At 31.9% G+C, this 72,089-nt stretch overlaps 1 protein-coding gene across 1 annotated transcript; it reads left to right on the top strand.

The window, feature by feature from the left end:
- Nucleotides 1-29,587: 29,587 nt before the first annotated feature.
- Nucleotides 29,588-68,543, top strand: LOC149482679 (uncharacterized). The gene is made up of 9 exons (XM_089703346.1): nt 29,588-29,689; nt 43,346-43,628; nt 48,974-49,074; nt 55,280-55,485; nt 59,669-59,809; nt 61,045-61,247; nt 62,473-62,657; nt 66,840-66,963; nt 67,901-68,543. Exons 2-9 carry the CDS (start codon nt 43,431-43,433, stop codon nt 68,003-68,005), a joined length of 1,263 nt encoding a protein of 420 aa, XP_089559472.1. The 5' UTR covers nt 29,588-29,689; nt 43,346-43,430; the 3' UTR covers nt 68,006-68,543.
- Nucleotides 68,544-72,089: the final 3,546 nt, after the last annotated feature.

Here is a 72,089-nt window from a genome sequence, read left to right as displayed (position 1 = left end):
CTTTAGATTCCTTGTTGTTTTATTCTTAAGAAATGATAATGATTAACGTTTGTATACAATTTGTTCGTGGTAAAGTTCTTGATTATAATGACACCGTTTGTATGATAGAATGACAGATTTATTGGTTTTTCATGTTGTGTATATTACGGTCTCTATCCGATGAAGCAGAGTAAAAATAATTTTAACAATATATTTTTGTTCTCTCTGAAAGGTGAACGACTCTAGATTGTTTCTAAAGCAGTATATGTATTGAAAAACAACTTAAATGTTGAAACTGTTTTCTGATAAACTTGTTATATTATTATTTAGGGATTCATAAATAATAAACCGCATACAAGCTTATTTTGTCTTTAAAATATTTTTATTGAAAAACTTATATTAAAACTATTCGTGGTATTGTGCCTAATAAAAAAACGTCTATGACTAAGAGCGTATACGCACTATGCGGGTAGCCGCATTGCGGGTAGCCGTCCGGCTGACCGCAAGCACAATTATGTATGTAATATTCATTTCTATGCGCACTGCGATGCGGCTACCGCAGACCGCACAGTGCGCATAGAAATGAATATTACGTACATAATTGTGCTTGCGGTCAGCCGGACGGCTACCCGCAATGCGGCTACCCGCATAATGCGTATACGCTCTAATTGTCAAGGTTATCCGAATAAATACAGATAATAAAAAAAGAATAATAAGAATTAAAAGTATGTGAGTTGTTTTATTTATGAAAAGTATACACAAAACAAAACTGAAAATCAGCGATGCAGAAACTTCCCATGCGACACATGCTGATGTGGACATAATTTTGTTTTTGTTAACTTTCCTTATTAATATTTTGTCTGTATCTTTTTTTAATAAAAGTATGCCTTATTTAAATGTTTTATTAAATATCTAACACTGCTAAAAGCGTCCCTATAGGAATATGAAAGAATGAACAGAATTAATTTAATATAAAACGACGAAATTGCTTCCAAGCTTCATGCCATTTATTTTTAGATTGAGGTCATTAATACATATGTTAATTGAATTTATCCTGCTAATATCTGTTCAATCTAGCTTAAAATTGGCACGAAAATTTAATTAAATTTCCAGCTACATTATGTGTATTGAACCAAGAATAAAAAGACAAGCTTGAAATATGTGTACTTTTAAAAAAAAACTTTTAAATGTCCACATATTTCGTGCTCAATTATTTTAAATGTATTGTTATTTTTGTATTATATCTTCTATCTTCTATTATTACTATATTTATTTTTAAAAGTCATGTCTCACAACTTTTTCGCATTTAGTAAGAACGTCTTAATAAAAACAATCGCTTCTAATTTTGTAAGTTTACGTGATTAAGAAAGTAAATGTTGGCACAATTAGGCACGTTCGGATATTTGTCGGAGACAGTTTTAGGGCTTAGTGCTTCATATAGCGGAAAAATGCATGTATTTTTTTCATCCATAGCCTATCATGACTTAACATACTTTAACTTATACAAAAACGGAGGAATTAAAGGAGTTATTAATCCGATAGAAGTCTAATGTAATAAATTAAAGTGGTTTTGGTTATGACTCGTTTGTTTATGTTGTTAATTTTTTTACATCTTTCATTTGAAAATTCCTAATTTATTGTCTTTATCAACTAGTTTTTACAAGAATAAGTGAGAATACACATTACACAGAGCGAGCAGCCTCGCGAGGCAATTGCTGCGCGAAGCAGCTTGGTCAGTGTGGACGTAGCTTGGCCGCGCATGCTGCCATTTAACAAAAAAAATATAAAGATTTCACATTTATATTTTTGAAGTATAAGTCATTGAATGTTTATCTCCGCTTGCATTACCACCACCGCCGCCTTAATGGCTGTTTACATAGCACTGTACTATTCGATAAAGTGGATTATGTGTCTTACGTCCATAGTCTGTACGTTATCCTTGTTCCTTTTATTCTGTCTCTTTTCACACCGTTTTCCGAAAGGGAAGTAAATTCACTAGATTAATTTGTACTTAGAATATACTGTAGAAGTGGACTATAAATTACAATATATTTGAGTGGCTTTTTGACCGCGATATTGCATGAAAAATGAAAATTAACAAATGCAGTTGCATTGGGACACAAATGGCTAATACAATACAATACAAATGCAGTTTCAAAACTGTAGAATTTCATGCGTAGATAAATAATGTAGATTTAAGAGTCATTATTGTCGCATATTGATCACTATTATAAATCGAAATCTATCTTTCATGCTTGCTCATGCGTATGCTTTCTCATTTAATCATAATATTATGATGACTTCAGATACCTGCAGAGGTTTGATAATAAATTATTATCTGATTGTCCTACTATCTACAAACTATAATTTTAATACCAAACAATGTTACCATATAGCTTTTAATTAATTAAAGATTGTACACTGACTTCATTAAATAATCTTTATAAATTTTAACTACATATTATACTATATCTTTCTAATAAACTAGCGGTCCGCCCCGGCTTCGCCCGTGGTACCTACATGTTTAAACTATCCTATCTCTCAAGTTGGATCGAACTGCACATGGTGTGCGAATTTTATTATAATCGGTTAAGTGGTTTAGGAGTCCATTGAGGACAAACATTGTGACACGAGATTTATGTATATTAAGATATTAATATCATAGTACATAATTAATAATATATCCACACCTTCTAACTAATCTAGGTAAGACAAGCAGCTGTTAAGCTAAGACCCAATTACCTTAAACATAATATACACAGGTAAGTACATACCATTTATTATAATACCTTTTTGAGTTTAATGTATGAACCACTCACTAGAGAGCTTAGCTAAGACTACTAGAATATCTTAGCATAGTAATATCCGGTACGAAATGAGTTAGTATTCCCTAGGTTTACTGATTCCAGGTTACGAATATTTATTTGCGTAATATCTACATGGAATATTTTAACGGACTTTGAAGGTTTTCGCAGAATGTGTGTAATGTTTGTAAAGATCGTTCATCTTTTATATCTTGAAATGATACGTTCTAAGAATTCGATTTTCCTAAGATTATTAATGAAAGGTGGATTGAATTATATTCTGTTTAAAAAGCTAAGTTACTTTTGATAGAAGAAACTAACACGATCTTTATCCAACCAACTTTTCATTACATCTTTGTCATAAAAGATCACAAATTGCTAATCCAAAGCTCGTCTTCATGTTCTCTTTATTAGCATATCTGTTAGCGTAATTAAAATATCGCATTAATTCTATACAGGTTTGTGTTTAGCTCCACATGGACTTTAAAACTAACTCCGCAGCATAAATCCATTCGAAGTTTGCGAACTAAACCTGCTAAGAAGTCGTGTCGTTCTTTTGTTCGAATTAAATTTCGAGCCAAACCCGTGCTCCAGCTTTTGATTAAAAAGGAGTCTTTGTTTGGCCCTAGGTTGTGACGAGAGATTTTTAATCTAGGACCTGAAGTACACAGCACAAAGGGTCTAAGAGCCCTGGGGTTTATTTACCATGAACATACAGAGCTATAGCTTTTGACTCGTCTGCTTTGACACTTTTCGTTTGTCACCGTGATTCTATTTTTGGGGTGTTAACTGCAATGCTATGTAACACGAATGAAATATGAATAAAATTCTAACTAAATTGTATACTTAAACATTAAATTACAATAGATCAAAGAATGTGTGTCTGTTTATACTAACGAAAAACGTTCAATAAAATTTTCTTGTCTGAAAATTAATTTTACCTACTCGAAACAATAATTTTATAGTAGTGATGTCGTAATACTGCGAAATCGTGTCTTTCCTCATTTGGCTCTCCTTTTTCTTGTCTGGCAATGTATTTTGTAGTAATTAGTTGTCCTTAATTACTCTCTAACTAAGCGAAAACATGAGAAGTAGATCAGGTCAAATAAGATTATTATAGAATGGTAAAAAGTTGGGTTAATTATAAAAATTACAATTAGAAATGTTATTTCTGATATAAATCTACGTTAGAAATAACATTATTTATATTATTATGTATATTATATTTACATACTTAATATCTATTATTTTCTATAGGAATTACTTTTAGTATTTATCAATAAAAATGTATTAACAAAAACAGAATGTAAAATTCAACCAAATGAAAATCTCGCCTTCATTATAGACCGGTCGAAATTATTTCCAAGACGAGCAATTAAAATTCATCGTTAGATGTTTTAACATTCCATTAAAAATATCGTACTGCGATCTGTAACCGCCGTAAAAGAAATATAAAAATAAAGGAATCTAAGAGCCGTGACGAAATTCAACCCATAAAGTGAATAGACTTTTGACTTTACTGTCTCGTAAAGTGTCGGAGTTTGAAAGAGCCAAAGAGGCCAGTATTTTGTATGTTCACGTTTTGCATAATACGCTCCAAATAAAATTATTTGCAGAGTATTTTTAAGGAGTTGGAGTGAACGTGTAAATGAATGTATTTTCAGATGAATTACGGATAGAAGTCTGGCCTGACAGAGGGTAGGAATTTGAAGAGGGAAAACGTATCGTTGGTCTGTTTACTGTTTAATATAACAGAAGCGTTTTATTATAATGGAATTAAATATATTATCTAAATGTATTTTATTAGTACTGTATTTTTATCGTACATTTCGTATTCGTTGGAATTACGATAAATGTATAAGAACGTAATTCATTCATTGATATTTCTAACGAAATCAGTCTGATAAAGCACGTTCCAATATTAACATTTGGTTTCCAATCTCTCAGTTTTGTCTGAAAATTTGCTCTACTAAGAATAGCTCAACAAGGTTAATGAAGGTTGAGTTTACAAATATACAAGTAATTTATGTTTTTGATTAAAATTAATATAAAACATAGTAATTTATGAACCAAAAGCAGTTTCTTAATTTTAATTCAGTTAGAGTATTACCCAAAACACTAAAATTAATAAAATTATAATGAATTTATGAAGTGAAAATGTGAAAAATATGAAGGTTTTTTCATCTGAATTATAAACATTTATAGGTTTTAGCTTTCTGCCCGCGGCTTCGCCCGCTTTATCTAAAATCTAATATTTTATATACTGAAACCTCCTCATGAATCACTCTATCTATTACAAAAAACCGCATCAAAATCCGTTGCGTAGTTTTAAAGATTTAAGCATACATAGGGATATAGGGACAAAAAAAGCGACTTTGTTTTATACTATGTAGTGATTTTCATTTTAAAATCATATTCCTACTATTACCAAACAAATCATTTCGTTTACAAACATACTGTCACAGATTCTACAGAATATAATCCGTAACATCACAAGTCAATTCAGCACGCGTCTTACCGCACCAAGCTTGCTTTAAAGCCATCGACTAAAAAGTAGACAGCGACCAAATCCTCTAAAGTTATTCAAATGAGCGGAGCCACAATACCGAATAAATGCATATTGAATTTGTTTACGTTTGCTGAAGTCGGAATAGAGATAGGCCAGTATATTCTCTATTTAAATCCGAATCTCCATATTATTGCCTTCGATTCTTGTTTGTTTAAGCGTCTGTATGAACGGCTTGTTTTATATTAAATCTTATTTGGAAAGAGTCCAGAGCATTCAATCTTGTAACTGTACAAGATTGAAGGTTGCTAATATTATGTGAATTGTCTTTGTCGATTAGTTTAGGATTGGTATGGGTTTTGGCGACGACTGACAATATTTAAGTTTTTCTATGAAATTGGATTTTCTCTAGGAAGTTATGTTATTACTATAAAATAGTCGATTGAAATAAAGTTTTGACTGGAGTATTGTTTTAATCAGAATTATTTTTGGTATATTCTTAAGACATAAAAATAATATATAACAAAGCTTATGTATAATTTTTATAATCTATTTAGGTACCTATATCTATAATATTATTTAAAGCTTTGTAATATTATGTAGAATTATTATTAAATATAAATGCTTGAATAAACAGTGGCAACTATCTGTATCAATACAATATATTTGGTGCTCGAGGATACAATAAAATTATGATGTCTTGTTTTATGAGCTCCACAAAACTATCTGATAGTAGTAACTAGTCTGTTATCTCTATGGAAACTTTATTGCTGTTTTATGATATAGCCATTTTAAGACGGAATATAAACCTACCTATTTTTCATAATTTTCTTGAAAATGATAGTCATAAGAAAGGAGATGTTTCTCACTTCTGTGAGCTGTTTGTGTCAATATTAAAAACCGGCCAAGTGCGAGTCGGGCTCGCGCACAAAGGGTTCCGTAGCAGCAAATATAATAAATTACAGTTAAATCAACCTATCTCAAAAACTATAAGAGATACTTTGATCAAACCAAAAATCGTTGAAAGAGTTAATTAGCATGCATCACCTCTATTTTTTTTAGAATTTTATACCCCGTAGTTATAAAAATAGAGGGGGGGGACATACTTTTTACGACTTTGAGAGCTGATATCTCAAAAACCGTTCACTTTAAGAAAAATGTTTTTTAGAAAACTTTATATCATTTTAAAAGACCTTTCCATTGATACCCCACACGGGTATGTACATCGAAAAAAAAAATTTCATCCCTCAGTTACATGTATGGGGGGCCCCACCCCCAATTCTTTTTTTTACTATTTAGTGTCATATTTTTGTAGCGGTTCATACAACACATATTCCCATCAAATTTCATCACTGTAGTACTTATAGTTTCCGAGTAAATCGGCTGTGACAGACGGACAGACGGACAGACGGACAGACGGACATGACGAAACTATAAGGGTTCCGTTTTTGCCATTTTGGCTACGGAACCCTAAAAATGAACTTTAACTTGACTAACACATAAAAAAATATATTTTTAACAGAAATATAAAACTTGCTAAATATCGCTCTGGATTATAAGTATGAAATACTAAGTAAGGCAGTAAATTATAGTAATTCTATTACACCCATTGAAAAGTAAACCATTTATCATCACTACATAGTATAAAACAAAGTCGCATTCTCTGTCCCTATTTCCCTATGTCCCTATGTCCCTTTGTACGCTTAAATCTTTGAAACTACGCAACGGATTTTGATACGGTTTTTTTTAATAGATAGAGTGATTCAAGAGGAAGGTTTATATGTATAATAACATCCATTAAATAGTGGAGAAGTACTGTTATTTTTGAGGTTTCTAATGTGATGTCGAAAATAATTACATTTTATCCGCTTACATTGCAAACGCAGGCTGAACCCTACGAGTTTTATCAAAATAATGTACTAAGTATTGTACACATTGAAAAGGTCTACAGAAAAGTCCGCGATGGCATATGTCTATCTCTTAAGGATAACCCACAATAACTTTTTTTTGTCATTTACTTTTTACGACAAATAATGGCTAATTTTCGAAGCGATTTTAACCAATACAGCATTAATCCTTAACCAATTAAATACCTTGAATACATTGTTCATTTAATATAGATCTATATGGCCCTTTACACCGTATGATTTAAGTGAATATTTTCGAAGATATTACAGATTTAAAAATTGCGGGGCGTACCGTTTGCAGCGGTACCGGCCGACCGGGCCGCTATATTTTTATATACAACGTTAAAAGTTTTTCTGTAGTGTATTTAGTATCAGCATTGCACCCGTGCGAAGCCGGGGCGGGTCGCTAGTAAAATATAAAACGTCATCTTAGATGAATGAGATCTCGGGACCAGCATCTTGATAGGAGCGTAATGGCGTCTGAATCGATTCCATAAGTCTGCAGACATCAACTGCGATCCAATCATTTAATAGTTCCCTTTCATTAGCGGGGAAGAGTTTAAATTCAGTGGAACTGTGGAAATGCAGTGTTTAGTGAGTAATCAATCGTTTAAACTTAACTGTTTTTAAAGTTTAAATTATGAAGTTTACAATTTTTTTTTCAAACAATAATATGCTTAGTGCTACAGTGTGGGTTAAAATAAATTTGACAACTTTCTATTTTAATTTTGCAGAATGCTTAAATAGAAAATCATCTTAGTTTGTTTGTCTGTATGCATTTGTGAATAACCTTTGGTTTTCTAATACTCATCTCCGAAATTATTGGTTTACAGATATTATATAATCACGAATTTAATGGACTTCTGAAAACAGGTCACTTTTATCATATTATTTTTAGCAGTCTTCTTGTGATGTTTCATTTATCGCGTAAATTGGTATCTACTTATTGCGAAGTACATCTTAATAACATAAGGAGTATTTCAAAGAATAATAAGGATAACGAGAAATGTCCTATTTCTCGTACGGCATGCTTTTAAAATATTTACTCAAAGGTCAAACACCTCAACGACCCGTGTAACAATGTCTTATGTAAGTACCAATTATTTTGCTTATTCTGACTAATTAAGTAGACAAACAAATTGATTAGTGGAAATTCCTAACGATTCATTAAGTTCTAGGAATAAGAAGTTCATATTTTATTAATTAAGAAAATCGTTTTCTCTGTCTGCTATATTTCTGTGCCTCCAGTGAATAAGGGAGTAAGACGAGTTATTCCCTTTGGTTTTTATTGCACCATTGGATTCAGCTCGTCAAAATACACAACATATCAAAAGGTCATATCTCTAGCTGCGTCCTAACCCATTTTTTCGAATGACCCAAACGGTATAAGTAGGGTGTGATTAACGGTATAAGTTACCTTATCCATCATTTTAGGCAATCGCAAAGGAACTATTCGTCTCGAAACAAAAGTACCCACGAACACAAAGATGTATGTGTAGTTATACTTTTTGAATAAAGACTTAATTCATTTTGTTCCATCAGTCCTAACACTATTTTAGTATAAACGCATTTGTGTCATTTTTCTAACATGAGCATAAAGGAACAACTCTCTTAGTGTCATTGGTTCAAGCGACGAAATGAGACAGTTTGGCATTAATGCCGTGTTGCTATTGGTCTATTTGAATACTCCACGGAAACAACACACACTATTCCTTATTATTTTTAAATCGTTTTTTCAATAAATCTGCAACAACAAATCTTTATATTTTTTAAAAAAGGTATTGATCAGTTAACTATTTTTTGCAATAGATATTAAAAATACAGTTAACACATTAAGTGCATTTAATGATATTATACTCTTTGTTTATATAAATACAGAACGATAATTGAATCATCTAAAAAAGCCAACAAAAATGTTAAACTTATATTTTCTTCTTATAATTGGGTAAGTTTTTAAAAAATAACTCGTTTTTAATCTTTTTTTAAAAAAAATTATTTGAATCATCTAAAAAAGCCAACAAAAATGTTAAACTTATATTTTCTTCTTATAATTGGGTAAGTTTTTAAAAAATAACTCGTTTTTAATCTTTTTTTAAAAAAAATTATCTAACTAACTACAATAATCAAGACAATAATACTATAGTCTATAATAGTCGCATAAAAAAAAGTATTTATACTTATAGCGTTTTAGCCACTGTGCTTTGGTAATTTGCCTTTTTTATAGGAAAAAAATCCGCAATATCGATACTTCTTTGGTCCTGCATTTTCGTAAACATTTTATGGATACTCTGGTACCACATATTTTGAAAAAATTGGGCTATTGTCACGTAGAGTCTCTTCAAAGTGTGTGCCACAAGTCGTATTTGCATCCAAGGCACGTTCAAATCTGTGCTTAATTTTTTCATAAAATCTTTGCGGCTCATTGTATTTTCTTTATTTATCTACATTATTTTGATATTATATGATATAGAAATTGTTAAAATTCTATATCATGCCGTAAAATATCGCCACTGACCAACTATAACTTTTCCTGTATTAACTGAACATACAGGAATAAGGTTTTCGGGCTTCTCTTATCTCTTTATAGTGCTTGTATCCTCAATGTATACCACCATGACATTGTGGCGTTGCCACTTTTATTATCTATATTTTATTATCTGTGGCGTTCCGAAACGGAACGCACTTGATCGAATTTTAAATTGATTCGACGATTAATTTTCACTAGGACAATAGTTTATACGCAAAACGCAATACGCAGTTGATACGTATTTAATACCAATACTCAATGATTGTCTCCTGCTAACCTGTACAGACTAGACTCATTGTGGTGACTGGTGAAACATTGTATAGCATTAACAACATAGTACTGTATTATTGAAAGGTCGATTAAAGGTTTATTTTACAATCTACGACTTTCATTATACATGGGTTATAACAAATCCCCATAACATATTCGGTTTTACTCCGGACAACATATTCAGCCACCCAATCCCCTTGCTTGAAGTCCAAATCCAGCGGAGGACAATAATCGTCATTTACTAAAATTGAAGGCTTTCGTCCTAGTATAAAAGTTGTCTGGATCCCATTTTATACTCAATCTATAGTATAATATCTAAAGATATCATGTAAGATTGTTTCAAATTTTTATTTTGTAATTTATTTGAATAATTTTTTTCAAAGTCACGTTTCACATTTGAAACAATCTTAAAAGTTACGAAAAGCCCAATTATACGTCAAAATGACGCACAACATCCTCTTTACAACCAAATGGCGGAATTTGCCGGGATGAGCCAACTATGTGCTGCTAGGTCTCGACGGCTAATAAGTTGGTTCTGGATTTTGCAGCGATTCGATGGTAAATATAGAAGAGTTCATACGTCAAATTTACGTAGATTGGACTTCTAGGGTTAAATGCATAAATACCTAAATGTTGTTTTGTTTTTATTATCTAATAACGATAAAAAAACCCGTTGATTTCATTCGTTTTTCAAGCTACGTGCATAGTTTTTCCACTAAAATGCCTCAATTGAGTCATAAAGTACACAAATTTCAAGCATAATAAGTCACATCATTTCTATAAAACCAAAACTGGCAATAATATAAGTCGTGTTGTGCGATTATGAACATAGTGCATAAGGGCATAAGTCGTTATATTGCAAAGAGTAAAAAAAAAATTATGTGAATACATTGAGTTATTCCATGAAGTACTCGTTCATAAGGCAACAACTACAAAAAAACACGAAAAAAGTATATTTATGGGGTTGTTACAATATGTGTTCATATGTAAAACTATAGTCTAACATCATATCTTACCCATACAAGCTTAAAATTTTGAATTAATAAAGATTTAGTATTGATATATAGTTTTTTGTCTCTCCTGAAAAGTGCTGTTTTTGAGTTATTCCCTTATTCACTGGAGGCACAGATTTTTACATTAGAATTAGAATTTTTTATATTGATACAGTGATAATCGGTAGCTTGTGTATGTTAATCTAAAGATTATCATAGATAATGAAAAATTGCAGAAGGTAAAATGTCATTTCGCGGCTTCCCATTTCTTATTTGTTTTTATTATGCCCATATCTCACAGCAATGCAAGTAACTGTTATTGTATTATATTTTTATACTAGACGCCTGAAGATACATTTATTTCGAATACGGATTATAATCTTCTCAACATCTACGCTTACCGGCTTATCACTTTGATTTTCGCTTCGCTTACTATAATTAGCCTAATCTGTCTTAAGCTTAACAGTTATCCTCGAGATCAGCTATCACCCATTCCTAAAGAAGTAAGAGACCAGTCCAATATAAAATGAACTTTATTAGCGATTCTTTAAAATTCTATCTCACAGTTAATTCTAAAGTTGCTAACCATAGTATCAACGGACATCATGCCCCAAGCTGCTCTATATGCATTGTTCCGTCAGCAGGGATAACATACGGCCCGTACCCACTACCTGTAGTAATGGCTTTTTCGATGGAAACGAGTTTTGCGATTTCGTTACAAATTTTAATAGTGTGTCGCGGCGGATAGAAACGCCTGGCGGAGCACTGTGGATGCCCTCTGCCCCAGCTAGGGGACACAGGAACATAAGTCAAGTAAGTCAAGTCGCGGCTTTACTTTGTTCTTCCTTTGTTTTATTTGGGGTTATAAATTTAGGTATTTTACTCGATTGTATCTTCTATTCTAATTTTATTAAGTAGAAAAGTTTGTTTGTTTGTTTCAATCTCAGGTCCGATTAGAAAAAAAAATATTTTGGTGTTAAATAGCCCATTTATCGAGGAAGGCTAATGGGTAAAATAGGGTTTATATCATCACGCTAAGACTAACAGGAGCGGAGCAATACCGGTAAAACCGCGAGACACAGCTAGTCACAAGATATTTTTGTTGTTTTCTTCTTTTATAATTTATTTTTCAGTTTAAAGCACTGATAAATTTTAATACCTGTTTAATTAATACAAATAAATAGTTCAATAAATGAAAACTTCTTTTCATTTTCATTAATTTTAAGGATTAAGTTCAAGAGATATTAACTCAAATCAAAATTTGATACACCCGGGAAATCAAGAGCAACAATTTATTGACCCGGAATTTCTAGATTTCCCCTGCGAAGTACTATTTACAAGAGTAAACAGTCGTGAAAGGTTACAATATGGATCAAACTTATTGAAAAATTCTATTTGCGGAACATTTTTTTTTGCATTTGCTGCACGTTTATAGAATGCATACAACGTTGCATTAAATATTAAGGTATTGTTAGACGTAACTTTTGATTTAATATTTTTGTGGATGAGTAGTTGTCAATTATATAGTTGTCACTGTTTCCTGTCCGAACATGCTTAGCTGTCGCATACTATAAATTGCCGCGTTCCTTTGACTCGTGGCGCATTCGTACGAATCGTGCCTAGGGGCTCGGACGCTGTTTATACGACGTTCGACCCAACTACCCTCACTTTACTAATAGTCGTTGACTAGCTGCGTTTTGTTATCAACTACCTACATCAATTAGGTAGTTGTGTAGAATCGCAGTACATTCTTATTACGTTCAAACTAATAGTTAACCCTCTCTCGCTGGTTATTTCTTATATCAGAAGCGGGATAGAATTCAAGCCTACACTTGTTAATTGTTTTGAGTTTACGTAGTTTTGTAACGGCATACTGGCGTTTGTGTTTTTTCGTTCGTTGTGTGAAGTAAAAGTTTGTTACGTGGATTATTGTAAAGGGAATGTAGTTCATCGAAGGAATTGTGTGTAGTGATCCAAATCGCTAGTCGAACCCTGGCGTTGAGGTATTATCTAGTCGCTGGCGTATCGTAGTGATGTATTTCACTAGTCGAACGAGCGTAGATATACCAAGATACGCGAACGGAGTGATTATGTCATGTGGACGTGGTTATTGTTCTGTCAGGTCAGTCTGGCCGAGGCAGGATGGTTGTGTAATCCCGAGATGAACTACCGTAGTGTTTTAATACGAGAAAAGGCGTACGAGGACGTACGATTGTCAGTATGGCCGTGTTAGACGTAACTTTTGATTTAATATTTTTGTGGATGAGTAGTTGTCAATTATATAGTTGTCACTGTTTCCTGTCCGAACATGCTTAGCTGTCGCATACTATAAATTGCCGCGTTCCTTTGACTCGTGGCGCAATCGTACGGATCGTGCCTAGGGGCTCGGACGTTGTTTATACGACGTTTGACCCAACTACCTTCACTTTGCTAATAGTCGTTGACTTGCTGGTTGCTGCGATTTGTTAATCAATTAGGTAGCTGTGTAGAATCGCAGTACATTCTAATTAGTAATTACATTTCAAACTAATATTAAACCTTGCTTCGCATCTTAATTTCTATTAGTATATTAATATACTGTGACCTGTTTTTATTTGTATCAGTCTAAAACGTAATCAGTAAATGAAGTGGGAATAAACACACATGTGTGATATTTGACGTACGTAACAAAAGGCGATGAGGATTACCACGCCATGACTGTGCCATTTCCTTGCATGTCAAAGCAGAAAAGGTACTTATACAAAACAATGAGGTGACTATCTCATTGTTACATTTATATATTTTTATAAGCCCATACGGCTCATTTAACTAAATATAACATTTCCATACGAAATATCAAGGTCGCTTACAGATTCCATAATGTGTGCCAAGCTACTCTAAGCTTTTGTTTACGTCGTAGCCCGTAGACCATCAGAAATTGAACCGACATACACTAGGGTAAAAGTGGGATAGATGCCGCACTAGGATAGATGCCCCATTTTCAAAAAACCTCACTTCCCAGAGTCCTGACTACGAATTAATGATTTAAATAGGAGCTCATATCACCCCGAACCTCGTGTACGCATGAGCTGTTGTTTGGTGAAGACGTGTTTCGCTAGTGCGTGTTATAATATCGGCGGCGAACTTCACGAACACGTTAAAATTTAAAAAGGTTGATATTTGCCTTTGCATAACTTTATAAATATTAATAAATTTCACTATATTTCTTATTATGTCTATACACTGGTTCATTAAGTACAAATCTAAGTAAAAATAGTGGCTCTTTTGTTTTTATTTAATAAAAAAAAATACTGGGGCAGCTATCCTTATCAAAGAGTATAGTTGCCCCTTTTTTTTCGAGGGATAGATGCCCTTAGGGGCCTCTAAGGGCATCTATCCCTCAATACATATGTACATGTTATTATCGATAATCACAGGTACTGTTTATATTTTTACCTGATTGCGTCAGAGGGTTTTCTCTATGTTAACCGATTTTACTCGTTTAATTTGCTTTTTTTGTTATGTTTACTTACTTATTAATGATCTGCCCTTATACTGATTGTAGGAGAACCACACCACGAAAATACAAACGAAATGAAGGAGGGCGAGCGCAAGTATATTCTTGGACAACAGAACAACTATGTGAACATGACATTTGCTGGTTTATCATATAAATTTTATTAGATTTCGCGTTTATAGAGTATGTAAGGCATCTATCCCACTCTGCAGGCATCTATCCTCCTTAGTATTTTCATGGTGGGGCAACTATCCAACTAGGTAGGCATCTATCCTCAAAAAAGGTATTCTACAAAAATATTTATTACACATTATCTATAAATGATAGGATAAAAAATATATATAGTAATTCAAAACAGATAATTAACCTAGCTATATTCATACAAAGTGTTCGTATAAGATTCATGTTTTTAAAATTATGAGGCTATTTCAAAAAGTGGGGCATCTATCCCACTTTTACCCTACTACATAGAACCTTAACCACAGTACATAGAATGCAGTAGCAAAACCTACCACAAGGAAAACTATTGTTAAACACATCTGAGTTATTTTAAAGTACAATATTTCGGGAACCATATCACATAATTATTTCCTTGAAACGTTCCCGAAATAATTCTCGTATAACTCAACTCCAAACAGAACGAAATAAGCAGTACGTAAAGCTTTTTCAAACGAAATTGTACACAATAAAACGACCCTTTCATGTAACACATTTAATAAATTGTCGGCAAAAATGTCATCTACATCTTCGAACAGAGCCGCTATTAAAAAGGTCTAATCTCGTGGAGGCTGCAAAAACCGGTCCCTTTTGTTTTTATAAGTGATTGATTGGTCTCACTCAGCCGACACAATTAAGATGACCCATTGGATTGGGCGATCTATCTCACATGTGACATGGATTTTATGAACACTAGGATTGGGATCAACTGCTCTTCATTTTAGGGCTTTGTGTTTATTAGCGCTGAAAGCCCTTTTTAGTGTTGTTGGTGTTGAGTGTACTATTATTTTCTCTTCGTTTAAAGGCTATTAAATTGAATCAATGCCTTATATTGTTCAAATTCAAATTCAAATCGTTTATTTGCAATTAAACATGGTATACATAGGTGTTAAGATATGTTGTCGACTCGTGAACGTAACACACACCGCAAAGTATGAGATACCTTATTTGTAATCAATATCTACTAATATTATAAAGAGGAAAGGTTTGTAATTATGTAATTATGTATGTATGTATGGTTTTCACGCATAAACTACTGGACCGATTTCAAAAATTCTTTCACCTTTCTTTCATTTTTCACTGTCACGATATCGCTATCTATGCGGGTGAAACCGCAGGGCATTGCCAGTACGTACATTAATATATTTGATTTATCGTACCGACATAAAGTAAGTAAGTGGAAGAGATCACTCTTTAGTCATAAGGCCGCCCTCTGTGCTAGTTTAGCTGTAAGTTTTAGTTTTAAGTAATTTGTATAACTAGCATAGTAAAGTGTTATAAATAAAGTAGTACTATATCGTACATACGCTTAATAACAGTTAATTAGTTCATCTTTTTGTATCATTACTTAAGTCGAATTTCCTCAATAAAGATAAACTGGACCCTATACGAAAAATGGACACGTTTATGTGAACATAACACAGATTTATCTGTTTCACCTTCACCTATATAATATATCATTACTCGCACTCTTGTTTCATAAATAATCGAAATAAAAATGTTCGTATTTCCAGTTAGGGAACGTCATGATAACTGATTTCATGTCAAGTTTTATTATCATAGCTACATCCTAGTGTGGAGCGTGGAAAGAAGAGAACATTCTTAACTTAATAACGTGTTTTATTAAAAGAATTTTATATTAATGCTCCAACTATCCTTCTTTAAAAGACATACGAGCTTTTATCGTTTTTATGTTTTTGAAGTGAAACTTTTTTATCGGGTTGGAAAAAATTTTGTGTAACATTTTTTCGTTTTGCATGACATTTTTCCGTTACGCGCCATCTTTTTCTTATCCCTACCACCCGTGATTGGACGTATTTCTGTAAAGTTGCATATTATAGTAAATTATTTTTTGAAGAATAAGGTAATAAAGAAGTTTTACTTCTTACGTGTGTACACTAGTTACACGCACACATTTTTTTTATACCTAAGATAAACTTGGATGCAATGAGAGGGATCGAGACAGGAAAACATTATAGATAACTAGGTAGTATTTTAAAGAAAATTCTTGTTCAAGCTTTACATTATTTTCCTATAGCAGTCTGTATTTGTTAACCTTATATTTATGTTAAACTTACGATAAATACTTTACTTTTATTTATTGCCAATGAATCCAATACTGCTGAAGCGGTCTTGATGATATAGTATTGTGTGCAATTATAGTGATTGTAGAAAATGTTCTATCTTATGTCAAGACGTAGCGTTTATCTTGATTCTCATGAAATGAAAAATATAAATATTTTCGAAATTTGGCGTAAGCTATGAAACTTGACGCTATCAAGAGAGATGAATGAATTCGTTAATTTCTCATTTATTCGCATGCTTTTTTGTTGTTTATTTCGACCGCTTGTTTCGTGGCCTTTAGATTACGGAGAGGATATCATTCAGAGCCACTTTGGATTTATACTTTTGATCATTTTCGTACTCGGTTATGACTAGGCACTAAAAATCCAATAAGAAAATTGCCTGAACATCAGGGGTTAAATAATGGAAATCCCGCAAGAGCTTTCGCTTAGAATAGAAACGCATTTTGTAATATTAGTCTATATTTTATAACTATTTCTTGATAGGAAATAAAAGTATTTAAATAAATATTTTATTAGTTAGAATATTGCATTACTTTCTGTGTCTAATTGTTATGATTATTTATGCACTTATAAAAATAACACAAAAAAATTTGTTCACCAATTAAGAATTTTTACCAAAAATTACAATATGCAAAAATAACCTACTTTGAAGTTAAACAACTTTTTAACTAAACCGCTAGGTAAAAACAAATAAAAAATACATTTTTTGAAGCACCCGACCGTGCAACATAAGCAAAGGCTAGGTGTTTGCTTTAAAATTCCATCAAAACGAAAATTGTTCTAGATGAGCTTTTTAATTATAACCTAAAAATACAACGCGAAAAAGCGCCAACTTTGCTTGCTAAGTCACGCACACATAGACATGAGCGCACACATGCAATGCATGCAGAAAAGTAATTTGTGAGAATTTTGTTTGAAGAGGTTGTAGTGTATGTGAGTGAAAGAGAGGGAAGTATTATGTCATCTCTTGCGCACGTGCAACGGTGACACCGCTCACACAGCTCAGTTGGCTGCAGGCGGTCGGAGTGAGAGGTCGTGTGCGTCTAAGAGCCGATAATAGGGAAGGACATACACTACATTTTTGGCGACGAGGTAAATCGGGAATAAATGTAAGTAATTTTTTTTGATAATAAAAAAAAAAATTACAAAACAAAAAAAAAAAGGAGGAAATAGGTGTGCTGTGATCACTATTGAACTAATTATATCCACAGTCGAGTTACATCGAAGGGAATATTAAAGTTAATAATAATATACACACATACCTATTTTCATTATGATATTTTGTGCCGCTTACATAAAAAAAAAATATCCGCACACAGTAGATAAATAACATGTGCGTGCCTTTCGAGAGGCCTCCGGCCTCCGCGCCGTAGAAAACGAAGGTTTCGTTTACAATAAAGATTTAGCAAAACCTCTTAAATAATTGTAGCCAGAAGGATAAAGTAGGTGTTGTCAATTGTTTCTCGTATACATAACTACACTGATATCAATGCATACGCGGGCTGTCTTTATTGCTCGAGCGTATGGTGCCTGTTTGATAAAGACACTGTACAGTGTACGAGTATACAGCTAGCGTCGTCCAGTATATGTACTCACGTAGTCATGCATAGGACTGTAACTGCGTTATGCGAGACTAAATGTGATATTTTGTTTAGTCGAGGCTGTAGATTATTATTTTGGGACATTTGTTTACATATAGAATTATTGATACTGATATGTAAAAACCTGCTTAAAGGATTGGTTAAACATGATTAAATGAGCTAAGAAGGTTCGATTCCCTATCAGCTCAGAATAGATTTGTCTGGTTACAAAAATATAATTATACCAAATACCCACTTATATTTTATTTAATTACTCGATGTGAAGTTGCATGAGTATTATTTATGATTATTCATTATTACATAAAGAATTAATTAATGGTTATCATGCAAGGAACGTAAGTTTCCCGGATAGGCTAATATAGTAACAATATGGAAGTTCATGTAAGTTGATGTATGTGTTTCGATGGTGATGTGGACCACGACAAGGGATTTCTAAAGTTGTTGTTGTTAAGCTATAATGTTACAAGATGAAGCCTGACAAAAAAAAAATGTTGTGTGGTTTTATGAAACCACGGTAAATAAAAAGTGAAACTGTTCGAACGGTTCCGAACACTGCTTTATACCTACTCGGCAGCCGACCGTCACGCGACATGCGCTACATAGACCAAAAAGTTTGAGACGATGTAATAAAAGTTTCACTTTAAAAAGGGTAACGCCCGTGTACGTACTTTGTACTGTGTTACCAGATAATGCCTGGTGGTCAAGAAAAATCGGGTGACGCCTGTGTGTATTTTATAATGTTATACCAGATGATGATGCCTGGTGGTACAAAAACAAAAATCGGGTGGTGCCCGTGTGTATTTTGTAATGTTATACCAGATGATGATGCCTGGTAGTGCAAAAACAAAAATCGGATGACGCCCGTGTGTACTTTGTAATTTTATACCAAATGATGCCTGGTAGTCGTAATATAATTACAATACAGGTGATGCCTGTAGTGATGTGATACGGGTGATGCTCGTATAAAATGTTTATATTTTGGGTGATGCCCATATTGCGAATTCATGCACTTAAATACGCGATCTTAAAAAAAAAGTGATAGTTCGTCACCATTTCACAGTGAAGTATTGTTCGTAAGGTAGATTGTATCTTCGAAATTACTTACGGTTAGTATTGATATCCAAATAAAAAATGGAATAATACAATTTTTGAGAGCATACAGTAAATACTAAAATATTTACAGTAGATTTTATTATTCTTATCTAAAAGTGACTTAATATTTTCATAATTTCATAGCAGATTTTGTTAAACAACGGAAGAATAATCATAATGATAACAATACCTAAAATATCTGCGATAGGTATTGCACATTTAACCGACAACTATAAAGTTAGACAGGTTAAGTGATAATATAATAATCATAAACAGGGTAAGGTAATAAAACAATGAATATTCGAAAACAAAAATAAATTGAATGAGAGACATACAGAGTAGTCTCAATATTCATTATTTCAAACTACCCACCTGGCAGACGTTGTAATGCTCTTTCGCCTTTTATCGGTTCGTTAAACGAATTGGAACATGAATATTATCCGAATTGGTCGAGCCGATACGCCGCGCGCCGAGGTTTGAGTTTTACACTTAGCAACATATTTGGCTATTCATTTTTATTGTATATTCTATGTGGCGTTGTAGGTGAGGTGGAAACAAAAAAATAATAATAAGAACTAGATACTCACCATACAGTCGGCAATTAATTTAGTTAATTAATAAAATAAAATACAAATATCAGTAACAATAAGGGTCGTGGTGTGCCTAGGTCCAAACCCTCCGGTAGGGCTCTTACTGATATAGGTGGACGTAAGATGGAGTGCGCGTCTCGTTGCGAAGGCTAGGCGGTAGGGTGTCTTTAGGGTTGGTCGCTGAATTCCTTCAACAGGAATTAAGGAGCCGAAGCAAGCAAGACGTAGAAGGATTTCCTCAGCGGCAATCATAGCAATATCGTAGTACTACTGAAGATGGGTCTTAAGCGGTATGTAGCAGCGTATGAGGTTCCTTATCGGAACGTGGCAAGGACGCGACAATTCCCTGCGCGGGAACGTTGCGGGTATGTAGAAGCTTTCTAAACGGAACGTAGCAGTAGCATAACACCACTCTCTCAGCGGAAATGTAGCACCCCGGTTTGGGGTTAGGTATAACACGCTGTTAATCATTACATGTTGGAACGTTGAAAACGACTTTTACGTAATTTATACAATAATATACCGTGAAAGACAATAGTTGGACAATAGACAGTTGGCATAAAATATGAATCGTTAATTGTTAATAACTAGCAAACCTGGCGAAGTCCGTTTCGCACTAGAGACACCCTTTCCTTGTTATAAACCTCACGGATCCCGAGACCTTTCCAACGAGTGCAAAGCCGTGGAAATCGGTTCGTGCGTTCTGGAGTTGTAGCGTCAGGAAGGAAAACCCGACTTATTTTTATATAGTAGATTACTTTGATAGATAGTGTATAGTGACAAACAACCTGTCAAATATACACTTGAAATTTTGAGATAATAAAGGTCAATTTCAAGACGAACATTTAATGTAAAATAAAAAAATGGACCATAACCACATCATACCGCAAATATGGGTATATGCAAGGTATATGTAAGAACCATGGTAAAATTATACACCATGTGCATCTAGTTATTACTATATTAATAACGACTGTTTTTAATTAAAAAACACCAATTTTATAATAGACGAGAAAATCAGCAACACAAACATCAACGTGAATAGTATTATAAAAGTCAATACACTAATAATTTTATTTACAAGTTTAAAAAGTTATTAAGAATTTAATAAGATTTACAACGTAGTAATTCATATAAAATCCAAGTTTTAATGGTGGTTTGTAAGACTGGTCTGATTTCATATTCATAAAGTAGGTACTTACGTAATACATCTTTTAAGAGCTCATCTTTTGAACATTAAATATCGCACCTAATGCATTAACACCGCTGCGAAAAAATAATGGATATCGTACTAGATTGAATAAAAGATTATCAATTAAGAAATACGGTAAAGATTTCTTGTCAAAGCAAAAAAAAAAATATGTAATATCGCAAAAAGGTCACCATTCGTGCCTTAGTCAGAATATAAATTCCAAGTATTAATCTCTACAATATTGAGGTGGTATAGTTGTATTGATTTCGAAATACAAAATTGAATATAGTAAATTCAAGTTAATTACATAATTTATGCAAATACTTATATAGTTATAGGAAAACAAAGTTTTTATTGATTGTTACAGTTAAATTGGTATTACTGATTGTTACAGTTAAATTTGTATTACTGATTGTTACAGTTAACATTGTACAGTTAAAAAAAATATGTATCCAACTACTTATTTTCAGACCATTAATGTGTGATTAATGTCTAGCCATTATTATTGTCATTAAATTATCTTTTTCTTTTTCAAGTGGCTATTAAGTTGTCAGTAATACAAATACAAATGTTATCATAAGTAACAAATAAAAAAAGTCATCAACAAAATGATACATTTTGATTCGTTTTAGGTTCGTTACATTAATTGAATTTAAAATACCTATGTGTTATTAATGTAATAATCATACAATGAACAACACCGCGTGTGTGTTGAGGTTACAATAAGAAGTATAAAAAAAAGTAATACATTATTAATCACGCTTTACTAAATATTCATTATTGTATTGTCAATAAATTGTTGTAATATTGTCACTGAAGTTAAATCTGTACGGTTTGGGTAGGTCATAAGCGAATCGAAAAGAATCGGTTGCATACAGTCATACGAACATACAGGTGAAGCTAAAAGCGGTTCAATAGAAGTCAATGGCACAGTATAGTATGATATTGTATTGTTGCAGAGAAGGCCCCACTAAGACTATAATTCTGTCAGAGTGGTTTATACCCGAAAGTTGGTATTTAAATAATTGATAATTATGAACCTTAACGTTGTAATACTATGTATCTGTATGAATTAAATATTTTTAATGCGCTATAAAAAAGGCTGCCACTTTCTAGCCTCTAAACTATCACCCAAAAATATATCATAAATCGCTTTATTGCGATATGAAAGAGAGACGGACAAACGAATAAATAAACAAATCTTCCTTGTGCCTAAGGATCATATGATAAGTTGTTGTTGCTTAAATAAGAATAAATAATGAACCAATTAATGTTTGGTTACAATTTTGCCGTATAATATTTATTATATTATTTAGGGTACAGATATATACATATTATATTACATTCCGATTTTATTAGGTATATTGAATTAAAATCGGAACATATATTGTTTTAGTAACGAAGTACATAATATACAGAATATAGATATTAAATAATAACCGAGCATTTAAGTATGTACCCAGTCTATAGGCATTTCACTTGGTAATAATTCGGTTTGCAGCTATCGTTTATTAATAATTTTAATATGTGGGAAAACAGTGGTTACAGGGCCTAGATGGTGCAGATGCCGGTGCAGGTAAAGTGAATTAAATTATGCGTCAGAAGAAGCAACATTCACCTCTTCTAAATGACCTGGAGTGCAGGTCATGATAAATAGTGAGTGAAACATATCAACAAGGTAGTGCAATAGTCATGTAAGGAAAAAATAAAACAGGTTAAGTACAGTACAGGTACAGTACAGGTACAGTTAGTCAAAAGTATAGTTAAGTTACAGAAGGAACATAGTTTAAACATTATACCTTACATATAAATTAAGTTACTGAAAACGATTTCGTCCCATTGGTTAATAAATAAATAATGACTTAATAAACTTGAATATAAGTATACAACTTATTCATGATAGATTGTCGTATACTTAAATAAATTGTCATTATTGTTATTATAAATTCCTATGTAAGATGTTACATTTCTATGATTTTGAAGGAGCGACTTTATGCCTATATATTCTTGCCAGCTCTTCTCTGTTGAGGCAACTTTCCGAACCAGTGGTAAATTCATATTTAATTGTCCTTATACTGACGAAACGTTTTAAACGTTTCTGGACGAGGTCTGGTTGATGAATGAAGGTTTGAGTTTGAAAAAATTATTAATTAATATCGATTTGAATACATATATTGTAAAAATTATTATAATTTTGGATATACATATACTTAATGGAAAAAAAAAAGAAAAAACAATAAAAAGGAGAGATGTTGCATATAGATAGAATTATATTACTAGGCCAGGTGACACATTCTACCCTATCGCTGGTATGGAGCGGACGTGTCCCTGAGCTGTGTTTACTAACTGATACCTATGATATATAAAAAAGCTAGATACGTTACCCGCTCTCTATTTTGGTAAGAAAAACTCGGCTAAGTGCCCGAGTTTCACTTAGTCACGCACCATTCAGCGTCGTGGCTGGCCGTTCTTTTTATATTTTAATCGGCAGTTGTTATTACGAAGTACATGAGTGAGACATGTATTATGTCTCGTGCGTGAGAGTGAAAGAGAGAACAACTGTATTGGTGATAATGCGTTAGTAAGTAGGTATGTATTAATTACGCTGTTTTTTTAGTGCAATGATGTTGGCGTATGCCGCGTCTACTAGTATAATAGGTCATTGACTGATACTGGTGCTTAGGTATAGACTAGAATAGAAGCATACATATAACATACCCGAATAGAACATAATATTTTATTTAATAAAATTAATTGAAAAAATTAAAAATTTCTAAAATAAAGGAGGGATGTAGTGTATGTGAGTGAAAGAGAGGGAAGTATTATGTCATCTCTTGCGCACGTGCAACGGTGACACCGCTCACACAGCTCAGTTGGCTGCAGGCGGTCGGAGTGAGAGGTCGTGTGCGTCTAAGAGCCGATAATAGGGAAGGACATACACTACAGAGGTCTTATTTGGTCTTATTTGAAAAATTCTTTCGATTTAAGATAGCCCATTTATCGAGAAAGGCTATGGGCTATATATCATCACCCTAAGACCAACAGGAGCGGGTAAAACCGAGGGGCACAGCTAGTATAATATGAAGTACCTAGGATTTCTTATAATGGAGAAGTTATTAGATTATCATATCTAAACTATATATTTTGAATATGAAGCTATCTATTTATACATAATATTATTAAAGTTGCTGGTCAATTTTGCAGGTGTACTGTTCGCATAATATAACTATTTAATACAGGTATTAGTGTAACGTATACAGTTTCATAGTTTCTCGTTAGTAATGAATAACTTATGCAGAACTAACTTGTATAGTTGATCCACAAGATCTGTTTATATTTTAGTTCAAAATGTTACGTTTTTCTACATTAAATTGTATAATTACTTCTACATGAAGATATTATTTATATTCTGTCTTTATTCCTTGGAGTATTCATTTATTTTATGAAACGTAGACTTTCTGTGTACCTATCCTATTCTATTCAAATAAGTAAAGTTCTTAAAGTGTGAAGAATTAAAACCAACAAAAAAGGATACACAAACTTTTTGACACGTTCACAAATAGTTTCTATAAACTTACAAATAACCTGCTCAGAACATACTAATAACTTTAATAGATACTAATGTAAACGAATAAATATAGAATATAGAAATAGATGAGAATTTATAAGCCGCTATGTAAAGTGACATAAGCTTACCAACTAATAAACATGTTATTTGTAGAATGTTGTGTACATAACAACCGTCTAGCATAGTTGTGTGCGTAGTAAAATTACAATCTAAATCCTAGCACACTGCTCTAACGTTATCATCCATCATATATGTATATTGCCAGTTGAGATAAAAAGGCTTTATCTGGCAGAGGACATAAGGCTGATCGGTCTGACCCGTAGAGCGAATCAATCAATATGAAACAATTTCTCCTACCCAATTATGGGTACAACTTCAACGTAAGTACTTACATTCATCATAATGAGAGTAAGCTTTAATAAAACCTCCTTTTACGGCTTATAATAACCTAGCTTTCCTCTTGCTTTGTCTAAAACCTAATAAATGATATACTACAACCTTCCTCGAGAATCACTGTACCTATTAAAAATTCATTTGAAAATCGATTCATCATCATCATAATCATCACATCAGCCTATTCCCGTCCACTGCTGGAAAATCGGTTGCGTAGTTTAAAAGATTTAAGCATACATAGGGACAGAGAAAGCGACTTTATTTTATATATTGTTAGACGTAACTTTTAATTTAATATTTTTGTGGATGAATAGTTGTCAATGTAGTTGTCATTATTTTATGTCTGAACATGCTTAGATGTCGAATAATATAAATTGCCGCTTTCCTTTGACTCGTGGCGCATTCGTACGAATCGTGCCTAGGGGCTCGGATGTTGTTTATACGACGTTCGACCCAACTACCTTCACTTTGCTAATAGTCGTTGACTTGCTGCGTTTTGTTATCAACTACCTACATCAATTAGCTATCTTTGTAGAATCGCAGTACATTCTTACTACATTCAAACTAATATTTAACCCGGCCTCTCTCGTTTTAATTTCTTACAATATACTATGTAATGATTAAAAAGATTGTCGGCTTAAACAGCAATCGGCTTGCAACAAATAAGGCTTAATTGGCGCGAAAGTAATCTGATAAATTAACAAACGACTCCATTACTATTCAGCTCATTGAACGTTTAAACTCATCAAAGATAGTGACCCCAGGGAATTGATACGGTCTGACGTTTATCGGGAATTGTTTCATAATTAATGATGGTAATGTATTATTTATTTTGCTCGAAATCGGTTTTTGTCTTTGTATGGAAATCTTTTCTGTAAAGTGTATTACCGGTTAATTTGGGAGAAGTGATCGATTCGGCTTGATTGGGCAAAGCCATTTTTTATATGAGTAAAGTAAACTTGGTTTTTGTTTCGATTAGGAATCGATAGCTGATATAAAGCTACTATTTTCTACTAACTACTTTTAGGTATCGAATAATGAAATATAACTTTTCTAATTAGTAATATTTGATTACAGAATACGCAGTTAATTCCTACAAGAAAAGAAATAAAAATAATTTTATTGAATGAATGAAAACATACAAGAATTATTCCTATTGTTATCAGATTAGGCATAATATGGAACAAAAAGCGATATTAAAATACTTCGAGGGCCCGCTATGAAAGGGCGGAGCATTTTTCTCGTCGCAAGTAATATAATTTCCAAAAAACCCGATTTAATTTGATTTTTGCCAACAAACAATCCTGTAAACGATATTGAAATGCTTTATGGAGTTCCCTTTGTACGTTTTGGGGACATTGAAATTAGGTAAATCTGAAAATGTTTATTAAAGATACCGGCAATTTAATTAAAAATATTCATTACGTGTCTTATTATTAGACAGGAATATTTGCTATATAACTAATAAAAGGTAATTATTTTGTAGCTAAAATTAAATATATTCTACATTTATTTTTATTCCTATAGACGCAATCGTGGTAGGTATATCTTTTTAAATAGATTAGAGTAGATCTCAGAATCGGCCAATATCTATTTTTCAATCCCTGTGATAAGAGTTAGCCAGAATAACGTTTGCAACTAGTTCTTATGTAATTTTACCTATTGAAGTGCGATTTTTTTAAATACTTTTAAAACAAAGACAATATTCTGTAAGTGTCAAGTCTAAAGAGATTATTGCTTATTTAAATCGTGATGTCTAACTGAGATAGCCATCATATTAAAAGGAAATAAAAACTAAGATTAAGGCAAAATCTTCGTAAGAAATCCTTTTTGCGCTCGGATCGCTAAGAATTATTCAGAATGAGATAAACCGCTTGAATTAAATGTTAATTATAGAAGCGTACATTCAAAAGCGTATACAATAAAAGGAAGATAAAATTAAATAGCTTTTAGAAAATTTACAGTGGATTTAAAGCGCGATTTATTTATAATATTATTTTATCTGACGCTTAAAACATTTTAGAGGACTGTGCGGATTTGGTGCGGATCGAGATGTTAGACAGACGGCACAATAGTTTAAATATTTCAAAGTAACACACACTACTTTGATATAATGTGAAATAATGAGTAAACGTGAATGATTGTAAGATTGTAACATATAAGTTCGTATAGCCCTCACATAGTGAACTTAACTCTCGAAAAATATTTGTAATATTTACCTAACTGCTTGGTTTTTCCCTATCGCTACTAGTAAATATTATCTTTTTGTCTGACTGTTTCTCTTGTGTACCTATGCATCAACCACGGTACCGATTGTAAAGTTATCTTTGTATATCAAATCATGTTGTTACAAAAACTTCATCAAAAGCTACATGTATTACCCATACATGTAGCGCGAGCGCAGCCGCAGGCAAGTAGGCAGTACATAACATTAAAATTGCTTGCCCAGAAAATACAAAGAATTAAGAAACACATAAATGCTATTTAATAAAAAGAAAACATACACCGCATGGCATGCAAAAAAGCTAAACACGTTTCCCGCCCAACCCTTCTATATTCCATAAAATCAACAAATTAAGGAGGGTGGAATAATAATTTATCATAACATACTCATACAGGTATATTAAAGCTAATATATAAAATAACATCGACACCGTCTTATCGGAAAACATAACTAAAAATCCAAATACTATTTTAAAAAACATATTAATTCATTTGGTGATGCTGAAAAACGGTTTCCGCCAAACCCTTCACATTCCATAGAATCGAAACATGAAGAATATTCTAGAACAGACGTGAACATTCTAGAAGAGGCAAATAGACCTAATTAAACGCAACGAGCCACCAATTAAACGGGTATTAGCTTAAACGTGCAAGTGGTTCGCAGAAATAATTTCGCATTTCCATTTGTTGCAACGGAGAAGAGGAAAATTGAATTTTAATCGTTGTTCATAAATAAATTAAATTTATCTTCCTGATTGTTATTGCGTTTTAAAATATTCACATATTGTGAAATGGGTTGAATTTTTCGGTTGCGTCATTTTGTACTTATATTTATGTAAATAATATTAAAGACATTTATATACATTATACAATAGATAATTATTATGTTCATGTAAAAAGGGAATCGAATCGGTATCAAAATGTGTAATTTTATTACAAGGATTGTTGAAAAGAAACCTATAACGATAGACATAAAATTGCTACCACTAATATGTAAATATAATAAAATTGCTTGAGAACTCTATAAATATTTAATGCTTAACGCTAATGTTTATTTCATAATTCTAACATAGCATTACCTGTTTAAAATATCATTAAGTGCTCTATGTTTAGACTGTAGAGCGAAGATCAAACTTTTCACGTGTTTTCTCTACATAATATATTATATTATAGTAGCCCACAACTACATACATAGAGTGTAATATTAAGTTTCTATATTAAGCAGCTCAGTTTACGAAATACAAGTTATTTGATAAACAAGTTATTTTTTCAGAAATTATTTACATTTTTTTTCACAAAAAATTTACCTTAAGTTCATCATTGAATAAAATAAAAAGTATTTGAAATTGACACGTGGATGTTCTACTCTTGCATTTGAAATGCATCCCTTGATCGTAAAATATAATAAACAGCATAGGGATTTTGTTATCTAACGAAACATAGTGCGTAGTTACAAACGTCGTCAAAACACTGCTAAAAGTCTTTATGATTTTTAACAGAAATAAACTTTATGGACATTCATCTTTTTTCATTTCAAATTTAATTCGAACCAGTAATGTGTTTAGCTGTGAAGCGCATCAGACAGACATTCTTTTGCATTTACAGTATTAGAATAAAATATAGGCAATCTTTTATAAACTATTAAACTAACTTTAATTAATTACCTACCGTCACTACCGCTAAAGTAGAGACAATATAAAACAACAAATTTTAATTTTTCAAGCACTATATTGAAAAGGATTTTATTGGATTATTAATTTAAGCCTTCATTAATAGACATAAACGAAGATTTATTGAATATATTTTCCATTAACCTGATTTTAATTATCAAAGCTCCAGTTTATTATAACTTCGCTTATATAATTACAATTTCAAATAATGAACCTACATACTAATAAAGCAAATATACCGCAAAATAAACGAAAAGTTTAACAATAAGTTTATCAAACAATTATTTCAGTCCAGGAGGTATCACGGCTTCGTAGCACGTGTGAAACAGAGATAAACCTCTCATTAGCGCCGCGTTTTCTAAACCTTGTCATCAGTACATTAATTAGCACTTTATATTGTGCACATAAATTCAACCCTTAAAATATATACTGCTCCTGCTCCCATACAATTTGGTTCAGTCTCTTTCCAAACGCTGTAGAGGGCGGACGTCTGTGTAGTAGATTGTAGCCAGGACATTTCTAACGTAGTGATTGTGTAGTGTGTGCGTAACTTCGGATTATATACTTTTATTTCTTGTAAGTATCATTACTGAACGAAATTAAAGTTAATTACCTATATGGTAGTAATTTAAGTTCTTGTAAGTTGTTGAAAGTTCGAGGTAATTAATGGTAAAGTTTTTCAAATTTTATTAAACTATAATTTTTGTTGTGATTTAATTAGTTTTATTAGTAGCAGTTATAGTTATTTAGGTCGTTATATTTAGTTGTTTAAGTAGTGAGATTTTATAATTATTTAAGTATTTACCTATTTATATCTGTCACGCGTTAATTAAGGAGGTGCATCAATAAAATTATTATTATAGCTTTACATTTAAATATATCAGCGAATATTTTATTCAAATTTTAAATTAGTAAGCTTCAACCACTACTAGTATAGTTAATATTAACTAAATACAGATACATTTACCGTACTGTAAACCTGTATTTAGGACTGATTATGATTTATTGAAGCGTGTAAATTACGAGGTTTATATTCACAGAGTAAATACGTACTTATTATATTAGAGAGCTCTATATTTATGTGAGCTCTATATTATGTAATAAATCAATATTCTTAACAAAATATCTCTACAGAATCTGAAATATTTTCTTCTTATAATATTAATAATAATAAGTTGCAAATATATAATATCCTATCCTTTTAATATTGTAAATGCGAACGTTTGTGAGGATGGATGTATGTGTATGTGCATTGTGCATGTGTGTATGTTTGTTACTCTTTCACGCAAATACTACTGAACTTATAATATAAATAAATAAATAAAATAATTAATAAGACCCAGAATAAGACAGGCTAATATTTATCGATAGATTTTATCCCAGAAAACTCACAGGAACGGGAACTATGAAGGTCTATTCTTTATAAATTTATAAACTCTATCTTTATTTATAATATATTAAGTCACAAATCTTATATTGAATTCTAGTTTATTTAATGGACGTAATATATTAGAAAATAAATAAAATATCATAATAACTATTTACAGATTTACATACTTTGGAGTTCGTTAAAGAAAAACAGAATACCTATAAAATAATCAACTGTATTTTTATTCAGTGGTAATATATTTTAGTAAACAGAATATTGAATTTCACCGATGAATATATAAATTCGAGAAGTTTTCAGCACGTTTTAAGGTTTCCTGTTACGTTTGATGTTTGTATTTTATTTTTTTATTTCATATTATACCTGAATAAATATCAAAAGTTGTCTAGACAGTAATATTGACCTTAGCTAAGGAGGCCAGAACTTAATATGTTTTCATTAATATTATGTATTATGAAATGAATTAGCATTTAAAATATATATGAAAATCCATATTCACAGTTTTTAAGTTATTATTTTTGAACTCATTAAAAATAATTAATCTTACAAATTTCGTTAAATATGCGTTCATTTTAAATAATTTTTTCTTAATTATTTTGCACTAATAGATCCATGGTTTGTCGTTTTCAGAAAAATAAATTTTGTCTTTCTTTTGTGACCATTCACATTTAACTACCTGTTACCTGCCCAAATAACCACAACCCAAACTTGATAGTCGCTGGTCGTTCTTATCTGTATAGGACACATATACAGAGAAACTTTCAACTTTTATAAAACTAGTGATCCGCCCCGGCTTCGCCCGGGTATCAAAATATCTTCATACCAAATTTCATGCAAATTGGTTCAGTAGTTTAGGCGTGATTGAGTAACAGACAGACAGAGTTACTTTCGCATTTATAATATAAGTATGGATAATGAAGGTCTGGCCGTTGTGGGCTCTTGCTCTATAATAATGACAACGAACGAAATTTGACCTTTGACACCCAAATGCAAAATAGCTTTTACTTCCTTAAAGTCCTTCATATAAAATGAAAATGTTTATTTAAAGGAAAATTCCTAAAGTAGAGTCAACAGTGTTGTTTTAAGTCTTATTCTGATCTATTATGAGTATACCTAAGATACTACTATAAGAGACTTTAAAGTTTAAACATAATTTGAAATTGAGAAATATAACTTAAAATAATTAATAATTTTCTATTGTTGGATTACTTAAATGTAGTTAATATATTATAGGTACTTTATCATTTATAAAAAATGTCAAAAATAGTATTCACGGAAAACAATATTATGTTCCATAGAATTCATATATATGAGAATAAAACATACTTAGTTATAACACTCATATTTTATATATGAATGTATTTCTTATACATTAGATTCCAAGAAAATTGATCAGGGCTGTCCCAAGCGTGAAAAAAGTTTATAAGAACGAATGTGATTCGGAAAATAGTGTGGAAATCCATTTTGTACGTCCCTTGAGGATATTTCACGTGCTGTTGGTTTCTTTTTATATCAAAACTTGTATATATCTGTCAAGTAATATCATTCAAATTCAGAATATAGGTATCGTATTGTATTAGCCTGTCGTGTCCCAATGCTGAACAAAGGCCCTTCCAAGTCGCTTCCATGAATCGCGGTCTTGTCCTAATGAAAACCAGTCATTTTTAAATTGGTCAAGTTCATCTCGCCATCTCTTCTTCGGCCTGCCGCGACGTCTTCTATCAGTTCCTGGGCTCCACAAAGTCGTTATCTTGGCCCACAGTTCGTCCGGCATGCGACTTATGTGACTAATGTGCCCTGTAAAATACATTTATTATTTTCCTAAATGCATACAAGGACTCGCTCATAAAAGGATTTAATACTTACCAACTGTCTTTACGTCTATTAGTTTGATCTTGTATTTTAAACTTATATATATTTTTACTAATTGTTGCTACTCCTAGAATGTACGTTGACACAACCAATGACTGGATTGTGAGCTATCTTATCTTAATAATATATATATAAATCTCGTGTCACAATGTTTGTCCTCAATGGACTCCTAAACCACATAACCGATTATAATAAAATTCGCACTCCATGTGCAGTTCGATCCAACTTGAGAGATATGATAGTTTAAACATGTAGGTACCATGGGCGAAGCCGGGGCGGACCGCTAGTTTAATATAAGAATAAGATAAAAATCATTTTATTAGGTTCACCACATAAAAAAGATTAATCAATACAGAAGATAAACGACATAATAGACAGTATTCGCTTCCGCTTTTATTTCTAAAATTAAAACAATTTAGTTTTGAACAACGCACTTGAAGACAATACCCATTTTACTTATTTTATTTCAAGAGCTCGGAACCGGCTGTGAGAGATATAGCTAGGTTAACAGTATTTTCGCAACCCTGAGCTCAGGACAAAGGATGTTGAATTTGCACTTTTTTATGTACAACACATCCCTATTTTTTTCACTGTTTAAAAAAATATAAATATTTTACATCTCATTTTTTGAATTCTAAAGCATACTTTAGGAATCGTTTAATATAAAGATTTTTTGTACCTGTGTTTGAAATTTAATTCAATGAAAATTAACACTATGTACTAAAATATATTGTGAGTATTTAAAATGTCTGCATATTGCGCATGAAAAGATAATATCTGATGGACAGGTAGACAGCAAAGCCTTAGAAAAGGATTCCTTTGATCTTAACACCAACTTCGTCTGACCTATTGATTTCAGGGTTTTAGAGATCTGAAATGTACCTAAGTATTTATTTTATGAACTATTACGTATACTTGCTTGACTATAGATAAAAAACTAGATTTAATATAAACAAAATACAATTAAAATATGTACCTAAACAGAGGATAACGGAAATCTTGGCGCAGTTTTAGTTTTGTAATAATATTATATTCTAACTAGAATGTATAAAAGATAATATATTATATTGAGAAAGAAAGACAACTTTTATTAAACACTAGCTTCCGCCCGCGACTCCGTCCGCGCGGATGTGGGTCTTCGCGTGGATGGTTTATTTCTCCATTTTGAGTAACTCTGACAATAACATCTTATAAATATCTATTGGACCCAAATACGGCTAGGCCTATAATAATACCCAACGTGTGTTCGCGGTTCTACAGAACAACGTCTATGGATAAAACTGAAAAATTAAGATTATTTTTTTTCTACATATTTTTCCAGGATAAAAAGTATCCTATTTTACGCCCAGGATAATAAGGTATAATTATACCAAGTTTCATCGAAATCGAACCGTTAGTTTTCACGTGATGTCTTCACATACAGACAGACAGACAGACAGACAGACAGACAGACAGACAGTCAGACAAAAATTTTTTTAATCACATATTTGGGTTTGGTATCGATCCAGTAACACCCCCTGCTATTTATTTTTTCAATATTTTCAATGTACAGAATTGACCCTTCTACAGATTTATTATATGTATAGATTTTGGAATTAAACATTTTGGAAACATCAATAATTGTTATTGTATGGTACATACTAAATTTAAACCTATTGTTGAAAGTTAAAGTTAATCCTGTATTTACAACTTCTGTGTTATACTTTCTTTATAGCGTACTAGATTTCCGCCCGCGGCTTCGCCCGCGTTTTCAAAGGAAAACCCGCATAGTTCCCGTTCCCGTGGGATTTCCGGGATAAAACCTATCCTATGTGTTAATCCAAGTTACCCTCTATATGTGTGCTAAATTTCATTGTAATCAGTTCAGTAGTTTTTACGTGAAAGAGTAACAAACATCCATACATCCATACATCCATACAAACTTTCGCCTTTATAATAGTATTAAGATTTTGTCGGTTAATACGAGAAATAATGTATGAAAAATGTGTCAAATACGCTAACAGGGAGATTATCAGCATATGGGAAAATTCTCCCTTATTTTTCTACAAAATAAATAAATTATCGGTTAATACGAGAAATAATGTATGAAAAATGTGTCAAATACGCTAACAGGGAGATTATCAGCATATGGGAAAACTCTCCCTTATTTTTCTACAAAATAAATAAATAAATTAATTAATTCTACGAAATGCTAGCAAAGCCTTACTGAAAGGTTTCGCTAATACGCACGTTATTCGAATGAACCTTTGTTCCGAACCAAGCTCCGAATTACATTGAAATTAAACCGCGCTTCCAAATTTGCATTTTTATAATTAAATGCTAATTTTCTAGACATTTTGTACCTACTAAGTTTTGTCGGATAATCTAAAGTGTAATATGAATATAAGTTCGTGCAAATCGTGCATTTACACGCCTCATAACGTAAAGCTTTTATCGTGTAGATATAGTAAAATTTCTGACCTTAATATCTATACTAATATTATAAAGCTAAAGAGTTTGTTCGTTTGTTTGAACGCGCTTATCTCAGGAACGATTGGTCCGATCCGATTTGAAAAATTATTTCGGTAGATAGCCCATTTATCGAGGAAGGCTTTCCTTGTCTTTTGACGATTTTTTCATTTATTCACTGTATAATGTTTTGTTACCTACTGTTTGCATCACAAATTCAAATAAATAGGTAAGTAAATACAATATAATAGGCTCGTTTTCGAAGCAATTAGTAATTGCATAATATTGTCTAATCGATATCCAAACCTACTACTAGTCCTAGTTTATAGTCATGACCAGCTATAATTTATGCCTACCTCAGTAATTATTAACGTAGAATAATGATATATATCTATATTGCTTTTAAACTTACATTTACTCTTCTTTTACTGACACTTTTCAATAGCGTGCGTTCAAAAATCCAAAAGTGAATTTCGAAGTAACAAAGGACATGTCCAAAAATGTATGAACCAAAAACCCAGAATCGACAGGAATGAAACGTGTACCAATGGATTCGCATTGAAGTATAATATAATATTACCAAGGGGGCAACTCCGAAATCGTTATAGTATAGGAGCTAGGAGCAAAATAAAATAACTAAGAAATTCCTTAAAAAACATAATATACAGAAGTTTCCGTTATGTTGTGGCTTAATATGACGATGTTATAATGTTTTGTCACTTGTGTTACTCTTAATAAATATCATATTTTACAAGAAACGAAACAAAAACGTTAAAGCACAACATAACAAAAACTCGATTTTGTAGTTTTGTTCTTTTATTTTATAGATACTACGATTGTTATAGTACTATATTATGTATTATTGGTAATTCTATGGCTAAAGATTGAAAAAAAAAATCTGTATAGTATAGGAACTAAGAGCCAAAAAACAAAGTGAAAAATCGTTTGAAAATAATAAAAACTCGTTATGTTGTGTATTAGAATATCGTTGTTATTCATTTATTTTTATAATTAGGTCTAATTTTATTAAGTTTTAATGATATTATAATCTACCTATCTATAATAACAACTAAATTCGAATCTACAACAAATTGTGTTACACATGAATATACCAGCAAAAGCAATTAATCAATTAAAAATTAAAATTATAATAACAACGATAATCTCATCCACATCATAATAATTTTCAAATGATTTTTTATTCAGTTCTATTGTCTTTTAACTCCTATACTATACCTATTATTTTTTTTTATTTCCAATCCTTAGCCACAGAATTAGGCACCAATAATACACACAGTACTATAGCAATTGTAGTATCTTGAACCAAAATAAAAACTACTAATAACGGAATCTTTAGTCAGTTATGTTGTGATTGAACATGATGTTATTATGTTGCTGTTGCTTTTAAAATGTGTTGATGATAATTATCATGTATAAAAGAAGTGATACAACATTATTATAACGTCATATTAAGCTACAACATGACGTAAACTTATTTTTTGATTTTTTAAACGAATTTCTTACTTATTTTATTTTGCTCCTAGCTCCTATACTATAACGATTTCAGGATTACTGCTTTTGCTACATTATATTATATTTAATTACCAATCCATTGGTACACATTTCATTCCTGTCGATTCTGGGTCATTTTTTGGACATCTCCTTTAGCGCAAACCTGAACGCCAATACACAATAATTCTAAATGGAAACGTGTAATCGTCAAAAACTCCACATTTCCAGCGAAAATTGGATTTCATTTAGCGCAGTCTTTTCGTAACGAATGTGCAATATTTTGGTTATGAAATGTTTTGGAAAATTCTGAAATGGCGGCTATAAAAGTTCACGAGTCATGCAGTGTTGGTAGTTTACTAGTTGTTACTAGTTCTGTATTATGTTTTGCAGCTTTGTTTTATATTAAAAACGTTTATTTTATTGCGGTCGATTTTTAATTTGTTCCATTTTAATATTTTAATGAGCTTATGACTACGGTTACGCTTCTACCGCAGATTTATTATTTCAATTAATCGTGGTATTGTGGGAGTACCAACGTATTTTAAAGCATACTTCAATTTGTATTACTATACTAAATTTATTTCACACATAATTATTTATGAATGACAATAACAACCATTAATCATTATTATTTTTTTGTTAAGCTGATAAATTAGGTACTATCACTTTAGAAATTATCTTCTATACTTATTAACCAACCAAACATGAATACACGTAGGTAACACTTGCGCAAAATATACACACACGAGTCACGACTCATGACGCAGCGCGAACCAGAAATCCCTTCGCACTCCAGAAACTTCTATTCGTGTGTCGAAAACAATAACTTACTGAAAACGTGGCCCGAAATTTGTATAAGCGGTCCGTCTTCAATGTCGACTGGAGTCTGGAAACAATTGAACATCGCCGGCTTACGAACAATAATTATTCTGAGAAATGTTTGAAACGATTCCGAAAACAAAAAGGCTTCTTTCGACTGGAATTATAATTTTCATTGGCGATGTTAACAGGCTATTGTTGTGAATGATTTATGAATAGTTGAGGGGATGTTAGTTATCTACGCGTTTCTATGAAATTTTGATATGTATAGAATAATAATTGTAGTGTACTGTGTAGCTATGTTTCAGTAATCTGTAAATGTTAGCGTTCAGTTTATAGTGGAAATGTAATTTGTGATTGTGATAAAAAATAGTGTTTTAATTTACGTAAATACTTATATGGCTACATACATATGGCTTTTTAGAATAGTGTGGAAACTGTATTAACATCCCATTGGCAGATTTTTAATGTGTCATATTCAGACAAAAAGACAATGAAATAATATCTTATACCTACCTAACGTATAATTTCACCGAAATAATCGCAGGAATTTCTACGTTCCATTCTCGATCTTAAAATTTAGTTTCATCTCAAATTATTATTAATCATCATCATTTTAATGTGCTTTTCAGTAAGGATAATAATTATGAGAAAGTGCGCAATTTATAAGAATCATTAGAGCAAAATTGTAAGCGACTTTGCGGATTTCATCTATTACGGACGATTTAGACCTAATTCGCACGAGAGCTTTTTTAACGTCCGTTAAAAAAGCGTCCAAATAGAACAAATGCATTCCCAAGTATATGTTCACACGTCAGCGCTTTTAAAGCGCGACGCTTTTTTATCGCGCAGTGTTGTATTTTCAACGCTCGGCGTTGGGCGTTAAATAAAATAGACCATAGGAAACTTCTTACTATTATTCAGACGAGCGCTAAAAAAGCGCCGGCGCTGCGTTCAGTATGCCGCACGCTCGCTCAGCGGTAGCACGTGTTTGTTGTGCTTATAATCATCAGAAAATCGATACGATGTCGTGGATTGTTGATCCCGAACTATTAATTATAGATGTGGAGTCTCGTCCGTTCCTGTATTCAAAATCGTTATAGACATTTGAAAATAATTAAAAAAATTCCGGGGTATTGCCTTAACTCTTCGTACAGTGTCACAAACTGCCCTTTTTACCCGACTACGGCAAAGCAAAGGAGGAGTTATGATTTTGACAGGCTATGTATGTATGTATGTATGTATGTATGTATGTATGTATGTATGTATGTATGTATGTTCATCTGTTCCCTCGTAACTTCTAAACTACTTATCAGAATTCGACAAATGACATATCATTAGAAGCGTCTTAATTGTCCGCTGGTTATAGGCTATATGGGGTTTCACAAAATCTAATGTGGCGCCCTCTAGCGGACAAAACATACAGAGTAAAAAAATAAAGTTAAGATAAATATGCCGTGTTTGGTATCATTTGAAAGCTTTTTACTTGCACATTTTGAATATATATATATATTACTAGCATTTGCTTGTGACTTTACCTGTATTCATGGGCTGATTGCATATAATTCACATCTTTTCGTTCATAGCTTCTTTATTAGTTCATCAATTTAACTTTTGTTTTATACTTTTTCAGCGTCGTTTTTTGTCGTAGTTGGGTTTTAGTTGTTTTACTTTTTATCTTGTAAGAATCTCTGTTCATTCAGAGGATGTACCCAGAATGCCTTTTGTTTTCTTTTTCGTCTTTTAATAACACAAATCGCTAGTGCCATTAATTTAGCAGAAACCATTTCCACGTCTTACTGAAGCCAGAGACGAGACATGAGTGATTTTAAAGCGTTAGTATGAACAACCACAGAGAGAACGTTTAAAAAGCGCCAACGCCGGGTTTTAACGCAACGCTTTTTTAACTCTCGTGTGAATGAGGTCTAAGGCCATTTATTTTATTGCAATACTAAATGTTTATTTATTTAAGAGAGACTCATAACGAGCATTTATTTATCTCTAAAGAATAAGTAGTGTCATGGTTGCAGAATTTAAACCAACTTATCAGTATTTTTATTATGTAAAGGTACCATATTGTATAATGCTTTTAATTTTACAAAAAAGAAAAAAATACATATCACAAAAGCAGGAGAATTCAAATGTCGGTTACGCATATTTAAATTCAAACAACTTATCAATACGATCTAACCAAACCAATACAATCGGCCAATAAAGTTCTGTATAAATTAAAACCGCATTAACCGCTACCATAGCCACAGATAATTACCAAAACAATATCAAACTGATTGTGTTTACAATACAATATGATGGTTGTTTTAATCTGTCTAGTACCTAAAAAAAATATTAAATTGATTTCATAAAAAAAATTAAGAAAAAAAGCAAATTTCCTAAGTTTTGTTACTGGCCATTTGAATTAGCTCTAATAGAAAAAAAAAATATTTTTTCAATCAATTGTGTTCCATTTTTAAATCCGCGGCGCGGCGGCGGGAAATGTATTTTTTATTACTTATCTCTTTCGTGTTGCTCTTTTTATGTTTCGTAAATTGTTTGTAAATATTAGTTTAATGTTTATAATTTGTTCAAAACTTTATCTTCTGCTTATTATTGTGTTGTGAGCATAGTTATTTATTGGAAATAAATAATTGCCTTGGAGATGTTCAATTGTTAAACCATTTAAGTAGGTACGTAAGTAACTCATTAATTATTCCAAGTAGGTAATTCATTTAAAGAACGAAAGAAAGAAAGAATGCTTGCTTTAAAATTAAATAGAAAGCTTTAAATAATGCAAAACCGAATAAGTACACGTCCATTCAATTATTTTATTGTCCTAATATTATTTAGTTCCATGATTTTATTTTTTTTAATGAAATTGGGTCCAATTTTTATATTTTGCATGCACTACAGATTAATTTCATATTAAATACAATGTGGATATATTCCTGTTAGGCAATAGTATATCTTATATTTTCTTTTATACATAATATTCTGACGCGTTGAGAACAATGTTAGTCAGTAAAAGGCCAACAATTCCTTCCCATCCAATTAGTTTTAACACAATATACTGATAAAACTGGGCCTGTTTTTGACAATGTTATTTCAGTGAGACTATTCAGTATATGATCAAAGTATTATATTATAGTATCTTATCTATCAGATTATTCTAACACTAGCTTTCCGCTTCGCCCGCGTAGAAAAACCTGCGTATCTCCCGTCCCCGTGGGATTTCCGGGATAAAACCTAGCCTATGTGTTAATCCAAGTGAAAACCATACATACATACATAATTACAAACCTTTCCTCTTTACAATATTAGTATAGATTTTGTATAGACTATAGAGCAATGTAATGACGTGACACGATTCAACTAAAAGTATTTTCTTGTAATGTAGGGAGACAATATTTGGGTCCTAAAATAAGTACAAAATATTATAATAGTATTTTTATCTATACACATTCGTTAATTGTGGAACAAAAAATAATGATTTGCGTATATTTATCAAAATGTTTATTAAATAATGCGAAATAAATCGAATTCAATCAAAATTTTCAGGGTCAATCTAATTATATTTTTCCGTAAGACGGATCAGTATTTATTAAGTAATTCAATATAATCCCTTTCTTCACGGTAATATAAAGCTAGCGAGCGAAAATCGACGTTATTCATCAAACATCGTCCTTAATCCATCAACTTGAGCCTACTTAGCCCGTCTCGTGTTAGGTGAGCCCTTAAAGCCTTAAGTGTGTCTGCGAAGATACGGAGTTTATATACTTTTAAGATTGTCTTAGAAATGTTCTCGATTTTTCCTCGAGATAGTAAATTTTGTGTAAAGCGACTGGGGAAGGAAAACGTTAAAGTTACCTTTACGCGATGAAGATTTTTTTTTTGAGCGTGCTCTTTTTTGTAGTGACGAAAGTTTAATTTGCTTTTCGTTGTATTTTGTTTAAAAATATTGAAGATATTATTATAAATGTAATACGGAACCCAGTATATGAAAGTCATCTGTTATTTATTATTTAGGTGGTTTATTTTAATTTAATGGTCTGAAATATTATATTATTTTTGTGTATTATACAAGAATTGTATAGAATGTGGGTCCATAATCACGCAGGAACGGATCGACATAAATTTTATCGAGATAGTTTATGAGCCGAGAGTGAAATGGGCTATTTTTATAGCAGCAAATTCCGTGATTCTAGTGGTATGGGTATAAAATAAATACAAATAATAATAAAATTGTTCTACCCATACTTTTTATAAGAGTTGACAATAGACTACATGGTCTATTCACAATGTATTTTGCTTACCAATTAAAAAAAAAATATCCTCTATATATTATACAAATTTTAAAAGTGAAAGTAATTCTCTTCGTCACGCCTAAACCGTTAGACAGATTTTCATAAAATTTGAGACATAGGATAGGTTCTGTCCCGGAAATCTCACGGGAAGGAGACCAATTGGTTTGCTTTTAACTGCGTAACTGATTTAAAAACGATGTAGGTAAATACATATAAGAGGTATAAGTTGTAACAACATAAGTTATGCCGATGATATGGTATTGCTGGCTCCGACTGCAAGCGCCATTACTGAGATGCTCAAAGTCTGTGAGACATATGTAGCTGCTCACGGTTTGCGTTATAATGTGGCTAAATGTAAATGCATTGTTTTTGGGGACGTTGGTAAGCATAGGAAATGTACGTCTGAGATATCTCTTAACGCGATAACAGTTGAAAGAGTTAAAGAGTTCAAGTACCTCGGACACATGCTTACTGATGACCTCAAAGATAATGTAGATATCGAACGTGAGCGTAGGGCATTGGCGATCCGAAGTAATATGTTGGCCCGTAGATTTGCCCGTTGTAGTAATCCAGTGAAAATCACGCTTTTTAAAGCCTACTGCCAGAATTTCTACACGGGTAGTCTATGGTTTGACTATATACTGATAGATCGCTTAATGCCTACGTGTCATGTACAATAATGCGTTTAGAATGCTGTTGGGACTGACTGTCGCTACTGCAGTGCGTCTGGAATGTTCGCTAATGCGCATACTGACGATTTCTGGGCGATAATACGCAAAAAAACAGCGTCTACATTTGATAGAGTGCGGCGCAGTCGCAACAGTCTCTTGATGGTAATTTCGGAGAGATATATGTCATCTTTCATTGGACACTTTGTGCGTAAACTTGTCCATTCAAAGCGACAGGTTTACGCATAGGGTGCCCCGTCAACTGATGATAGTACTTTAATATTTACCTACTAACATTAGCTTTTAAGTCACGTACTAACATTAATGGATCCCTGTCATCTAATTGTTTAAATAAAATAAATAAATAAAAAATAAATATATTCGAGGATAATTAGCAGCCAATTCATTAAATAACACATCTCAAAAGATCGTATAAAACCTTTATTATAAGCTACATAATATTTTGATCATTACGCATTCCAATTAGAACGCAATAATAGTAGATTTCAGGATAGTGAAACAACCCTTGTAATAACAAGGAACGTTTACTTACGAGGTTAAACAAGCCGCGAGGGATTTGATTCGAGTGTCTGATCATACCAACATTGTAGTTTGCGTTAAATTGGGTATACTCGACTCGATAGAAATTGTTCAATAAGGTTTAAGCCATATGCTTGTTAGAATAATTACCTAAGTGCTGATTAGGTTTGTGTGTGAAACTAGAACCAATATTGTTTGAAGAAATAAAGTTTTAAAGTTGTGTCTTTCGTTCAGAGTATTTTAACTGGTATATTCATTTATATTTTAATCTTATTTGAGAAATTTCTTATTTTCTTCTTTCTTATTACAAAATTAAGTTTATATGCCAAATGTCCTTTAATTTAAGAGACAAGGTTAAAAATTTAGTCACGTATTTACTTTTTAATTAGTTTACTAAGTAAAATAAGATTTCTAAGTATTCGTTAGCAAATAAATGGCTACTTTTTCAGATTTCCATTTAAATGCTGAAATTAAAGTTACTTACTAGTCGCTCTATCCCACTTGAATCGGCGCGTCACAATATTATAAAAAAAAATCAAGAGGGGCTAAGTTATTTCTGAATTATCAACAACAAACAGAAAACCATTACCTAATATTTCCTGTTGATACTTTTTAAAAACTCACCAATTTTTATTTATTCATTGCATCTAAATGAATACTTTTCTTACATTCCTCTTCTTTGTTACAGATAATGCAAAGCAAGAAGCGCCAACGAAAACGGCGAACGAAACGCAGCGCAATAAAATGAACATTGGCAATGTAACATAACCGACATGAAGGCGAAAATGGAATCGCTCATACGCCCCCCGGGCAAAGTTTCCAATAGAGATTTGCTAGTTGTGCTCCTGTTCTTGTGTCAGACGATAGTTTGTGACAGCCAGTGTCCGAAGTTCGCTGAGAAGCCCCTGGAGACGAGGGTGCAAGACGCCTCCATCGTCTTTAGGGCGGTGGTGGTGGAAACGCACTATCAGGTATGGATTATTCGTAACAAGATGATAATTTAGATCAATTAGAAAAAGAGGTGGTTATGAAATTTGATAGAATTTAAATGTTTATAAGTGCAAGAAAACTGACTAAAAACCTAACTAATACATCAATGCACTGTGCACATGCCAATTTATTAAGGTTAGAACCCTTTTTGTATGGAACTCGTCAATTCTGAAGTTAAAACGAAAAGTGAGTTAACACGAATGAAGTCACGTGCAAAAAGCTAGCTATGTAATATGAGGTATGCGTAAAACAATATACAGAAAATTACAAGTCATATTGTCGGTTGAGCTCCGGCTCACCTTGACAAAAGCAATAAAGAATTTTCCTTGAGTTTCACTCTTACTTATTTGTTAAAGATTGTCACAGTTGGAGTTGGAACAAAGCAGGGATTTTTCGAATATCCACTTTCGTAGCTTTATTATCTCGAGAATAAAACAATTTTGCCTTTTCACTTCTAAGCCGCTCGTTTTGCATTGATAGGTTTTCGCGTCCGTGACGAGTCATTTTTCAAAAGCAATTAACTGTAATCCGACTCTTTCCAATTAAAATAAACGATTGTTTATATAAACAACGAGGAAAATCTCTGAAACTATCAATAAAGCTATTATTTTACATTAATCTCGTGGGCAATTCGATGCAAATGCAATCAGGCTGCGTTCAATTCTGCATAAAATTATTTGCATTATGTGGCTTATTGTTGAGAGCGGCACGGGGCACATAAACACGATAATATTCAGTGTTATTTCGCTAAATAAATTGTTTACTGAAATAAATTCAAATTGCGGCCGTTCTTGGAATTATTTGATGTGAATGTAATTTAATAGCATTGCAGCATTCATAAAACTCTTTTAGAGCGAAATCTTTGAACATTTACAAAGAGTGCTTATGAATAATCAATTTTTACTGGGTTTTTGCTTTTCGTTTTAATGTTCTTTAAGAACCTTTACTTGTTATACTTTAAAAATAAAATGGTTCATAGAATAATTTGTATTGTTATTTGATTTCGTTATTTACGTTTAGTTTATACAATATTATAGATCTGCGTACATACCTATATAAGTTTCAATCTTTTGGAGAATATATTGTAGAATATAGAGTATTTCCTATATTTCATATCAAACTAATAAATATCGCAATAAGAGCAGCATAAATAAATCATTCCGAACATTCACGTAGTCAAGTATTATTAACGTCGTATAAAATAAAAATGAAACGTGTTTGAAATTTATAAGGTATTTTATTTCAAAATACACTGAAGTCTTTGCCTTGTTTTCAGTTTGAATTCAGTGAAGAATAATATAATATTTAAAAGGTCTATGAATGTCAAATCCATTACGATAACACGTTACTAAGTATCCAACTTAATTTGAAAGTAAAGTGATAAATGGACAATCACTTTTTGCATTTCATTTCACCGGAGCATATCGGGGTAATTTATAGGAGGGTTCAACTTTACTTGAGAGTTTGGTGACGTCATACATTTTTATGTGATAATAGTCACTTGACTTTTCCGTATTGATCAATCTCTTTTATTCGCTCTATCTCTCTTTAAACTTTGCTATTCCTGTTGCATAAAAACGTATTCGTGTGTGTTTGGGAATTATATAATTCTTAATTTTATCAAATAATTACTGATGCTTATGCGTAATGGGTTAAATAATTAATTTTACATCGTGTCTAATCGTAACCCATTTTGTAATAAAATACAAATAATAATAAGAAAGTAAAGTATCGATAACTCCGAGGTTTGTTTGTACTTTTGATAAATAAAAGGCAGAGCAAAATAAAATCACAAACAGTCTCTATAAGCTCTCATACTTTGACTCAATAAATAAAATAGCACTATGAACTCAACCCGAGCGTAAGTTCGAAAAATCTGAAATTTCAGTCGCCCAGAGAGGCTTAGGCGTATTTTATATGACATCCATTTTACACCCTTCAGATTTCAAGAAATGTTCATTTATTATTTTTTTCTTTATGTCCGACTTTTACCGAGAATTATATTTTGTGCTTTTACTTAGTCATATATTTTTTACGAATAAATATTTAGTTCGAAGAGAGTATTGAATATTACGATATGTTAAAAATTTGTTTGAGATTATTATTTGGCTGGCTTGTTGCTAGTTGAACTTCTTTTTATAAAATAGTGTCTAATTTATACATAATGTGCAAAGATACGCAAAAATTCTGTATTTATTCAGTAATAAGGTATATAAGTTATTTAAATTTGTAATGTTAAATAGTGTGGTACAATAAATCGTTAAATCTTATATATAAAATTCTCGTGTCACAATGTTAGTCTGCATACTCCTCCGAAACGGGTGGACCGATTCTCATGAAATTTTCTGTACATATCGGGTAAGTCTGAGAATCGGCCAACATCTATTTTTCATATGTACCACGGACGAAGCCGGGGCGGACCGCTAGTAAATAAATAATAAATAAGATTTATTATACAGCCACGATACTACCATTCGCAAATTTACATAAAAAGGATTTCCGAAAAAGTTCAAGTATCTAACCAAACAAATTACCACGCATATCTGTCCTAACTAAACAAATCAGCACCTACATGTCTATTTCTATAAAATACTGTTTATATTATACCGTAATATATAACTAAAGTCGAGTAGTATGAAAGGTTCTGATCCCTTCTCATTTTTTATGCGAATTGTTTTGTATGTGTTCCTTACTTTCGTTCTGAAATATGGTTACTATTTGAAAAGGATTTCATTCCTGAAAATTAATTAGGGTTGTAAAATTATCGTTTTTTTCTGATAGTTTATCTAACTATTTTTAGGTATACTTTGGCTTTTAATCCTTTTAAACTCAGGGTTTATAAAATATTTTTTTACCGATTTTAAAGAAACATTTGTCAAAAATAGCTTCTTAATTCTTGAGCTAAATATTACATTTTTAATTAGTTCTTTGCCTTGATTATCCCGGATGAACGCTTATAAATAAATGAATACTTAATATGCGACATTATATTGAAAATAACTCGTCTCTATGATAGAGAAAGAGAGCTTTAAATTTAAATTTAAAATAAAAGCTTTGTAATGCCTTGCACGTGCATCATTTCCATTTTGTATTCTATACTTTTTTTGATTGACGTAATTTTTGTATGAAATCCTTGCATGACGTTTGCCATTTGGTTGCAGTTGGCATAAATGTGTAGAATCGTACACAAACGTGCCTATTGGATATTATAAATCATGTTAGTTTATTATAGAGTATATTACACGAATAAACAGGTAATATTTCGCATCAAATTCAATATTACGTAGCATGAACGTAGCAAAGCATCGCAGAGACCATTGATGTTTGAAAGGTAACTTCTGTTAGTTAAATTCACAGTTATATTATTCTCGACTTCCATCCCAGGTAACGTATAAAGTAATATTATGGAGGTAATATCACTGAAATAATAAGACACTTTGTTAATGAAAACTTGTTGCGTCATTAAAAACGTTCATTATTAAGATTTCTCAGTAACATGTAAAATTGATGTATGTATATAATGTACGACATTATACACTTGCTGAAAGTTTAATATTACTAAAACGTGAAATTGAAAGCGATGAGTACGCACTTACATCACACTTTCAGATAAAATAATGAAAGGTAGCGAGTAATATAACTGTTCCTTTCCAGCACGGTAGTTAGCAAAATTTATATTATAAAGCAAATAGCTGGTTCTTGCCAAGAACGCTCCTAATTTGTGGAATTGGCTGAACTGACAGTTGCTATCTAGGATAAGAGGTTAATTGTGTTAAGCCTTGAATAACCCGGGGCATAACGGGCTAAACGATCTTCGGCCATCGATGTTCGGCGTATTTTAAGTGAAGTGATTAAATCGTACGGTTATGTGAGAAACTGTGTGATGAAATATAAGCGCGCCGTGTGTTACATAATTGATACTCTGCAGTGTACAATGTGGGGAATAACTAGTTCACTTTCATGGCTCATTTCGTTCGTTAGCGTTTGACGTGTCTACGAGTATTGTTATTTGTTATATCGAGTGAATAAATTTTTACGATTGTGATTTTAACTACTAGCATTTTTAATTTAAATATATTAAACAAGATGTTACTATTTACTTGCGACTCGGTAAATAACATTTTTCACGTTTCAATTTACTGTACTTGTACTGTACTTTAGTAAATAGCACTAGTACCAATATGTATTAAGATTTATATGTAATACAAACGATAAGTATATTATACTTCCATTTAGTTGCATTGTAACAATACATAATATCGATGTTGATATTGAAAATGTTCCTGCAAAATCAATGATGTCAAGTGTCAACACATTGTTTATTTAACACACACACCATGATTTTACTATTTCATTCGCATACGTCAGAATAATTATTCTTAATGAAGGTGTAAAATTATGAACTTAATATTAATTAATTGAATGTATTAAATAACAAATTTTCTGATAAAAACAGTGTTGAAGCAAACACTTATATCATACAGTCAGACCTAGTCAGACTTAATATAACAGAACTTATTTTGGGAATGAAATAAAGTTATTTTTACGAATGTCCTACAAAGTACGTCATAAACAACTTTCGCTATTTGCCAAACAAATATACACAAAAAGTTTTCTAACACGCACAGTTAAATAACATATTTCTTACAAGACATATTCGATTCCATCAAGATATTGCATTGTCGTTTCCTTTCAATATTCTATATGAATAGTTAACGCTAAGAAAATTATATCCTCAAGGTTCAATATAAGAACTTGGGTTGCCGGAGGCAGCTTAATATTAAATGTGAGATGAGACCTTATATAAATATAACAACAGAACTGTCGCAACAAAACCTTACAACGCTATATAAAACTTATGGCGAGGATAAAAGGGCTATATTCCTGTGCACCTATATTATTTATTAATATTTTTTCCGCATCTCCATTATATGAAGGATGTGTATAGCGAGACGCTTAATAGAATAAAAGCTACTAAATGAACTTTGAATTAGCCGTACGTGAATGTCTTTGAGGCGAGATAGCGGAAAAAATTGTGATAAGTAAGTAAGATTAGTTTCTACTTCTCTTAGCTTGTACATTTTCGTTAGAGAAAATATCTGCTACATTTGTAGCGGCGCAAATCTTATTATTTTCATTACCGACAGGGCCATTAAGATTGTGCTTTATATTCGCTCTCTATCAAAAGAAAATAAAATTGCAATACCAATATTTTATATGCAATAGATTATGCTATCACAATTTTTTTACAATTATATAAAATAAATAAACATATAATAATATAGAGTGAAATAACCAGTGTGTGATATAAATATTTCTGTTTCAGACTAAAACACTAGACTTAGCGCTGGTGTCAATTTATCGGGGCGGAATGGAGTTGGCGTCAGTCAGCCAATATTTTGGGTCCCCGTATAACACGACGGATAGGTAAGTACCACTACATAAACTAAATATAAATCTACGCAACATTTTACAGATAATACGTTTTAGATAGGTAAATAGTCATATAAAACTTATAGAATTTTCTGAATGTTTCTATCATTAAGAGTACTTAAGTGAATATTTTTACAAGATTTCTACCGATAAATTAGTATTTCTCGCAATATCTCGCCAATCTACCTATAAGGGAACCACATTTGAGCAAATAAATATATTTTTATTTATTTATTTACACTAGGAAACGCACCTAGCTACTAAAACAAGAGCGCAATATCCATCAAACAAAATGTAATAAAAAGTTCAGTGTCAAACCACAAACGTAAAGTGTTCTTCACATGTTCTTCATATAACAGAGAATAAAAACTAAAACATTACATAGAAAACTTGGCTATCGCTTACCAACAAAACGCTTACAAGAGGTAATAGCCACCTCAGAAGTTTTCAAAGTGAAGTTTGAGAGTAGTGTTAGGATCGCACGAACTTTGTTGCGTAGGTATAAGTGATGTGTGGAAGCGTTTTAAATTATGTGTTTAATTTTAAGTAATTAGTTTAAAAAAAACGCCTTAATTTTCGTACCAAATAGTGCAATACCTATAGCCACAAGTCAATAACTGCGTTAAAAACAACCGACTTCAAACTTGCACTTGCAACATTTACAAATACAGACAAAAATGCTCATAAAATAAAAACTACTGGGCCTATCCGAATAAAATTTTTATGGGACCAATTCGACACCATCCCGCATCGAACAAAAAAAGAATCACGTAAATCGGTTCAGAAACCACGGAGTAATCGGTGTACATACATAAAAAAAAAAAAAAAACATACCGGCCGAATTGATAACCTCCTCCTTTTTTTTGAAGTCGGTTAAAAATATGGCAATAACTAATCGAAAAACACTTAAATGTGGATATACTATTTAATAGGAACTGTCTGTATGATAAAGTAAAAAAATCCACACACATAGACACATTATAATACATCTAATGAAATCCAAAGAATTCCGCCAAAGGGAACTCCACGTCCACACAATCCCATTCTACCCCAAGTAAAGGTTAACGGCATAAGCTTAACAAGATTCACACTCCCGTGACATTCCTAACAATTTAACTGATTAATTAACACGCGCAGACTGGGAACATCGCATGTATTATATAACTCGATTTCTTACTATGACATACACTACAACTGTACTGACATACTACGACTCTTTATAGCGATATTGTTTTATCATTTAAGTGTTTTTCTTTTAAATTATCTTCTATGGAATAATGATAACAAATAACATCTTTATACTATGCTAATGCCATAATATAGTGACATAAACACACGCAAGCTGTTATCTATAATTATTAATAGTTCATGAATATGTCATGTTTATTAATAATTAGCGGTCCGCCCCGGCTTCGCCCGTGGTACATATTTCGTAATAAAAGGTAACCTATGTTCTTTCTCAGGGTCTAAAGATTATCTGTGCCAAATTTCATCAAAATCGGTCCAGTAGTTTATGCGTGAAAATCATACATACATACATACAAACCTTTCCTCTTTATAATGTTAAGTATAGATTTAAGTTTATGTTTTTAAACAAATTGTTTCTTTAACTTATACCATCCACCATAACAAATGTTATTTTGAGTGGATGCTCCGTTTTAAGAAATGAAAACTAAAGGATGTTCTTGGAATAAAGGCTTGATACTCTAAACTGAAAGAATAGTAAAGAGAAGTATAACGATGCTACGTGGCTGCTCTTATCTTAAACAAATTTATATAAAGGATAGAGTTCTATATACAATACACAAAAAAAATTGAACGTATATTGTCTGTGTTTTTTCGTATTGTGTCCTTGTTTTAGCTCAAATAAATTATTTTCATTCATTCATTCATTCATTCATAAAATAAGTAAATATACTCTTAAAATATTACGCGATGTTTCACAGAGTTAGTAAGATAGGTATAATTTCATTCGAACCTCAAACAGAATTTTAAAAGAAAATCGTTTAAAACCACCTTATTCTCTTTGTTACACTTTGACATTTTCAATACTTTTCTTTACATAAAAACCACTTTAACCTAAAAACTCCCGTTGATTGTTTAATGGCAAAGTTCCCTGAAATTTACCCAAAGTAAATTATAGATTTTTTCTACCTCCCGAAGAGTATCAGCGATTCGAACACAGTGTTGCCATTAGCGGTTCCCAACTTCCACACCTATAACTTAGGTATCGTACTTCGCTAAGAGCGAGTTAAAGATTAGTATGGAACTCAATTAAACCAACAAAGTTCGCGGGCTCGCGATCCGTGTAATTAAATTTCTGCTACCTAAGTGCTGCGTGATACGAATCGCAATGGGTACCACGGTAAACAGATACGAACAGTAGGGTTACTCCCTACAAAACGTTCGAAACGGTTTACTCCCACAGACATAAACCTCGTCGAGATTTCTAAGTTCTAAGTTTAAGTTTATTGTATAACCAAGACCCAAGTACAAGTATATCGGACGATGATGATTCGCAATTACATGAAACCAAAGAGTAAAAAAAAATAGACTCTTATTAACAATGAGAATTACCATTCACACCGGTGCATGCGTCCATCCTTATATCATACTTCTAAGTGGATGCCTAATTAAGAGTCAATTCGAACGATTTGTAGCGAGTTTCGCTACTGTTAATATCTGTTTACTATGTAGGTACTCAGATATCTCCAAATATATATTCGTCTTGAACTTTTTGGTTCGCTTGAATAAGTTCTAATGCGTACAAGCCATTGTAAAAGTTGTATTGCTGTTGGTGTTATTGCTTTTATGCGCTCGCTACGGACTCGTACAAGATAAAATAAAAGTTTATGCTAGTAACAGAATTCTATCTTATCAACGTAGAGTGGAGACCAAACAGTACTTGTGGAATGCCGTTTCTCGTATCTACGAAGCGAAGAATATTGATAAAGGGAATTTATTTAAAAATAGTAAATGCACTCATTTTTGGGAGACTGAAATGGATGCGCAACTAAAATGGATGAATGAATAGAAATATTAAAATTATTAATTAATTTTCAATATTTTGTTAAGTGTCTCTACAAAATTAAAGTCAATAAAACTTTTGTTTTTCCTCTTGGTTGAATTGTGGTTGAAGTCATGTCTATTAGGTTTATTTTATCACGTAGGTAAATAATAAAATATAAACACTAATATCCCAGAATTCTCATTGCTTTCAATCTTTTCGCATGTAAATGCAAAGACACAAAAAGCAGGAGCTAAGCTTTGACTTATGTCAGATACAACGTGCCTTGCGTGTAATCTCTCAAATGAAGTCCCGTATTCACTCGTGAAAATAGCACACAAACATTCGTACATCTTAGTATATCTTTGTTTGCTACTACTTGTGTAGAAATGACATTATTTTTGCTAAAATTTTACAACGAAAAGTTTGCTGAAAGTATAGTAAGTGGTCATAGGCTTGCTATAATGGTTTAAAAAATGATTATTGAAAACAAATGAGCATAAGTTGAAGTTGTATGAGTATAATTATGAAGGTTTTTTATATCATTTTAGTTGTTACTAAAACTGTTTCAGTTTAAACGCTTTTATTTCTATTCGTATTTCTTTCAAAAGAATGTTCTAGAACTTACGACGGCGTAACTTCATTTCAACTTCATTTTACTTTTAAATGAATATTATTTCGATAATATATTGTACGCATGTTTTATAGCTTCATCAGTGTAGATATATAGTAAGGATACCTACCTATTTCAGTCGATTATATTCTGATTATTATCATGAAATAACAAATATTCATTGTACTAAATGCAAATAATCCAAATAAATAATGCATAAAAGACTTAGAAGGTAATTTATATTTACTATCTTACCATTTCTACTTTACATTCAACAAATTGTGTTAATTATTCTATAATTGCGCAATGAAAAATGATCACGAATACTCTCGCGTTATTTCTGTAGCGAGGTAATTTCAGTATAGACATAAGTTATAACTTTAACTTGAGTGTTTGAGTAATGCATTAGCAATGATACCGTATAACTTGATGTTGTCGGAAAGTTATGAGTTATATTACTGTTTAAATCCAATTACTGTACCCAATTTATGGTTTAATATTTCGTTTTATTTATTAATCTATATCTCAAGTATATACTTGAGATATAGATACATATATGTATCATAATATCAGCATTATGCGTACTTGCATAATTTGTAGTGTGTAGCTAGTATCCACAAAATAAGCAAATGTTAGAACAAGCTATATTGTGTAGGTAATTTAATTAATAAATCATCTCACTTCGACTACCCACCTACCTCTTAAACCTCTATTTATATTCAGCACGAATTTAATTTAATATTAGTTCTAAGAAACCTAGATTGAATTATTTCTACGCAGATTATTTGATTAAGGGATAAATATTAAAGTCTGGATTTCGCGAATTAAAATGTCAACAGACTATGTAAATTGTGTGTCATTTGTTTGACCTGCTAGCAAACCTAGAAAACTGGGTTAGGGAATCGATTGTGGCAAAGAAAGAAAAAGGTTCCCTCACCGTTGGCGGTTTAATTCCCGCCTCGAAGGTAATCCTTTAAGATGAAACTTTGTAAAATAACTTTTCTATGAAACTAGCTAGAACCACGAAATCGTGTTGAATAAAAAACGACTCTACATTTTTTAATGCGTCATTATTCTACCTTATTCGATGTCTAATAACTTTTATATTTGTGTAGTTTTCTTATTGAAAGTTTACTTTATTTCCATACAAAATAAAATTTGTCCCGGTGTAACATGCTTTTTTTAATATTTATTTACATCACGTTATTTTATAGTGAAATTTGTTTTTAAGTTTACTCTCTAAATTGTATGTTTATATATGTCAACTTTTTTCGGAAATAAAGGCTTTATTATTATACATCACGTTGCTGCGTTACTTGTTTAGAGTGAACCATCTATTCTATTTAAGATATTTAAAAAAATTATGGAATTATTTTTTACTTGATTAATAATAATATACTAAGGGCCGGGCTAAAACTTATCCGTCCAATAAAGTATTACACGTTAATATTAAAATGTCACGTAAACTGTCAAATACGGACAATTAGAATACGTTTTTAAAATAGTAGTTTTATACATTATTCGACGAATAAGTTTTATCCAAGCATTGAAAAATCGGCCCTTGTCATTTATCATAACACCTTCTTTATCTATCTCTTGGTTTAATAGAGATAGTTTTAAATTTGAATAGAGTGTTCTACAAACCTACTGAAGCAGTTTTGTAACAAAGGACAATCGAAATAAAATCTAAAAGTTTGAATATTCATCACTCGATCACGGTCGGCGAGATAGATTGCATTAGTTTGGTACTTAAATAAACTTTTTTGAAATCCATTAAACTCATAAATATGGAAGAGCTCTGAAATCTAGAGCACATTTTTAAAATTACAATCGAGTGTGAAATTACATAGCTTTATTTATTTCACCTGGGACCGGTGTAATTGCTCGCTCGAATAGTTCGGCTCACTTCAAATAGCAAAGTTTTAATAGATATTCCGCTTTTACGTACACAGCTATAGAATAGAATGAGGCAAGATTTATACCATTAAACTGCTTCAATATGTATAGTGTATACTCTAGATTCTATCAAAGTTTAGAGTTTATTGGGTAAATTACTTGATTGATAGTTCATCGGATACATAATATTTTGTTTGTTGTTATACCTACTTTTAAATATAACCACTATTTATATTTTATTTCCTATAGAGTATTGGTTTGAAGATTTTAATTATTTCTTTACAAGAGCCTATTATCCTATTATTCATTAAATTGGACACATTTTAGTTTTGTGTGATTGTTTATTTTACTAGCTGCTTCGCGTGGTTTCACCCCCGTGGCCCCACTCCTGTTGGTCGTAGGGTGATGATATATAGTCTATAACCATCCTCCATAAATGGGCTATCTCACACCGAAAGAATTTTTCAAATCGGACCAGTAGTTCCCGAGATCAGCGCGTTCAAACAAACTCTTCAGCTCTGTAATATTAGTATAGATTACTCACAACAAAAAAGCGCGTTTACTTTACAAATTGATAATCTTGTATTATTATTTTAATCTAACTTTATATTAATCAGCTGTAATAACATATCGATTTCCACAATTTACTATCAAGCAGCACTCAAATCCCACATTCCTTACAGACAGGTGAACCTCAAGATCAGCTCACAACTGCTGACCTGCTTCAACTGGAGCATGTCACCACAAAGTGAAATGGTGGTCTTCGCGCGGGTCAGTGAACCCGCTGTGGATCTGGAGACCACGCCACCTGATGGTCCGTGGTTAGAGGCTACCTCGGCAGCTGTGCCGTGGAGCTTGGGTGTAGATATAGGCATTTGGAATGCTGTAGGTAAGTTATTGTATAGTTTGAAGTTTTAGTTCGTCTGTAGAAGCAATTGTGCTGATGTTGATATCGTAAGGTGAATAGATATTGTTTCGTAGTTGTATTTGTCGTGACATCCATTTAAGTAGCATAATATCTATTTATTTATAATTCGTTGATATTTGGTACATAATATTATGTAAATTTTGATATGCATTGAGCAAATTAATTATTATTTATGGCTTATTCCTCTGTTATAAAATGCCACAAATTATTGTGTAATCATCTATTATAATTTAGAAAGTAAACAAGGAATATCATGTAAAAATTAATTAACAAAATAATAGAAGCATAGACTGTACATAACGCTGCTTTTCCAGTTTCTATAGTGACAATGGGTAATTGGGTACAGGATTAACGTATTTAGAGAAATCTATTTGAAAACATAAAAATAAACGATTTTAAAAAGTTAAGGAAAGTTGCACTACTACGAAATTATGGCCACGTCCAAAGTGATTATAAGAGTACAAACTTATCTAACACAGATTGAGAATACATAATGTAAAACAGCTCAAAACGTCAAAGCCACATCACGACCACGAACTCGAAATAACTTTTAAACTCCTGCTTCCAAAACTTAATCCTGAATCGCAACTAAGATGAATCTCATAAGAATGCGGCTTCCAACTTTATAACTGATATTTATATTTGCCTTTAAATAACTTTAGCAACCACAGGGGAATGTCGATGTAATACTGCGAAATTAACTAAATTCAGTTCGTTAGTAAAATAAAAATAAAAAAATAAAAATTTATTTTCAAGAAACAGGTACAGCATTATGTTCAGACCCTGACCTTCGAACTAGTGGTAAACTGTGTTTCGAAGGCCAGTTTCTTCCCAGTCTTTATATCTATATTATATTTATATGTTTCTGCAAACTCACAGTTTTATGTTTATACAGTAAAAATAGATAAAAGGAGAAAAAAAAATATAACTATATCTATACAAAAAAAAAAAGGAAAAACTGAAGTTAATATTTCAATTTTAAGAAGTCATTCCCATTATAAATATTGTGTGCACGTATCTGTTCGCATATAATAAATATATATATATAGTGTGTGTGTGTGTGTGTGTGTGTGTGTGTGTGTGTGTGTTTGCATGTGTGTATGTGTTTGTGTGTGTGCATGTGTGTGTTTGTGTAGAGCATGTGAGTAAGTTAGTACGTATGACATGTGGGTGGGTGGTTGAATACGTCCTAGTGATTTACTATCATTAATTTTTCTGTTTCTTCGTAATCCATATCTTTTAGCCAATCTTTCACAACTCGTTTAATTTTATTATGATTTAAAACCCTAACGTTGTATTTACTATTTAACAAATTATACAATTTTGTTGCTAAGAATTCATATTGATGTTGAGCGAATTTGGATGAGGTTGAGGGGATAGGTAGCCGATTAAGTCTTTTTACCTCTGTATTAGAAAGATCTATCATGCGATGTTTTCTGCGGATGCACTGGTAAATATAAGATTTTCGAACACTAAGAACATTTGATTTGTTGTATATATCAGTTGTAGGATGTTTATAATTAAGGTAGAACATAACCTTAAGAACAGCCCTTTGCGCCCTTTCTACAGGCAGCATTAGAGTTTTGCAGGCTCCTCCCCAGACAGATATACAATAAGTTAGTATACAGTGGCAAAGAGCATTGTATACCTGGATGAGCAGAGTAGTGTTGGCAATAGACCGAAGATTTTTGAACACGAATATAAGTCTTCTGATTCTTTTTACTGTGCTATTTATATGTTGTTCCCATCTTAATTTGTCATCCATTATTACACCTAGATATCTTGTTTCGTAGGTTCTTTTAATTTCTTCACATGTGCAAATAGTATTCTGAGGAGTTGATGTTAATGTCCTATTGCAGGGGAATGAATGTAGAGTAATTTTGTATTGATTACCAGGCATGGAAGAAATTCTTTTACCAAAACAGATGTAGTTAGTTTTTTCAACATTTATTGACAACAGGCTATCTTCTAACCAAGCAGTGATTTTGCACATCTCTTTTTCAGTTATCAATTTCAAATCACTCCACGATTTGGCGTGGAAGATAACTACTGTATCATCAGCATACATGATTGTGTTTGCAGAATGTAAAGGGAGACTACATAACTCGTTTATGTACGCTAAAAACAACGTAGGTCCCAGTGTGCTCCCCTGTGGAACACCGTATGTGCAAGCTGCATTGCTGCTCGTTAAATTATCAAGGCGCACCACTTGCTCTCTATTAGTCAGATAGTCTTGCAGCCAGTCGATAGCTAGTGATTGATTGTATATAAATATAGAAGAAACAATTATGTATCGAGATTCTCTAATTTAAGCATATTTATAAACAGAATGTTCGGAAAAAGGTCTTGTTTTTGAGCTTACTTTAGTAAAAATTTAAAAAAAAATCTTTCAGTCAAAGTATATGTCAGGTATAGGTATCATAGGTAATGGTTTTATCATGTATCTGTTTTTTTATCTAATTTCATTGCATTATTATCACGTTATTTTCACTACGATCTCAGCGAAGCTTATTTGATTTAAACTTCATCGTTATAAATCGTCTCAGTTCATTTAGCATTCAAACGAAATTGAAACTATAAATAGCGTTATATCCTCGCTCTACACTAACACAATAACCATAAAGAAACGTTCATTTATCAATACTTGTATATCTTTAAGTGAATAAACCTCGCCACTGTTTTCAATTCAGGGGAGATTTCATTTAAAATATGGAAAGCTGTTCTGGAATCTATAATTAACTTAGTGTGAAGACTGAAACGATTTTCGTGGTAAAATATGTACCTATATATTTTCTTATATTAAGGTAGAATCGTATTTCAACTACTTAGGTTTCACATCATGCTCAGCTTTCACGACAATTTTGGTCATTTTGTCCACTTTAGCTTTAGCGAATAGGTCCTATATTTTATACGTAACCAATAAATTAATTCGGTTTCTGTATTAATTATTATGTATTTATTATATTATTTCTGACGAAATTCATTCATTCAGAATCGAGTAATAATATCTCATAATCCAATGGGATAAGTCTTTTAAATTATTTTATCCGGGCTCTACTAAAAACTTCTTTTTCGGCATCAGTTTTTATAGAGATTTTTTTTATTGCAATATTCTGTAAAGATTGTATTGATTGATGGTATTGATATATTATCCTTAGATAACTCCGATAAATGTTGAATTACAGTCGGATAAAGACAGTTTTCTACGTAGTATTCAACATAAATTATTTTACGTAAATCCCGCCTCAGGCAGCTACAAAGCTTCGTCAAAACGCTCCACTCCCATAGTTTAAACATGAAAGGGAAACAAATTAGCGGAAGGATTTGCGTTATAATTGTATCCATTTTGAATTTGTTACATTCTGAAGTTATAAAGTGAATTATTAAATTTGCAAATAATGGATTTCTTAAATTTCTAGGAAATGAACTGGTACATAGATAAATCCACTTCAACGTTAATAAAACAACTTATTTTTTCTGTCAAAATTGTTAGCCATTTTGGATTAGTCTGTCAGTTAAAATTATAGCAGTGAGTCTGGCAAATTCGCTGTCAGTTTGAGTAGATCGTGCTGCTGTCAAACTACGCCTCTGTTGCTTTTATATGAATTCAATAAGTTTGAAACTGTATAAAAAGTCTTATAAATATAAGGGGAATGTTCCATATAGATAAATATGTTTAAAAATTTTAAAGAACCATTTTTATAGATATTTTAAATTTATTTTACCTGTACTGAAATGAAAATGAATCACTTTCATATTTTGATCGTAAATGTTATCTTATACAAATTACCCACGAAGATAGCTATCTTCTACATCTATTAATTTGAATTCGAATAAGACTCGAATGTTATTAGAAGCCTTCTTGGAATAACATACATCACATGAAAAGGATGAAAAACCATTTCACTTCTTTATTAATATTAAACTTATTTGGATTTAGATATATTATTTTAATTAATAGTAGATACTAGCGTACTAAGTATTTTATAGTAACAATAATTTTAAATTAGCTCGTTACATTGTACTTATTATACTAAAGTTTACAAATTGAATAACTTTTAAATTACATACAGTCAATCTATATTTCTATGAAGTAGTAATTAATTATTATTATTACTTTTTATAATTATATAAATGTTTAAAGGTTGGGCCGGGTGGGGAGAATGGGGGCCTTGTAGTAAAACGTGCGGGGGAGGGAGACAGACGCGTCGGAGATACTGCTCTAAACCCACGTGTGAGGGATACGGGGAGCAGTGGACATCGTGTAACTCCTTCGATTGTGAAGGTGAGTAAAAAGAGTGTTAAGAGAAAAAAAATAATAAAAGAGTAAGTACATAATATCATGTTTCAATAAAAAGTTTATAGAAAGTTTAGAAGTCTGCGTGACAGTTCTCGGTGCATTGATGAAATGTTGCTAGATGCAGAAATAATATTAATATGTTGTTTTCTTGTGGAAAACAGGTAATGAAGGCTTTTGTGAAGGCGATAAAATTCTTGATATTTTTTATAATTTTAGTTAGCAATATGAACTTTTTTTTAAAGAATATTTTGTTTTATATTACAGATAAGTTCATAGTTTTTTTCCACATAAGTAATATAACTGCAACATGAATATAACGAAAATCTCTGAAAAGAAAAATATATGTCCAGAAGTTTAATCGCCCAGTGGATCGTAAAAATGAAACAAGAATATATCAGCTGTAACACTCGCACATAACACACTTTGACAGGGCAGACAAAAAGTTTTATATGGGCCATCGAGATCAGACGACCTATATAACAATTCATAAGAGGCGTCGATGTTCCAGAATAAACACATTATCAGTTTTACGAATAAACTTATTTTTAAAATCCAATTAAGTACTCGACCTTGCACAGGTTTCTAAAAATAGGTATATACCAAACAGGCCAATATAATTTTTAATTTATTTGCGTAATATCTGTGGTAATAATATGTTCACATTGTTGCAACCCGCTCGCACCAAGCGCGCGGGATAACTCCACCACGCTCGAGCACGCGCGTGTCAGACCGTCCGCACCCGTTCACTATCCGTACATATACTCATAGCTTACTACACTCTCTATCTTTCTGTTACAAATTCATATTCATTTTATTAACAAACGGATCTCAATGGCTACCCTAGTTAACATTATTAGTTTCTTTTCTCATATTATTATAGAGAAAAAAACACACGTACCTATTGAATTACTAGTTTCTTTAAAATAACATAATCTATTATAGTAACGCATCCATAATTATAAATTATAATTGATCAGGTACAACCCGCTCGCACCTAACGCGTGGCGTAATTTCCACCCAGCTCAAGCCGAACTTCATGCCTATTACTTCATGCCTTACCTTCTATTTTTATTATTACATATTATTATATTTAATATTAGTTATTTTGCTCATATTATTATTAAAAAAAGCACTGACCTCTTTAACATTACCTACTCGCTAAAATAATTTTATTATTATTAAGGCTTATTGTACCAATGCACCCTTATTTTCCATATTAGGTACAATAAACCCACTCGCGCCAAGCGCGCGGAGAAACTTCCACCCCGCTCAAGCGCGCTGGGGCCGCGTGTCAGACCGCCCTCACGCGTTCACGCTACGCCCAAACTCCTACATTTGGATCGCTTCTTCCGAGCTTTTCGCTGCGGGAAAGGCGTTCCCGAGGGAGTTCACTTTGTTCCTTTCCTTGAGGTTGCGGCCTGAGGTAAGTGTTGACTGTAACTTGTAAGGTTAATAAAGTGATTGTCAAATTATGTGTTTTATTTATTTTGTTGTTTTTCCGGCACGTATCCGTGAGCTGTGTATAAGCTATTACAAATATAGAGCGTTCTAATTATGTGACACAAATTATAGATAACACAACATAAAGATATTGTATCTAAAACCTCTTACAAAACTCGATGAATAATACAGAATACACTATTTTTTATTCACAAACTAAATTGAACTTTGATCTGAATATACTTTGTACCTACGTATTTAGGAACTGTGCTTAGTGCTAACTTTCTATGCTCATATAGAGCAGCATGTAGAGACAACTAAATTACAGAGACAAAACCACTTAAATTTTAACGTTAAAAAGCCGAAGTGAAGTTCAAAGGAATATTATGAAAGGTTATTAATAGATTAATTAAATCCTGGTTCCATACAAAGCGATTAGAAATTATCTTCCAACAAACAAATAACTATTAAGGCAATACCTTCAGGCAATTTCCAAATATTTGCATAATTCTAGGAATTTCTAAAATTTTCTCTTACAATTCAAATTGAAATAAATTAATTATTTATAGTTGGTTTTTTTTTTCAGATTAAATTTTATCAGAATTTCAATTGCCTTATTAAGATTTCAGCGAAGAAAGTTTATTTTGTTTTTAAAATTCCAATTTTGATTTTTAAATATTAGATACTATTAACATTAGCACCAAATGCCACTGAACTTTTGTCTTTGTCTAAAATAAAATACTAAAGCTGTACAATATTTGGTATAAAATATAATGAAGCGGTATTGACTTGAGATCATCAGCTGATAAAAGTAGTCGGAATGCTCAATATTGTCAGCTAAATTTGTACTATTTCAATTCCACTATATTTTAAGTTAAGTATAAACATGGGGCATAATGAACGGTTCGATAAATAATAAGATTTGACAGGCCTAATGGCCTTGGCCATAAAAAAGGTAGGAGCCGCTAGTTAAACCAATAGATTCTGTCATAACTCGCGACTTCTACCTTTTTAAAAAAAGACGAGATGACTCGGGCTCGTTCCTGTCGCTCGAGCTGGCGGGCGGCGGGCCCTCGCAGTCATTATACCTTGCCGTGCCCTTGTAGGACTGTAGCTAGCAACATATCTATCGTTACACATAATATTATGTAACGTATTGTATACGCACATACTCATGTGCTTATAACGTACTCACGTTGCCCCACTAGAGCGGGGGCTACGGGCAAGGCACGCTGTTCTCGCTGCGCTCGCGGCGGCGCTCGGGCTCGTTCCTGTCGCTCGAGCTGGCGGGGCGCGGCGCGGCGCGGCTCGTGCACGCGGGCGGCGGGCCCTCGCAGTCTATATACCTAGCTGTACCGTTATACGACTTTAGGTGGCACCATATTGCTATCAGGTAAGTGATTGAGGCAAGTTTGGTGTTGTTTGTGTCTTGTATGTGTGAATTTAGAATCAAAGGATGTTATAGCCTTATGTTTCTTCCAATATTTTTGCTTTATGAAATAATTGTATGCATGGAAATATTTCATTAGATATTCTCTTTGTACCAAAAAACAAATTTTAATAAAGTGTTTAATCATGCTGTCTAAAATATATCTATGTCAACTAAAAAATATATAGCTATGTCAACTTAACAATGGAACAGTTAAATATTCTCGAACGCCTGCAGAACTTCTGCATACGCTTTATATTTGGGCTCCGTAAATTTGATCATGTTTCGGAGTTCCGAAGTAAGCTCAAATGGTTGCCGGTTCGGTTGCGCAGGGATGCACATGCTCTTCAACTACTATACCGAATTTTATTTGATCCCAAAACACCAACATACCTTAAAGAAAGATTTAAGTTTAGAGGCCATTGTAGCGAGGTTCGCTCAACTGAAACGTTGAGGATAATAATGCCTCCACATCGCACACATTTCTATGATGAATCTTTCACTGTGCATGCTACTAAACTGTGGAATTCCCTGCCAGATTCTATCAAAAATGCTCAATCCCTAAATATTTTTAAAACTATGGTTAAAGCTTATTTCCTTAGTCTTAGCCGAACATAATATTTATTTATATTATATATTTATTATTAATTACTACCTAAGTATTATGTTGTATGGTATATTGTATTACTCTTCCCCTTTCACTTTATATTATTGCACTACCCATTTATTTTATATTTATTCCTCTACTGTACCAAAGGTTGTCTGGAAGAAATCGCTCTAAAGCGATAAGACCGCCATTTGTACTTAGTTTAAGCTATCTTTAAGTGTTTGTGTTTCTTCTTTCTTATTCTCTTTAAGTGCAATAAAGGATTGATAAATAAATAAATAAATAAGTATACCTATTTAATGTTTCCATTGAAAATATTATGCAACATAATCAATAGCGTTAGGAATTCCACTCCACTATAATTTTACAAACAATCGATATTCTAATTAAATTCCATTCCGCAGTTTCTAGTGCACAATTTATCACAAAATAGCTAATATTAATTTCCACGTAATATGAGCACTTTATAGAACAATGTTTACGTTTAAAATGTTCCAACTTGTATATAAAATACCTCATCTCGATCGAGGGAATATAACCACTTCAGGTGTTTGCTTTAAACTTTTGGAAGTAAACAATTTGTTATTGAACTCTCTAACAAGCATCTTTGTAGTTAAGATAACATTTCTCAACTAAGTTCTATAAACTTTACAATAACTGACAAGGGCAAGTCAATCTGTACTCTGATATGCTGATAAAAAAATATAAATATCTTAATTGCATATTTGGTCTGCCTTTGCTTTGCTTAATATAATTATAATTATAATTTATAAGTTTTTGAATTAACAATTAGTAGCTTTATACAATAAAACATATAATATAGACTCTACAGGTATACCTATATTTTTAGTAGATATTATGTCTTTAGTGATAAAATCTAGAATTGTATTTCTATGCATGCATATGCTATCGTACCACTGATACCTATTTTCCTTCTTGTTTTTTCTATCCTTATCACTGAATAAAGTTTTATTTTTGAACTCTTCTTTTTCTTTAACGTTATTCGCGTAGCCACTGAAGTAAACTAAAAGGATTTGTAATTTACTTTTGTAACCATCTTTATTCTTCTGGTTTAATTAAAATATAACTAATGGATACAGCCTCAATTAGTATTTGAATAGCATCGGATTAAAAATATTTCAATCAAACCTTTGATCTCGTAAACGAGGTCGAACTCTTGATGAAAAGTTAAATATTAAATTTGTTTCTGTTCGACCGTTAGTGCTCTTAAACTCCTTTAAAATTATACTAAAAATCATTGATCATATTCGATAGTTAACATTAACGTAAAACAGTTTAGAAATATTTTCAAAGCGAACCGAATGAAAAATGTATATTTGCAATCGAGCAGATATCGCATTCTGAAGTGAAACTCGAATCCCCAGGGAAATTTTATTCTGCCCATGATGTGGGTTTCAACCCAACTTTTGCAAGTTAAAAATAGTTAGGAAATGTGCTTCGCGAAAAATTGTTGCGTTATTTTGTTTGCTCAACGGGTTTAAGTATTGCAATGAAATCATTTCACGAGGTCAAAGGCTGTTGAAATTGTAATTTGCGTATCTGAGACATACTTTAGTGCCTCTTAATCCAAGTATTAAATATTTTTAAATTATTAAATTACGAAAGAGATAACTTTTTTGATCTTCTCGTTAAATTATAAAATATTAAACCAACGAAATGTATCAAGTATTTGATTAAAAACGCGCTTTTTTAATACCTTTATAAATCTTCTTTCATTTTTGTTATTTATATTTGTCACAAGCATATTTAAAATATATCTCATTTGCTGTTACAAAATAATTGATAGTCATGTCGCCTCTTTCATTTTACTCTAAGACGATTTCTCAAGAGAGTAATATATTGAACTGAATTATGAATCCCAAGATATAAGATACAAATCTTAGGATACAAGTAGAGTCTGCTTGAAACCTGTAGTTTGATACGCCTTTATAGTAATCACAAACAGGTTGAGTATAGCTTGCATTTCGTTCTCACTTTGAAGTGCGATGGTATACAGTGCAAAACATTTTGTAGCTAGCCATAAATATTTGAATGCTGAACTGTGCCATAATCTATACTAATATTATAAAGCTGTAGAGTTTTTTTGTTTCTTTCAACGCGCTAATCTCAGGAACTATTGGTCCAATTTGAAAAATTATTTCGGTTTAAGATAGTCCAATTAATAAAGTGATTTTCTCCATAGTCTCATCTTGTTGAAAAAATGTAAATTATATTTTAATCTAGGTACGTCATTTTGCGACCACCGTTTGCCTCCGTGACGTTTTTACTGTTATGTTCCTCGCAAAATAGCTGTACCTTTGCGCCAATTTTTTCCCCTTTCGCTTAATGAGGTCATATATTATATTTCCCACCTCTATAATATGTAGCTTAACTACATACGCAATAACTCATGTCAAGCAATTGTAAGCGCAGAAAGGTGGCGTACCCTGGAGTACAATATTTAGCAGTGAATAATGAGGGACATGATAAAAGAAGTAAATGCAATTCACGACAAAGGACGTGAATTGTGTTCGCTTTAAAAGCATTGTGTGGGACACTTAAATCACCTCACATTATACAAAACGCCCGAGTTGTGTTAAGGTTAAATGGCTTTCTTTGAACTTGCAAACTAATTTATCTTACTATACTGTCTACTGATATACTATGACCATTAGGGGAGAAATTGATACCTATTATGATACTGGTAGAGCAAGGCTTACCAAACAATAGAGCTGTACTGTACAATTAATGTTGGATTAGTTCACTCATTTTCTAGGCATGCTGAATAATTGGCCCGCAAATTGTATTTGAAACTAGCGGTCCGCCCCGGCTTCGCCCGTGGTACATATTTACGTTTTCTCTACATAAAAACCATCCTCGTACTTCAAGGAATATAATAAAAAAAGAATTATCGAAATCGGTTCAGCCGTTCTCGAGTTATGCGCTTACCAACACATTTTGCGATTCATTTTTATATATAAGAAGATTAGTTTTCGATGTATTTCGTTAGCATATCAATATCAGTATTTTATGTTTATGTTTTCCCAGAAATGTATGTCGCAAACAGACGCGACCCGGTTTAGTTGAAGCTCTTTTGCGTAGTGCTTTTATTTTAACGTAAGCATATTTATAGATTACAATATGAATAAAGGTGAAATAAATAATCAACTGAACATTCTTCATTGAAAAATGCATGGTTGGAGCTTTTTCTATAGTAATTTGCATGAACTTTACAATATTAGAGTTTTTATTTAATCTAGAGCACAATATAGAGATTGTTGTTTGACTTATGAATGTGAATTTAATAATTTTAATTGTTTAACATACGGATGCAAGTATAAACTGGTTATTGTAATCGGTTATTTAAAGTAAATTCAAAGCAATAAAAACAATCAATATTCCATGCTATAGAAAGAGATATCTACAACTTTTTTGTACTTGTTTTTTTTTTTTTTCATTAAACACTTACACAAAACCATCAATTAAAAGGAAAATAAGCTTACCTTTTAATATCTTTCATATAAGTTATTTATTTCTAGCGTACATGACGACAACACGGTAAGAATATACGTAGACTGTCGATGGCTGCGAACGGACGTCCTCGAAAAGGACGCATTGGACACCCCCAGGGATGCAGACCTTATTATCGGCTATCTCTTCTCGGTATGTGCCTTTATTATTATGAGGGATAATTTATGAAGACCTTTTGCGTTGAATTTTTTTTAATCAGTGTTGGGTGGGGAGGTTCATTGCTTATGATTGTAGTTTCTAAATTTATGATTCAATTAGTTATGTTTCAGTACTTTTTTTTAATTTAATTTAATAATAAATCTCCGTTGAATTTCAATGAAGTTATTGAAGTTAGTAGGGATTAATATTTTATTTTTTTAGAATAAAGAGATATCTTGTCTATTAAGTTTCCTGGAAAATACCTATAAGGAAATCGAAATATTTCCACTCTCCAAATTGGCAAAGTTGCTACATTTTATTAATCTCCCATTTCGCTAAAAGCCCTGTAAGCAGAAACGTAAGAAAATTTACAATAAATCTTGTTTACGACGCGATTTGATGAAAATAAAAACCGGAAAATTAATTTCCCCGGATGACATAATTTTCCTGAATAGTATAATGTATCTTTTTTTCATTATGCTCACTTTTCGTAATGAAACCGTTAATCATTTTTATTGTCAAGTTATTTTCGTGCCTTATCGTAATTGTGTTTTGTTTTTTGTTAACTCGATGGACTTTATTATGAATTTTTGTTTCAATTACAATTCATTAATATTATGTTATAATATTTAGATAGTATTGTTTGTACGATGATTTGAATCTTAGTATTTATGATGTACTTTTTAATGTTTCTTACGATGCATGGGGCAAATTTTCTATAAGTCTAAGTCTTGATTGTTATACATATAATAAACTAGTTAATTTTCCATTTGAAAGAGTGCCATTTTCTATAAAGAATGTACTAAGTATATTTAATCATTAAACAATTGGCTTAAATTGTTTCATTCATAGTTTACAAATACATTTAAAACGATACACAAAGCTACATATAAAATTGGCAGTAACCAAACTAATACGGTTATACATACAGGGTGATTTGGAGCAATTAGTGCTGGTGCCAAAAGCGGGCCAGGCTCATAAGCAGTGTTCCAGCCAAGCCAGCGATATGCCTCCATATGTTACACTAAACACGTAACTGAGATACTTTTATATACATTGTGATAACGAATACTCAAACAATTTTAATGTTTAGAAATTAAAGGCTTTTTAACGGATTTTAAATGCGATTTATTAATTATATTATTTAAAAAACGTCGGGAAAATAATATCTTAATGAATAACTCGCGTTTAAAATCCGTTAAAAAGTCTTTAATTTCTAAATGTATACTCGCGTAAAATCAAAGACTAGAAAATACCAATTTTAATGTACATGATTGGGGTTGGCAAAAGTTTGATGTGTGAGATTGTAAGATATTGTTCTATCGATAACAGCATAGTTAACCAGAGTGTCTTAACTAGAGTGAATAAATAGGCTCTCTCAGGACATCACTTTCGATCGACCGCATCTACGCTTACCACCAGGCGGGATGGCGGTCAAATGCCTGCTCTGTTATGAATTAAAAAAAATAGTTGATGACCATTGACCTAATTTCAATAATTTATGTTATAACGTAAAGCCTAAAATCCAAATTGACGAGTGAAGTCTTTGGTGGACTGACTTTACGAAAACAAACATAAAAGTCAAAAAATCACTAAGTAGATAATATTTTAGTATTCGAAATATGTAATATTATATCCTGAGTGCTATTACAAAACAAAGAATCCTGTTTTATGGCATAGTATTAGTACACTCGGCTCTCAAACTTATGTAATACAACAATAAAATTATTTCCATTTGTCTCCTACATTAGCACTCTTCCTAAATAGCCAGAACATTGGTAACATTATATTGTCAAATAGCAATGTTAACGCGTTGACCAAAATACTTATTTACTTACTATTTAGCTACCATAAGGGTGCTTTTACACCAATAATGTGCGAGGATATAAAGCAAGGAATGTGTTTGTAAAAAACCAATAGTATCGCTTCTAACGCTAAACACTTCAAACTTCAAACTGAATGAAGTGATATGATTGGTTCTTTACAAACATTCCTCGCTACACATCCTCGCACATTATTAATGGGAAAGCACCCTTATATGTGTATAACACAAATGTGGTTCCTTACACCTGATATTAAAAATAATTGTTTGAGTATTCGAGCGGTCGATAAAGAGTGCATGTGACAATTTAATGTAAAACTGACCGAAGTAGAAACATTCACTGTGAATTTAACGTTTGAAAATGCATTTGCGACTGTACTGGTACAAAAAGACATTACCCCTTTGAGAATGTTTCACGAATAGTAATTTTTAATATGAGGTATCTATATTTAAAATAACTTTTACATGACCTAAATCACAATTTACATTATGATTATATGGGTTAAATTGGATTCGAGACTTGCGCATTTCGTAATATTTTTACAGTTTTTTATTTCAAAATATTCATGGTGAGTTTTTTTACTTATTCCACTACTTAACTAGGTAAATTTTGTTTTCTTTATTATTGGATTGATGTATGTAATTCTTTATTGTTACTATAAGTACTTAACTGTTGCATTATATGATTATAATTGTGTAATAAAATCTTTTCATATTTGTATTTTCAATTTTGTATTAAGCGCTGAAATAAGTTTTGCAAATATTGTGTTAAATATAAAGCCAAATAAACAACACCTCTTGTTTATTTCAATTTTTATGTGTAAATAATTCGATGCTCTAGAATTTACCAACACAAAACGAAGCAATTAAAATGTGTTTTTATAAAACGTAAAACAGATATATTGTGAGATACAATACGAACAAAACATTAATTCAGATGAAATAGTAATATTCATCACTTTTTCGTCGTCCACCATCGTCAAAATTATTGTTAACTACCTGTCCGCCCCGGCTTCGCCCGTGGTACATATTTACGTTTACTCTACATAAGAACCATCCTCGTACTTCAAGGAATATAATAAAAAAAATAATTATCGAAATCGGTCCACCCGTTCACGCGTGATGCCGTGACCAAGGAAAACGGGTTTCATTTTTATAGGTATATATAGATTGATTCTTATGTTGATGTCTAATGTTAATATTTAATTGTAATGAAGTAAATGTTGCCTCTGTAAATCAATACTTAAACGAATTATTTATTCACAAGGATCTTTACTCATAGTACAGACAGACAGATTGCCATTTATATTAAGTATTAAGACTCTATTAATTAATTAAACTAAAATCAATCTATCTGATTAAATATTTACAATACTGAAACATGCAACAAGTCTGAAGAGTTTTTGCGAAACAAGTAAAATAAACTGAAAATTTAACGGTGGTTACAAAATAATGGAAAATGCAAGTCAACCCGGACGTAAAGCTAGTTAAGAATAAGTCATAATATGTATAATTCTTGCATCGTAACTAAGAACTGAACTAGTGACTCGTAATGTATAAAGTATTTTAACTACCATAAGAAGTAGAGCATGACATAAGTGTGCAATGTGCATAGTGTTTTATAAAGTTTACTCTAATCGTGTTAACTAAACTATTAATGTAATTAGAACTTATTTAGTATTTGTGATATTGATAGGATAATACATGCTAATGTTATTGTTTAGCTATTTGTTTTTGCGATGTTTTTGTGTTAAACCTTTATTGTACAGCGTGGAAGTTTCTGGTATGTACACCAAAGCTCAATCAGACTGAATTGTAGATCAATATGAAAAATATAATATTTACCTTTTTCCTCCTTATTTTTTAAAAGTAAGTCTACTTTTCTAATATTACCAAAAAAACTTACTTCATTTTGTTTCATAATTAGTTTTGAAAATTTGTCTAGAATTCTTAAGCAAATGAAAATTTTTCTTAAATTAATATACATAATACTAAAAATCTGATGCTCTAAAAGTCTACATGTATATAGTTAAGCTGCTCCACAAATTTTCACTCTGTATAAAATATTTTAAAGATTGTGTAATGCGGGCTACTCACATACCAACATTAGAGGCAATATTGGAATTGCACCCTTAATTGGCTTCTTAATTGTGATGTGTATAGGCAAGCAGGGGCAATTTAGAGAACAACTGAAATCACTCTGACCGCCGAGAACCGAAATTGTTCCAATATTGCCCCTACGGCAGGTACGTGAGTAGCCGGCTTAATTGTCATGGACTTCATAATATAACAAAAAAATGTGGCTAAAACATTAGTCATTTAATATTTTTGTAGACATCAATTTAAATTGCGCTAACAATGTTCAAAATAAGCCTCAACATAAATAAGAAAAGATTATTTCGCATTATGTATGCCTTAAATGTTATTACGTTTATTATTTTTGTGTAAAATTAAAACTTGGTCTGTATTTTGTAATTATATTTAAGACTTGTATATATTTCTCTGGGTAAACAAATAAATGATTCGTATGCTATGACTTTGTTTTATTTTTATCCCACATTTTATTACTATTTGCTTAATTTTTACAAACTATAATACTTACCTAACCAAAATACTTACACAAATGTTCAAATGCTTTTGAAAAAATCGCTTCAGTAAAAATACAGTGTCCTTTGTTATGCCTTTATATTTAAAGTAATATAAGAAACCGTAACCTGAAATATTTAAGTAGGTAGTAGAAGTAATTTTAATTTTTCATTAATGTTTAAAGACGAATTTAAGTCAAAAGTTGATTGAATTAAGATTGAAAATGAATGTTGCTTAATTCTGTTATCATCAAACGATTGTATTCTTAAGTAAAATATTTTTGGGACCTTTTTTAGAAAATTAAAATATTTTTTTGTTTCTTAAATAGCTTTTAATATTTCGTTTATTTGTAAGAGTCATTGACGTAACTATTGAATCGTTTAATTTTCTATGAATAATTAATATTCTCAATTTCTATTATATTATCTGAATGTTACTTCATTCATAATATTTTTTTAAATGTAAGATTGGAAAAAAGGTAAATTACTACACTGACGAAATCCTTTAATACACCTACTTAATTGCACAGATAATAGACGGTGGTAAATTTATAATAAAACCACACTAAGTTTTGACGATTCAAAAGTTCCTCTACAAAATCCAACTGAATAAATAAATCTTTGAGTTTGAGTTAGATCATAATATTTTAATAAACTATAAAGTTCTTGTAGAACTACTTTCGATTTAAATGTCATAAAAATTTTTTTCAAGG

The sequence above is a fragment of the Colias philodice genome, chromosome 14 (genome assembly GCF_061535455.1).
Source record: "Colias philodice isolate Cphi_HAF_F1 chromosome 14, ilColPhil1 Martin Lab GWU primary, whole genome shotgun sequence".
In the NCBI taxonomy this organism is placed as follows: Eukaryota; Metazoa; Arthropoda; class Insecta; order Lepidoptera; family Pieridae; genus Colias; species Colias philodice.
Note: the sequence above shows the minus strand (reverse complement) of the source record. Positions and strands in the feature narration are given on the sequence as shown.

What these genes read in the sequence shown, in the direction of transcription:
- LOC149482679 (XM_089703346.1), top strand. Translation starts at nt 43,431, where the DNA reads ATGAAGGCGAAAATGGAATCGCTCATACGCCCCCCGGGCAAAGTTTCC. An exon ending in TGGCACCATATTGCTATCAG is followed by an intron (nt 62,658 to 66,839) that starts GTAAGTGATTGA and finishes ATTTATTTCTAG; the next exon opens with CGTACATGACGACAACACGG. An exon ending in TTATCGGCTATCTCTTCTCG is followed by an intron (nt 66,964 to 67,900) that starts GTATGTGCCTTT and finishes TTATACATACAG; the next exon opens with GGTGATTTGGAGCAATTAGT.